The sequence below is a fragment of the Phodopus roborovskii genome, unplaced genomic scaffold (assembly GCF_943737965.1).
Source record: "Phodopus roborovskii unplaced genomic scaffold, PHOROB, whole genome shotgun sequence".
Taxonomy (NCBI): domain Eukaryota; kingdom Metazoa; phylum Chordata; class Mammalia; order Rodentia; family Cricetidae; genus Phodopus; species Phodopus roborovskii.
Genome location: NW_026126418.1, coordinates 66,210,398 through 66,276,060, shown reverse-complemented (window position 1 = coordinate 66,276,060; position 65,663 = coordinate 66,210,398). Strand labels below are relative to the sequence as shown.

The window sequence follows — 65,663 nt, the reverse complement described above, 5'->3', positions numbered from 1 at the left end:
CGGGATCCCAGCCATTGAGCTTGCTCCATGGGGCTCTACTCCCCACCCTTCTTGGCCATCCAGGGCACCCCGCCCAGCTCTGGCCTGACTGGTTTGGGAGACCAATCCAGTCCCCTAGATCCCTGCTGCCTATGTGCCAGGGCAGCAGTTGGAGGCCCCAGGCCTTTGTGCTAGCACCATGGATGAGGATGAGCAGTGCCTCAACTACTGGACTCTCCTGCCCTCATCATTTTTGGCTGTCATCTTGAACTATGCTTCTCACCGTGGGGCTAGACTGGTGTAATTGTGGGCCTCTGGCCACTTGGATGTTCAGAACACATTTACTTGGGGCAGAGATGCCTTTATGGAGCTGCAGATGAGTGTATGGAGTTAGGGGTGCTAACGGGGGTGCACAGCAGGCTGGTAAGCTGCCAGGATCTCTGCACTGTGTGGACACGTGTACTTGAACTCCTTCTCTTGCAATGCACTGTCCAGGTAGCGACGGATACCACGCAGTTCCTCAGGGATGGGCATCTGGCGGAAGTGCGCACACACGGTCTGCAGGTGCAATGGCATGTGATGAGGGCCTCACTCGATGGCCCTTCTCCCCACACCTACCAGCTGGTCCCTCACTCACATCCACAATGTGCAGCTTGGGCAGCAGGCTGCAGTCAGCCAAGGTGAACTGGTCACCATCTAGGAAGCGGCGTCGGGACTCCCGAAGTTGTGGCTCCTGTGCCAGTTCGTGGTCTAGTGGTGCACGCAGGTAGCTGTCCAGCCTGGTCAGGGCCCGGAGCAGCTGCTGGTACAGGGCTTGGGGACAATGGCACAGTGAGGACTCAACTTTGGTCTTCCTGGGTTGACCCTCCTGCCCACACCTGCTGGCCTGTGCCTCACCATTGTCCTGTGTAGGCACTGGGTTCTTGATGAAGGCAGAGAACTTGTGGAAGATATCATTTCCTGCTGTGATGGATTCCCTGTACCTAGGTGCCAGGCTAGGGAAGCTGTAGGTGTGAGTGGTTTGAGAACTCCAGTCAGTCCTCACAAACACTGCCCTTCCTAGGTATTCTCCCAGCTGCACCCCCCCCCAGGGAGTCCCATCTTTGCCCTCTGCCCCATCAGGTGCTCACTCAGGGGGCCTCAGTGTTGCCTCCAGGAACTCTTCAATCTGCAGTGTGTCTGTCTTCACATCCCCGTCATAGAGCAGGATGGGCAGCTGGGAGCCTGGTGCAAAGTCCTTCAGCACATCCAATGCCCTGTGGACACCAGGCAGAAGGGAGGTGGCTGGCCTGAGGTGGGCAGAAGGCAGGGAGGGGTCCAGGGCTGTGTCTCACCTTCGTGTGTCCACTGTGGTGAGTGTGAAGGGCACACCCTTGAGGAGCAGGACCATGAAGAGCCGCTGACAGGAAGGGCAGTGTCCCACACTCTCGCCATCCTCACTGGCCTGGGTAGGTGGAGCAGGGGTGTTGGGCTGGGAGCAGACCCAGGAATCTTGACACCTGGCTGGGTGGGAACCTGCCTTCCACTGCCATTGGCTCTGGAGGCACGCTAGGACTCTGGCCTGGTTGGGCAAGGCGTCTACAAGTGTCTAGTGAGGGCCCTTGACCTGATCCCTGGAATGGGGAAGCCAAGGGAAGCTGGGAACTTGGAGGCAGGTAGGGACAGGACCTGGGCTTGGGGTCCTGCCACAGCTTTTCTTCAGAAACAGAGGGTTCCAGGCACAGAGACTGGCTATAGGATGGGGTAGGCCGGAGAGTCTTCTTCTAAGTGATTAACCCACACAACTGCGTATTGAGGCTAATAGCTCAGCTCAGGGAAATGGTCAAAGAGGAGGCCAGAACCTCCCTGAGAGCACTGGCCTGAGAGCTAATGGGGCCATCTGGCAAGGCCCTTTCTGACACATGAACCTGAATCTCCAGCTAAATGTCTACCTTATTGACACCTCCCCACCAAGGGGCTTTCCCCCAGAGCTGGGCCAAGTCCAAGAGCCAAGGTGAAGAGACCTAGGCTATCTGATTGCCCCCACCCCTACCCCGGTATGGGAGCTCCTCCCCCAATCTGCCAGACTCTGTTCATCTCTGTGTTGAGCAGCTTCAGCCCACCACAGGGGAAGGGCACTCATAGGAAGATCCACCCCTCAGCCTGCACAAGGAAACAGAACACCCCCTCCAGCCCAACCTGCCCAGAACCTTCACAAACAGCTGGAGCTTGGTAGTTTCGGCCATGGTAGAGCTGAGGCATCCGGCAGCAGCTCAGGGCGCAGGGTGTGCCTTGGGAGCTCTTTAAGTCTCCCTGGATGCCCCACCCTCCCCAGTCTGTGGGCCCGCCCCACAGAGCCATCTAGGCAGCAGCCAGCCGTCTGTACAAGACCAATGTGTCCATGTATAACAGTGACCACAGGGAGCCAGAGTCTCAGGCTGTGAGTATAGGAAATTGGCTCACAGCAAAAGACTGAAGCCTTGGTGCGATTGTCCTGGGGCCTGTGTGTGAATGTAAACAGGAGGTTGAGGAGGCCAGGAGAGGCCCTGGGCTTAGGGTAAGTAAGCTACACTGATCTCAGCCCAGGGCCTGCCTCACAGCCCTCTGTGAGCCACTTTCTCCATTGTCAAGTCCTTATTCCCAGAAAGCTAGGGCAGAGGGATGAGTGGGAGATGCTTCAGTTTACCGTCTGTGTGATAAGCCCTTCTGGAAGAGATGCTCCCTCCTACCCACAAAGCCCAGTCAGGTAGGGCCCTCTGGCCACAGGGCGGGCCCACATTCCTGTGTTCATGGCTGGCAGGCTGATTGATGAGCCTGGTTTTGGTGTTAAACCCAGGTAGGCAGATGATTTCATATTCCTTTCTATCCACATAGGCCCAGAGCAGGTTTCTTACTCTTAGCTTTAACCTTTAGATGGCCCCAGGAAGGGTTAGAAGCTGCTACCTTCTGGCAGTGGAGGAGTAGAGGATGTAGTACCCAGCATGAAGGAGAAAGCCAGGATAGTCTGAGCCTACCAAGTACATACCTGCCACTCACTCAGGCTTCCTGAGCCCACTGGGGTCCACAGTGAGAGTTCCCTTGGCATTACTCATGTCTCTGTCTGCATTTGATAGCAGGCAGCCCTCGGGGAAGCTTGGCCTTCAGAACCTATGCTCACAGAGGACTGGGACTGCCCACGGCTAAGAGGACCTGCTGATTACCCTCTCCTCTCTGGTAGGTTGGTGCCATCCAGGCTGGATAGAGCAGCCAAGGTGACTCCATACCTGCCTACTCACCTGCTCTTATGCCTGACTCTGGCCAGTGCCTCAGCTGTCCCAGACTTCTCTCTCCCATAGCCCTGTCTAGTCACTTCCCTGGCCTCAGCTGAGCCCCCCCAGACAAGTGGAATGCAGCTCTGATGTCCTTGGGGCTTGGATTTGTACCAGTCTCTGTTTCTCCTCCATCTCTCCTCTTAACTCCTAGAGCCAGTTTTATTTTGGCTTCTCATTGCCAGGGTCAGCTTTCTGCTCTGTGATTTTCTGTCCTTTGCAGACAGATCATCACTGTAGCCCCCAAAGCCTTTTCCCAACTGCCAGTGGTCACCAGGCATGCCTTGTGTTTGTATATTTTTCAAAGCTGCCCTTCTAAATGCACAAGGGTGACGTGGATAAACAACATGAGCAGTGATGTAGAGGGAAAGAAACAAAACATATCGCAAGAAACAAGCCAGAGGGATGCAGGCTGTTGACTGCTACAAGCAGAGTTGTGGATGTGTCAGTGTGTGGGTGGGAGGAGCCATCAGTGTTCTGCCCTGAAGCTCACTCCAATTTGCCTCCCAAAGTCCAGGATCATCACTGCACTGCTGAACTGTCTCTCACAGGGAATGAATGGGATGAGAGATGGGCCCACATGTGCATGCCAACAGAGTCTGGTCCAGCTCCAAAAGCTTCATGTATTGGGACCTTAACCCCCAGGACATGTGACTTTATTGGGAGATAGTGTTCTTAAAGAGGCAATCAATTTGAAAATGAGAACATCCAGTAGGCTCTAATTCATTATGACTATGTCCTTTCAAAAGGAGAAATGTGTGGCTAGGGTATTTTCCGGTGGTAGAGAGTTTGCTTGGCATGCAAGGCATTTTGATTTTCAGCACTGTAAAAGGGGTTGGGGAGATTTGAGCACAGATACATGCTCATAGAACATTCTGTGAACATGATGGAGGCCGGGCAGAATGACAACTATGTGCCAAGGAAGACTGCCCAGCAAAGTCCAGGAGCTGGGAAAGGGCCTGAAACACATCTTTCCTCAGGCCTTTAGTGTAGCCAGCCTGTCCTAACTCCAATCTCTCTTCTCTTTGTATGGCAACAACAGCAAACAAGAAAACAAGAAAATAACAGAGAACTGAAAATAGTGTCGTTAACATGTGAGATTATGAGCTACTGCTGGCCCATTCTGAGCTAGAGACATCAGTCAGTAACTGCAGACAGAGATACAGACAGACACCAACTTCTGCTCTGTCCAGACACATGTGTGTTTTCCAACCTATGAACTTGTGTGCGTTGCAAATTACTTTGTTTGTTTGTTTTGTCTTTTGCAATATCTGTCTATTTACTTGGTTTTTTAAGATATGCATTCTCTGTGTAACCCTGGCTGTCCTGGAACTTTCTTTGTACACAAAACAGGCCTCAAACACAGGTAGATCCCCCTGCCTCTGCCTCCTGAGTGCTGGGACTAAAGGCATGCACCACCAAGCCCAGTAGTTGTAAATATTTTAAAGGAATGAGAAAATCAGCCAGGCCTGGTGATGCAGGCATACCATCCCATCTACTTAGCAGTCTGAGGCAAGAGGATCATACATTTCAGGCCTGCCAGGGGGACTTAGTGGGACTTTGTCTCAAATGAAGAAACTAAAAGGGGTTGAGTACAGCTAGCTCAGAGGCAGAGCAATTCCCTAATGTGCGGGGCCCTTCAATTCCAACTCCACCAGTAAGTACCCTACCCTCCAAAAAATGTAGTGCCACCACCTTAACTGAACCCATGACTTACCCAGACCATAGGACCGTTCCAGGAAATCTCTGCTACATATAGAGCATCCTAACATCTTCTGGGGGCTGCTAGACCTAAGAGTGGTTCATGTCTCCCTCCTTGTACCTCTGACTCCCTGATGCAATTAAAACTGTCTTGTTCTATTTTGTTTCAATACATGGTTTCTTTGTGTATCCCTAGCTGTCCTGGAGCTAGCTCTGTAGACCGGGCTGGCCTGGAACACACAGAGATCCACCTGCTTCTGCCTCCTGTGTGCTGGGATCAAAGGCATGTGCCACCACTACCTGGCTCAAAATTGTCTTTTATAAAAATACTGTTGCTGTACAAAGTTCCAAGTGGGTTTTGTTGTTGTTGTTGTTGTTGTTTTGTTTTGTTTTGAGATATGGTCAGATGTAGCCCAGGCTGGCCTTGAACTCCTGATCCTCCTACATCCACTTCTCAAGTGCTGAGATTACAGGTGTGTGTCACCATACCCATCCCCTAACAGCTGTGTTCTGAAGGGAGACACAAACATTGGGTTATCAATAGGGATTTGTTCAGATATTTCTGAGCTCTGCCTGTAGAAAGTTCCTAGGTGTGGTGACATTCCCATAATAGACCTAGTATCAAGATCCCCAGTCTCCCCAAAGGGCTCTACCATGCCATGTCTCCCCAGAATTCATGTGTTGAAACCTTCACAGCCATGGTAAAGGATTAGGAGGCTGGGCTTATCTGAGTTGATTTGAGTACAAGGGTGGAGCTCTTGTGAGGATTTGTAATCTTACAAAGGAGACCCACCAGGATCTGGTCTTAGACTCCTAGTCTCCAGAACTATGAAGAATTAATGTATCATTCATGGGCCCCCTAGCCCTCTGAGCCACTAGAGAAGCCCCAAAGGAGAAGGGAGGAAGGGCTGATCTGTATGTGGTCCACAAAGCAGAGACAGCTCAGGTACTGTCAACCCAAGTCAGCCATGGTAGTGGCTGCCTATAATCCCAGCATTTAGGAAACACAATGCCTGGGCTACACACAAAGACCTTTTCTCAAAAACACACAACAACAAAAAGCAATGGCCGGCAAGAGATGGCTTAGTGGACAAAAGCACTTGCCATTCAAACACAAGCCTAACAACTCACTTTTGATCCCTAGAGCTGATGGTTGAAGGAGAATCAACCCAAAATCATGGCATATGCAGGCCTAAGCATGCAGGTGCGCACACACACACACACGCACACACACACACACAAGGAAAAGTGGATAGGTCCGCAGTGACACAATTTTTAAAGCAGAGGGGACTCTGTGAGAATGCCAACTAACATGTGACAATGAAATGGCCACCAGCCCTGGGAAACAGCCTATTGCCTCAGTGTCTCACTGCTAAAAGAGAAGGGTCCCCCAGAAACCACGCTCCAGAATAGGCCTTCGCCAGGAATCCTGGCTATACTGGCCACAGGCATATCTAGTTCACATTATTCTTCCCAAAAATGTCCAACTGCATCTGACCCAGGAAATAATCAGACCCACCCAGATCCCAGCCCTTGTCAAACCTGTCCTGGCTGAGGGAAGGAAGGAAAGATGGGTGATGGTGTCAGAGACACCAGGAGCCTAGAAATGCAACTGTAACTGGTCCTAGAGGCAGGAGAGTCTTTTCTTTTTCTTTCCTGTTTTTGTTTTTAGACCGGGCCTTCTGCAGCCCACACTGGCCTTGAACCCCTGATCCTCCTCCGAGTGCTGGGGTTACAGGTATTACCACCAAACTTAATGTGCAGGTTAGTTTGGTGTTAACCTGACAAAGTCAGCATATGGGAAGAGAGAACCTCAGTTCAGAAAATACCTCATTAGATTGGCCTGTAGGCAAGTCTGTGGGCCATTTTCTCAATTAATGGTTGATATAAGGTGTGCCCAGCCCACTGTGGATGGTGCTATCCCTGGGCAGGTGATCCTGGGTTGTATAGAAAAGCAAGCAGGAAGCAGCGCCCCTCCATGGCCTCTGCTTCACCTGCAGGTTTCTGCCTTGGCTTCCTTCAGTGACAAACTGTAAGATGAAATGAACCTTTTTGTCCCTAAGTCCTTTTTGGAAATGGTGTTTATCATAGCAATAGAAAGCAAACTAAGACACTTAGCTGTTCTTTCCTGTTTAACACTGTGTGGTATAAATCTCATTTACTTGCCATAGTAGTTCACTATAACCAGACTGAAAGCTACAGAGCCCCGCTTGCAAGCCAGGCCATCCCCAATGACCATGGAGTTGGTGGGCACTGGGTAGCTGTTTGGCTGGGTAGTTGTAGGCCCTGGCTGATTGATGGATAATCTGTGACAAAGTAAGAGCAAGGGCAACAGTGACGGCCCTGTAGACCTGCAAGCTGCACATGGTTGTCCTGACTGGTCTCTAGCCTGACACCTGACTGCTCTTACAGCAGGAGCTCTGGTCACTGGCCACCCAGGTGCTTCTGTTCCTTCTAACCCTGCTTAGCTCCTCAGCTTGTGGTGGACCCTCACAGCTCCTGTATCCTGGAGCTTTTTAAATAGCTACATAGGGAATGCCTCAGACTGGGGTGACAGCACTGTGTCCTTGTTGTCCCCAGAGAGAGATCCTTGTATTATGGGGAGGGGGTAGCTGCTAGTTCTGGGCTGCTACTCACTTTCTGATGGGTTAGCACAAGAACAGTGCTTACAGATTGTGCCAACAACCATAAATTGGGCCCTCAGGAGGCAGAGGCAGGTGGATCTCTGTGAGTTCAAGGCCAACCTGGTCTATAGATCAAGTCCCAGGACAGCCAGAGCTACACAGAGAAACACTGTCTTAAAAAAACAAAAAGAGTGTTTCAAAGCACAAGCTTGTGCAGAGGGGATAGGGTGCACACTGCTCTTCTCTTGCAACTGTTCTAGAAGTTTCAAAAATAAGATGGTGGGGTATACCTTAAGATTGTCACAAATTCAGATGCTTAAAGCAATTTATCCAAATCCATGATCTGTCTTAAGGGTAGGAATCAGTGCACTTCACTGGGTCCTGGGAGATCAGATTCCAGATTCTTTTGGAATTCAGGAATTCATGGAGACAAGAGGAAAACCTCAGAAGTCATTCCTCAGGTGCCTGCCACCTTCGCTATTGTGTTAATGGTACTGCAGATTGAACCTAGAACCTGAAGCATGCTAGGCAGGTGCTCTACCACTGAGCTGTGTCCCCCAAACCCCTTTTTCATTTTGTTAGAGATACCCTTACTATGTAGCTCTGCCTGGCCCTGAACTCACAGAAATTCACCTGTCTCTACCACTGCCTCCTGACTGCTGGGATTAAATGTATGCACAGCCATGTGCAGCTTACTTTTTGAAATGTAAGTTGTTCAGGATAGCCTTGGCTCATTTTGTGGACCAGAGGGGCCCAGAGGGGCCCAGAGGGGCCTGAACTTGCAGTTTTGCTTTAGCACCCCAAGAGCTGGGACTTCAGACCCATGCCTAGCATTTTAGGGTTCTTAATTTTTTAATTATTATCATTATTTTGGTTTTTCTTTTTTGTTTGTTTTGTTTGTTTGTTTGTTTGAGACAGGGTTTCTCTGTATTGCTTTGGAGCCTGTCCTGGCACTCACTCTGTAGACCAGGCTAGACCCAAACTCACAGTGCTGGGATTAAAGGTGTGCACCAACACCCAGCTTTATTTTGGTTTTTCAAGACAGGGTTTTTCTGTGTACCCTGGCTGTCCTGGAATTCATTCTGTAGACCAGGCTGACCTAAAACTCGGGAAATCTTCCTGACTCTGCCTCCTGAGGGCTGGAATTAAAGGTGTGTGCCACCACACACACACACACACACACACATGCCTAAGGGGGACAGAAGAGAACTTAGGATCCTCTAGAGTTGGAGTTATAGGAGGCTGTAGCTGACCTGAGTGCTGGGAACTATGAAAGACCAGGAAAGGCTAACTGCTAAGCCATCTCTCCAAATTCCTGGAATTAGTTATTTGTGTGTATGTACATGTATCTTATATGTATACCACATGTGTGTGGGTATGTGTGGAAGCCAGGTGTCAGATCCCCTGGTACTGTAATTACAGATAGTTATGACCACCCAATGTGGGTGCTGGAAACTGAATTCTGATCCTCTATAAGACTATCAAGTGCTCCCCACTCCTGGTTCTCAACATGCTCTCCCTCTCTCTCCTGCTTTGCCTCTCAGGCCAGGGAAACGTCCACCCACTGGCCTAGATACCAGCTCTGGGACCAGCCTCTGGGAACTGCAGTGGGGCCATGCAGTTTTCATAGCCCATGGGACACAGACCTTGGCCCCTGGCTACTCCACCTTTCCTCCTGTACTCCTCTCCACTCCCTCACAGGGCTCCAGCCCTCTATCCTCCTAAGGGGCTTCTCTGTCCTTAATCCCTGGGCACTTGAAAAGTCCGAGGTGGGAACCTGAAGAAGACAGAAGTGTGAGTCTGAGAAACCTCCATCCTGTTGTCCTGACTCCTGCCTGGTGCATACAGAATTCCCAGGCCCCATTTCTCCTGGGCCCTGGATCTTGTTTTCCTAAGCTCTGTGCTTAGGGACTTTCTGTACATTGAGCCGCATTGCCACCTGGCAGAGCCAATGTGAGGTATGGATTTCATCTTACTAGACACCCACAAGCAAAGAGAGACCCCTGGAGGTTGTTCTCTGAAACTTCTCTACTTTTTAGGAAGCAGAGGCAACCCAGAAGAGACAGGCCACACTGGGCAGGCAATAGGCCTTGTGGGGAGGCTATGACGGTGAGGGGCAGCACCAGTGCTGGTGGAACAGCAAGGCACAATCCCTTCCATAAGCCTACTTAGGACCCGCCCACAGAGACGAGGTCTAGGCTGTGTGGGCAGGGAGGGGAATAATGGCAATCTCCCCAATTGCAGCAGCCCCTCCCCTCACACCTGGTACAGTCAGACTAGGGAGCCGTACCCTGGCCCAGTGGGTCTGCCTTCACCCCATCTCCCCCTGTCACATGCACAGGCTCCCATTGGCTTTTTTGCTTATTTATTGAAAACAAACATCTGTGCGCTATATACAAGGTCCCGCTCCCAGGTGGGTGGCGGGAAGGGCCGAGCTGGATGGGAGAGCAAAGGCAGCTTGAGGGGACAGGGAGGGAGCAGTGGCCCCTCACCTGGCCCGCAAGCCCAGCTTCTCCATCCCTGCTATTCCACCAGGGCTGAAGCAATCACACCCACAACTTCCCATGAGTAGCCTGACTTCACAACAGCCGAACGAGGGAGGCTCTTACAGCAAAGTGAGTAGGCAAGCTGCCCAGCCCCCTCCTGCAGTCAGGGATGTCCATGAAAAGACACCTGTGCAAGATACTGGCCTGGGTAGACTTGGGGCTGCTGCAGAGAAAGGTCACAGGATGCTTGGGGCAGCCCATGTCACCCTGGGAAGGTGGATGGTGCTGGGTAGGGTAAGGGGCTGGGCCAAGACCCAAGGCTTTAAGGCAAAGCAGGGTGAGGGTATGTGCAGCCCAGGGCCAGGCCAGCCTTTGGCACAATTGGGGGAAGGGCGGCCAGAATGACCGCAGGATGAGGCGAGGATGGTGGTAGATGGGAGGAGGGCGGGAGCCCTTTGGTCCTGAACCTGCCTTTCCAGGGCCCAGCATGTGTGACTGGGGCTATGGCCACCTCCTGACTTCTGCCCCCCACAGTTGCATCCCTGACGAGGTTCTTGATGGTCAGCAGAGGGTGTCCGTGTTGAAGGAGAGCTGGGCCTGGTGAAGAGCAGACACACTGGGCTTGGGAAAGCATCTTCAGCTGGGGTCAGTGGGAGCCGAGGGTGTTCACACTGGCCCTTACCACTGGCTGGCTAGGGAAGGAGCACTTGTATCTCCCCACTAAGCACTCTTCGGCATCTGGCCTCTTGTCCAGTGTGGTAGCCAGTCTGTATCACTCCCTAGTCTCTGGTTTCTTGTAATCCCCACCTCTGATCTGGGGTCTTCAAAGCTGCCAGTGTGTTCTGGGCTCTGCATTTGGTTTCTGTTCACCCCAGTTTCCCCATATCCACTCGAGTCCTCAGCATGCATGAGTCCCTCTGTCTCTGATTCTAGAAAGCAGGCCTATCTACAGCTAGTTTCCTCACTTAGGTACTGCAGCCCAATCCTCTGGGCAGCCTGGGCAGGAGCATGGCTGGCTGACCACTCACCCGCTCTTCCTCAAAGCTGATGAGACCCTCATCTTCTGTGTCCAGGTCCTCAGGTTCATCAGCCACCAGTGCCCGGAGCTCCGTGGGTGCAGGGCGGGGCCTCAACAGGCTGAGGAGTCCAAGTGGGGATGGCAAGGTTGAGGGTTCAGCCTCTTGAGGCTCCACATTGTCACTCTGCTTCTTGGCAAAGTTCACAAATACCTGTGGACAGAGCGAGGTGGGCTAAGTGGTACGGGCAATCCGGGAAGACACGCCCCCATCTCACAGCACTCACGTTGTCCAGGGTGGTCTGGCTGACTGAGTAATCCTCGATGCCCAGCACACCCACCACCTGCTCCATCTTGCTGAACACCTGAGCCAGAGAGATGTGCTCTGACTTGAGCTGGTACTGCACCTTCGTGTGATGCCGTTCCTGGGAAGACATTAGGGGACCGTGGGGGTCAGCAGCTACCAGAACTGGACACACCCTCACCCTTACTCCATCTGACCACACCCACCTTGAGCATGGCCTCTGGGAAGTTCCGGTTGAAGAACCGCACCACGTCCTTCACATTCTGGCTGCTTTTGGTCCTTACAGTGATCATGTAGCCATCCCCAAACCTGGTGGGACATAGGGGTGGCCAGGAGCCCTGTATGCCTGACAGCTCACCATTTTCTGCGGCCCTGTTTGACTCACCTATTCTTGAGGTGCTGGATGCTTCCCAGGCAGCGCAGTCGTCCATTCACCATGATGGCCAGCCGCGTGCACAGAGCCTCACACTCCTCCATGCTGTGGGCAGACAGCACAAGCTGGCACCAGGGGGACTGCCAGAGGAGAGGCCCATGGAGGGGTCGGGGAGAGGCACACCTGTGTGATGTCAGCACTACTGAGCGTCCTGTCTTGATGAGGTCCAGAATGAGGTTCCACAGGAAGCGCCTGGCCTTAGGGTCCATGCCAGTGGTGGGCTCATCCTAGGGCAGGGGTCAGTTCATCCAGAGACACGACCCACCCAAACTGGTTCTACCAGTCTATTCCCTGGCTCACCAGGAAGCAGAAGAAGGTGGAGCACCTTACCCTCAAACTCACAGAAAGACCAAACAGTAGCTGTCTCCCAAACCCCCAAGACTTACCAGAAAGATGAAGGCAGGGTACCCAATGAGTGCAATGGCTGTGGACAGCTTCCGTTTGTTGCCACCACTGTAAGTGCCTGCTGGCTTGTCTGCATACTTCGTCAGTTCCAGCTTCTCCAGGGCCCACCTCACCACCTAGCAGGGCCAATGGGAGGTATGGGCTTAGCCTTACTAGGCACCACCAGCACAGGCCCACCACCTACACATACTCACCACGTACACACCAGTGCACCCACCGGCTACTTGTCTCTCATGCTCACCTTTGCTTCATCCTTCCAGGGGATGCCACGCAGCCGTGTGTACAGCTGTAGGTGTTCACGAGCTGTGAGCTCATCAAACAGGGCATCAAACTGCGGGCAGTAGCCAAGACTCTGCTGTACCTGAAGCAGGTCCTTGAGCACACTGGGGACAGAGGATGATCAGTACCCAGGAGGGATATGCTCACCCCACAGCTGCCCTGCTACACCCTGGGGACATGGTCATTTCACTCCTACATCTACACATGTGCCTTTGCACCCTGGGGCAGTGTCACCCACTCAACCCCTAACCCCGGCAGCTGTGTACCTGGAAGCAGTTACACACAGACATACACACATACACACACACACACACACACACACACACACACACACACATCCATGCATCCATGCCTCCCTACAAGTGTGTCCTAGGGGCCCAGAAATCCCACCTGTGTCCATTGACAAAGGCCTCGCCCCCTGTCGTGCTCTCATCACCGGTCAACATCTTGAAGGTACTGGTCTTTCCTGCACCATTGACACCAAGGAGCCCAAAGCACTCCCCAGGGCGCACACCCAGGCAAAGGCGGTCCACTGCTAGGATACGGCCAATCTTCCGAGACTTGTACACCTGGCCAAAGAGCCTTCCCACTCAGCAAAGGGTATGGCTCCTGCTTGGCCTGGCCCCACCCTACTGCCCACCCCATTCCCTATGACCTCCCAGAGCCTACCTTGGTCAGGTTCTCAATCTTGACCATGTCATTGTCAGCATCCCCACGGAGCACTCTCTGCCTCTCACTGGCCACATCCACATCATCCTCCACAGGTTTTGTAGACACAGGCAGGCGTCTAGGGCAGTAAAGTTGGCAGGGTCTGGCCAAGCCACCCACCCCTATCAAGGGCCCTGCCATTGCCCAACACTCTCCACTCACTGTGGCTGCCGCAGGAAGTTATATTGGCACATGATGGTGAGGAAGAATCCCACGAAGCCCTCGACTGTCATGGCCACCAGTCCACGTGTGACAATGTCCCACTCAAACGGGGACTTCATCTTGTCAAACTGGCCTGTGGGACAGTTGGTTCAGGGCCCGAGAACCTCAAGAAGTCCCAGTCACCCCAGCAGTGGAACTCACCGAATCTTGGACTAGGAAAGTCACCCTGTGGCCCCTGAAGATCCCCACTCTTCACCCAGTGCCAGACTCACCAATCTTGGCATAGTATTCATTGATGTACTCATTGTAGGCCATCTCCATGAGACCATGGCCCAGGTTGTAGTTGGGGAAGATGAGGAAGCAGCTTTTCAGGTAACTGTTGACAACCTTCAGATCCTGGGGGCCAGGCACAACTCAGCATTGCTACCCCAGGCCATGCCCTGCCGCTCAGACACCCCACACTTACCTTGTCATGCTCAAAAAGCTGCAGAAGGAAGGTGGCCACAGTGGCTGTGATGCCGATGAAAAGGTTTATGACAATGAGGAACACATAGGCTGAGCTAGGGACCTCAAACCAGAAGGAGGCTGGGTACATGATGGGTGTGATAGACCACCTGTGGGCAAACAGCAGTGGTCACAGGTGCCCCTGCCCAAACCCATACCTGCTCCACACACTACACACACACACACACACACACATACACACCGCTTACCCATAGAGCAGGAACAAGGAGAGCACCGCTGGGAAGTTGGTGGGCGAGGTGTAGGCCGGCAGGTCAAACACAAATAGGATGATGACACAGCAGGTGGCTGGGACCAGGTAATTGAGCTGCAAGGCAGAGGTAGATGGTGAGAACTGGGTATGGGGTTGGGAGACAGGGACAGGAAGGGACCATGCGGGGGCACACCATGTCCCACACGTAGTTGGCTAGCCAGTAGATGACAGGGTTGCACCCGCTGACAAACTGCAGGTGCTTGGCCTTGGTGGATTTCTCTGCCACAAGGAAGACCACGAAGCTGGCTGGCACGAAGGACATGGCCACAATGATAAAGATGGCGATGACCACATCTGTGCCCTGCAGTCTAGAAGAGGACAGCACTCAATTTTAGGGGCTGGTCAGGACCGCAATGGGTCCTGCCCCTCCCCCAGCTCAGCCTGCCTCACTTACAGGTAATCTAGGGAGAGGCTAGCACTGGTCTTGTTCATGGGGTGGTTGGTGACGGTGATGCCTGCACAGAGGAAAGGCAGCGTTGGGCTCACGCACCACTCTTGCTTAGCTGCACCCCCTCCCCATCCATCCCTGAACCCTGACTTTCCTCACCATAGGCTGCTGGATTACCCTTGCTCTTGGGCAGGTTTGCACGCAGGATGGCATTGTTGAGGCTGTTGAGGTAGGTGGGCATGCTATGGTAGCCCTTGTTATTGTAGAGCACCTAGGGAAGGAAAAGGGACTCAGAGAGGCTCACAAGACTGAGAGTCCCTCTGCCCAGGGACAGGTGACAAGGAACCCAGGGCTACACTCTACCTGTGCCACCCTTCGCACCGCGATCTTCCGCACCATTGGTGGGGCCCGGGCACCAAAGGAGGCAGGGATGGACTTCTGGACATTGCCAAAGGTGATGGCTCCATACCTGTACAAGACAGGTGGAAGGGTCAGTGAGGCTAGGCAGCCATCAGCCAGCCACCCCTCGCTCACAGCCACTCTGGGCCGACTCACCGGTGTAGCCGGAAACGGTCAGACGTGAAGAGCAGATACTCAGAGACATTGTGGCCAGTGATGTCGGTCAGGATGTCACCTGTGACTACTCTCATCTGGGGTGGATGCCCACCCACGCTGCTGGGACAAGAGAAGCCGGTGCCCTGTGCAGAGCAGGTACAGCGGACAGGCTCACGTACTAGGCGTGGCAGAGAAGGTGCCGATGTCCATGTCTCTGTGGGCACAGAGCAGCAAAGTAAGATGGGTTACTCGTGCCCATGCCCCCGGCAGCCTTCCATGAGATAGTACCTGGTCCAGTAGTAGGTGGCAGGGAGGCGTTCCAGGCTTGCAGTGAGTCCTCATCCGGGGACACGGGTGAGTCAGAAGGGGCAGGTGAGGGTGGGGGTGGCACAAAGTTGGAGAGTGGCAGTCCCTGTGTGAAGGACTCCAGGCACATACTGTCGAAGAACCGTGCAGCCAGCAGGCGGGACTCTCCACTGCTTAGATTCAGCATGGGCCCCAGGGAGCCATTGGCAGGAGACTTGAGCACACAAGTGGCACCCACACCAGAGGGCAGCCGGAATGTGCTCACCAACTGCTGGGGGCTGGCATCAGGTGACAGCCGCAATCTAAGGGCATGGCAGTGAGTTAGGGGCTATATGTCTCAACTCTTGTCCTCCCCTGTGCTATAGCCCCAGCCCACGGCCTCACCGGTACTCCCGGCGTTCCTCATTAGCATAGGGGATGAAGTTGCCACGGGGCTGGGTATAGTTGTGGTACTGAGAAGGTGACAGGACCAGTGGAGGCAGGTCACCTGGTGGGTGAGCATGAGACAGGCTGAGCAGGCTCTAATTACCTGATGCCAGCCCCCAGATCTTCAGTCCACCTTCCCAACACAGAGGGCAATCTTCAGGGGCATGACTCCCCAGGAGGCAGAACCCTTTCATGAGCCCCTGAATGAGGTTCAGAGTATGGGGGAAGGGATGGAGAAGTGATCTCCAGGAGGCTGGGAAGAAAGTGAAGCCAAGAACCCAAGGGCCAGATGGTAGCCTTGCCCCACACCACATGAGGTCAGGTAGCCATACCGATCTCGGGAACAGACAAAGCCACGGTCATGGCCACACAGACAAAGAAGGCAGGCAGCAGGATCTGAGAGCAGAGTGCTTTGGAGTTTCGACGAGCACAATGGAAGCGCTTCACCAGGAGCCCGTGGAACTGCCGTATCTTCAGCCACCAGCCCTCCAGCTTGCGGCTCCCCTGGCCTACCCGTGCCAGGGCCTCCATTTCTGCCTCTGTGCAGAGAGGCAGGGGTGAGCAGCAGTACCATACCACCCTTCTAGACCCTCCCCAACCTCCCCAGCAGCTTCCACCTTGTAAGCTGACATTGTCTGGGTCCTGCAAGTTGTCAAAGAGGGGACGGTAGTCACCGTAGACATCGGCGTAGCCTGTGCCCTCATCACCACGGGTAGAACCCACAGAGGATGCAGACAGCAGAGATGCCTGTGACTGGGCCAGCTCTGAGCACCGAGCCAGGTTGCCAGCTTGACCCTCCACAGATGTCAGGCCCTCTGCCCCAGGCAGCACATCCTTGCGGGATTCCTTCACATCTGCAAAGAACATTGGCAGGGAGGGCTTGGAGCCACAGCACCCCAGGACAACTCAGTACCTCAGGCTCTATTGCCCACCCATGACCCAGCTTCCAGTTAATATACCTATTCAGGGCCTGTGGCTACCATACCACCCACCATGAGCCTAGACTGATCCTGGGGATCCCACTTCCAGAGACCAAGGAGGAGCAATGTCCCCAGGGGCCCTTGTGGGTTGGTCAGGCTGATCATCAGCCTTGTGTACTCTTACCAGCCTCACTGTTCTCCAGTGACTGGTCCTCCTCAGACACCTTGAGGAACACCTCCTCCAGGGTTGTGTCCATCAGCCCAAAACTGCTCAGATGCAATGCATCCAGGCTGTGCTCTAATTGCTGCAAAGAAGCTGGGTGAGGCCTGTGCCACAGAAGGTAGGCAAGGGTGTACCATCTTTTCTAGGGCACATCACATCCCCAACCACCATGCTCAGCCCTCGAACCTGGAAGAGGCGTTCAAAGGCCCCCTTCTTGACAGCCTCACTGGGCAGGATGTAGGAGAGTTCAGTGCTAGTGTCTGAGACCAGCAGGGAAGAGGCCACATGCTTGCGGATGAACTGGGACACCTGCGGCTCCGAGCAGCTGCTCAGCTGAGCACGACCTGGGGGGCTGGATACTAGCCCTGGCTCTGGAAAGGAAGGAGGAGTAGAAGGGGATTCACTGCGGGAGGAGGTGAGGATAAGGAGCCTCAGTGGGAACTTAGTGAGCAAGTCTTTAAGATAGAGCTTTGAGGTACCCAAGTCTACCAGGTATCTGGTCCCGAGAGAGTGAGGGTAAGGATGCACGTCTCCTGGGTAGGGAGTCATGGGGCAGGGAGGACCAGAGGTTAGTTCAAGCAGACTCAGTACAGACCTTGGGAGGTGCCAGGCTCTGCCGGACGCTTGACCAATGTGAGGCGGTACCCATCACCATAGGCACCCTTGAGGAAGAGGGGAGAGCCGCAGCACTTGAGCTTCCCGTGGGAGATGATGGCAATGCGATCCCCTAGCAGGTCGGCCTCATCCATGTGGTGGGTGGACAGGAGGATAGTGCGGCCTGGGGTAGGTCCAAATCCAAGGTAAGGGGAACATATAGGGGCAGGTAAAGATACCCACACAGACTATGGCAAGCCTGGCATCCTGCTCACCCGGCTTGTACTTCAGAATGAGATCCCAGATGGCACGGCGAGCATAGGGGTCTACGCCAGCAGTGGGCTCATCCAAGATAATGGCTCTAGAGCCACCCACAAAGGCAATGGCCACCGAGAGCTTGCGCTTCATGCCTCCAGACAGCGTCTGCACCAGCGAGTGCCGCTTGTTGGAAAGCTCCAGATCCTCAATCATCCTGTGGACCCAACAGGAGGACAATGCATAGGAGGCTGATGAATGGGGAGGTGATGGACAGATGGGAGGGTGGTAGATAGGAGAGCAATAAACAAGACTGACAGGCATGAGGGTAAAAATCAAGACTGACAGGAAGGGTGACAGACAGGAGCAGGGTGATGGACCAAAGGATGGTAGATAGAACGCAGAGAGCTCTCATCTCCCCTCATCCCCACCCCTCCCCTGACTTGCACATCTGAGTGTCCACAGCACCTGCCTCTGCTCACATCCCACTCACACATACCCTGTCTGCCCCTCACTGCACCCACTTGTCCATCTCTTTGCGGATCTCCTCTTGTGCCATGCTCTTGAGCCGAGAGTAGAACCAGAGGTGTTCCTCCACAGTGAGCCGGTCAAAGAGCACGTTGTGCTGTGGGCACATGCCCAGGTTCTTACGGATCTCATCCATCTCTGTGCGGATGTCGTGCCCATAGATAGTGGCTGAGCCCGACGTGGGTGGGAACAGTCCAGTCAGGATAGACCTGGAGCAGGGGCGGGGCAAGTGGGGTCAAACTCACCACACCCCGAGGGAACCCCAGCCTCCTGTTAGCTAAGATTTCCCATCCCTAGACACTCACATGGTAGTGGTCTTGCCAGCCCCATTATGGCCTAGGAAAGAGACCACCTGGTTCTCATAGAGATTGAGGCTCAGTTTGTTTAAGGCCAGCTTCTTGTCATTCTTATAGACCTTGGTGAGCTTGTCCACACAGACGACCAAGGGCAGGTGAGTTGGCTCCTCCTCCATACCGCGGGTCTCCTCTGTACCAGGGCTGGGTCAGCAGGATGGGGGCAGCACTAAGGCCACCCCAGGCCCCCAAACCCAGCACCCACCCCATGCAACATTCGGACCCTGGCCTCACCGAAGTGTCGGCTCTCCATGGCACAGGCTTGGTCTTCTTCCATAACGCTGAGGCGTGGAGTGTGTGTCCACGGCCAGCTCCACTCCCAGGCCTCTGTCCGCCCACTGCCCAGCCAATAGGACTTCTGCAGTGGGAAGTACCAGGGCCGGGGCAGCCCATACATGCCTGGGGGTCCAGGAGGGGAGAGGCTGACCGAGGGCCTGGAGGTGACCATCCACCACAAGGGCCAAATGCCAAAGAGCAAGGAGGAACCCCACCCCTGTTCCCTCCACTGATGGGCTCGTACCTGGGTGCACAGCCTCAATGTACCAAGTGAGCACGCCATAGACCACTGTATCCACCATAAGCATGGTGACAGCAAGGAGCAGGTTGAAGTCGTCCCCTTCCACTGGGGACTGGCTGAATGTATGCCACTGGATACCCACACCTGCCACCTCATACAGTGCAAAGTACTTGGAGCCCAGGCCAAAGGCTGTTGTGGACATCAGGGACTAAAGAAAGAGGGGTGTCAGTAGGTAGGCTGGGGATAGACATCCCACCCCGACCCTGCCGGCTACAATCCTCACCGCAATGCATTTCTCGAAGGCAGTAATCTTGTCATGGGCCACTTCCTCACGGATTGCGACATACATGTAGGGAACATAGCTCAAGAAGTAGATGATGCCGCCGCAGGCTGAGGCCAACTTAGCCTTGGAGTACAGCACGGACACCAGGAAGCTAGAGTGGGAGGGCCACACTGTTGTCAGCTCCTAGACCCTCAGCTCTTGTCCTGCAGCCCTCCTGGGATGCTCCTACTGGGGCCCAAAGGAGCTCCAAGGGAGGAGTGTGCCTGTGCCTGGGGTGCCCCAGCTCCCTGCAGTACTCACCAGAACATGATGGTGGCCACAGCATAGACAGCAAGGAAGAGCCAGATGATAAGTACGTGGCTGTGCATGAGCACCTGGCCATACTTGAGGATGGCAGTCAAAGCTGTCACTGAGATGGACAGCTGCACAAAGCCTGTGATGAACCAAGCCACCCAGTGCACTGCGTTGTTCAGGCCCATCGTCTTCATTACCTGTGGTGTGGGGCAGTAGACCATGGGGCAGGGACCAGAGAAGAAAGGACTGCATTGCCCTCCCCACAGCCCGCTGGAAGGCGGAGCCTGCAGCCACTCACACCCACCTCCTTGAGCCTATGCTCTTTCTCCGCCACAATGTGCTGGATTGTCATGGCCACAGAGTAGACCCAAGAGATCACCATGCACAGTGGCATCATGTGTTCGATAACAAACAGGAAGCTGAGGGGAAACAGGAGTTAGTGGGGGCTTCGGCCTGAGACGCCCCCCACCTCTGTAGGCTGGGACTCACTCGTCACGGGTGTAGCAGGGGTATGGGAACATCTGCACATAGTTGCCAGGCTCTACCACGTCGTGCCCCACAAACGTGTTGATGATGGCGCGCTCCATCATGTCTGTGGGTAGAAGGTGTATCAGGACAAGGCCAGGCCCCCTTCACATCCCACCTGGGTTGGGGCCCTCACCCTGGATCCAGACGAAGCCATAGAGGAAGTAGAAGCGGCCACCAGTGTTGGGCCCTGGACGCCAATAAGCACGCCGGATCTCATTGGTTTTCTCAGTGAAGCTTGAGTTCTGGCGGATCTTGTAATGCACATGGGGAGGGAGGGAGCCATCCTTCCGGGTCTGGAAGATCACGCCTGGGAACAGGAGGCTGGTGGAGTGTGTGGCCAGAGGCCATGGAAGGGGTGGGACATACTGTGAAGTGAGTACCGCAGGAGTGACAATGGGACAGGTGAGGTCTCTTGGAAACAAGTGGAGTAGGGTTGAAGAGTAATGGGGTTGGGGCAGAGCCGGCATGTGGGGTGTGGGACCAAAGTGAGGCAGGCTAGGAAGAAAGGGAGAGATGTGGGAAGATATGGAACTGGTGAAGAGGTCTGAGCTAAGGAGCAGGAAGGCAACAGGGGCATGGTAGGGTTAGGGTAGGCCTGAGCTGGTGACAAAGAAGTTCTATAGGAGACACGAGACCTTTGAGGGACGGGGGTGGGGGGAGGAACTCACTGGCAAACACTGTGACGTTATCCTGGTAGGCCTGGTTGAGTGTGTAATTGACAATGCTCTCCTCATCAGGAAAGCCCTTGAAGATGTCTACGCTCACCTGGAAAAGACACCACATTGGAGCTGGCCCTGAAAATGCATGGGGGAACAAGGGCCAGAGCGCTCACCCGCCCCACCTTGGACATGAACTGGATCCAGCCACAGGCTGCGTTGTCAATTGTGTCTAGCTGCTGCAGGAGGGCTGAGCCATTGGGCAGTGAAAAGTTGTCCTGGCGCAGGGCAGGTGGAAGCTCCTCCAGTGACAGGTTCATGGCTTCAGGGTGCAGCCGCAGATCAGCCACATACTGGAGCAGAGGGTTGAGTTCAGGGTATGGCTCGCACCTTTCAGCTCCAAGCAGAAGAGCCCAACTCAGGTGCCCACCCACCTGGTACCCACAGCACCTGCTGCAGCCAGTGGAGATGCTGCTGCAGCCTGCCTTGCTCCAGGAAGCTTCGGATCTCCGTGGAGATGTTAAGCCAGACCTGAGCATAGTGTGTCACATTGCCCACAAAGGCAAAGGTCTCATTGGCCTACAAAAAATGAAAGCTTGAGGCATGGGGCTCCAGAAGGATCCAAGCCAGTCTGAGAGTCGTCTACTCTCTCACACGCCCAAGGGACCAGCCCAAGTAGTAACTCTACTCAGGCCAAACTTCTATCTGGTTGTTTTTGCCTTGCCATGAAATTCATTTTGCCATGACCCACAGCAACAAGGCCTCCTTAAATCCCACCTCAGCATCCATGCACGCTTCCCCAGCTTCTTCTTATATCCTTCCACATGCATTTAAGTCTGACCCTCATTTTCCCCTTTTAAAAAAAAAAAAAAAAAAAAAAAAAAAAAAACCTCCAAGGGTTTTTTTTGGCTTACACTGTTCCAACAAACTCTCTTCCCAGGCATCAGTGTTCCTTGCACCCTGCTCATTTGGTGTGAGTGTGTGGGGCATCTCTGAACACACCACCCTGGCCCAATCAGCATGGGGTGGGGTGGGGGACACTCTAGCCAGATCAGCCAGCCCTTCCAATGCATCTCTGCAGCAACTCTCAGGAGTTCTCAACAGAAAAGCTGCCAAGTGCCACTGCACCTCCAGCCCTGAAACTCCCCTTGCCAGGCACACCACTACAAGTCAGCTGTGGCTGTCATCAGTCCTACATAGTCCTGGGCCTTCAGAACCCTCACTCAGGCTTTTGCTGGGCTTGTGCTCCTGCTAGGAAGACAGGAAAAACTCATGACCAAATGTGCCAGACTCACACACCTTGAGGATAACACGGTCAGCTTCAGAGCCCGCTGGTGCATACAGGATTTTGGGGTTGCTGGTCATGAGGTGCACAAGAAGGCCCAGGTTCCGTTGCTCTTTGCTTGTGAAGCCCAGGGAGCTCATGTTGCCCCTCCGAAGTGCTTCAGGCTCAATGGTGCTGTCAGAGACAAAGTACCAGGAACAGGGAAAGATATCAAGACCAGTGTAAAGGGGCACTTGGGATGGCTCAACAGAAGCCAAACGTCAGGCTAAAGTGGGATGTCAGGTCAGGCATAGGGTGAGCAGATAGCAAATGGGACTTCCAGAATGGAGTCTATGCACAAGGGCCAAGCAATGGGTTCAACTCCCCACTACCCCATGACTCTCCCCTCCCTCTACCCCTCTGTTGCTGACCTACCGGTTGTTGCCACACAAGATGGGCTGCAAGCCAGCCCAGAGTTGTACAAAGGCTGAGCACTGGCCTTGCAGAGTGTCGGGAGAGGCTGGAGTTACAGGCGACTGGGTGCCCTCCTCAACGGTGGCGTTGGACCCTGTGCTTGCTCCTGTCCCAGTGCTGTTGGCCACTCCATTCAGGCTGCTAGCTTGAGGTACAGGAGCCCGGCCAGCACAGGCACCTTGGGGCAGCAGCAGGGCAAGAGCTGACAGGACATCCACATCCTGAAGAACTTTCTGGGCATCCAGTAGGTCCCCTAAGAGTGCCTGCAGACTCCGTGGGGATGGTGCCTGCTGCTGGGGGTCTGAGCCGTTGGGGACATCCAAGCCCAGCTGAGGGGAAAACAAGACATATGGAAAATGTAGGCTAGAAGACAGGGTGAACTTGGCTGGAGGTGACTCAGGGAAGAGACTAAGTTCAGGAATGGAACAGGAAGGATGTTAGCAGGGGACAGTGCTTGGGGAAGATGAGGGAGGGTCCACAGTTGAGGAAGTCCTGGCCAGGACTAGAGCTATAGCTTGGGATGAGAGATGGAAAGGAACTGAGGCCTGAAACTGGGTAGAGGGTATCAAATGTTCAATTATAAGCCATACCGTGCCTCCCACCCTCAGGCCCCAAGTAGCCCCAGCACCTCCTCCAGGCTGGTCAGCAGGTTTGCTGGCCAACTGGCTGGCAGGATCTCACCTGCTGGGCAATCTTGGCCATGTCCAGCTGGTTCCGGAGCTCAGTGGCCAGGTCGCTGAAGTGCTGGGCACGAGCTGTAGCCTGCCCACCGCAGACAGCATCCCGGTAACCCTGCAGGTCCACCTGATGACCCTCAGGCATGGTAAGAATCCGGCCCAGCTCCCCAGAGCCTGGTGTACATGTGAGCTGCTCCAGGAGGGCAGGAGCCAGCAGCAGCTCCTGGGGGCAAGGCACAGGGGACTGGTAAAACCTGCACTCCAACCAAGAAATGACCAAGGGCCTACTGAAGGCAATACAAGATTTTGCCCTGCCCGTCCACTGTGTTGGTTCTGTGCCAGGGTTCGATAGTGCAGTGGGAGCACTCGAGTCACCACCCTGCCTCCACTTTCCTATGCACACCATGGATCCCCAGAATGTATGCGTAACTAAGGGAGAGCCTTTCTTCCACCCATCTCCCAGGGACAGGCCCCTCACCTCCATCTGGAACAGAGGATTGTTACCCAGGCGGCTCCATGGCTCCTGCTTCCTGAGTAAACCCAACTTCCCATCCAGGGCAGGCAAAGGACCAAAAAGCAAGTGATAGACCTGCATTGTGAGGGGTCTGGCTCAGTAGGGGCTCCAAAGCCCTGAGAGGAGCTCAGGTACACTTGTAGCCCCTCCCTCATTGCTGAAACCAGAGGCAGAGGGGTGTGGCTACCACCGATACTTGCCCCACCTCACCTCAGAAGGGTCCACACGGGCAGCCAGGAGGGCCTGGGCTGTGCTGTTGGGCAGTGACAGGTTCTGCATCAGGAAACGCCAAAGCTCCCTTTGGTCCCTGGCCACCGAGTCCAGAGAGAAGGAGGAAACTGGACAGGCAGGAGGGTGGGACTGAGGGGCCGGCTCTAGCTGGGGCTAAGGTGTCCCAGATAGGCTCCGAGCAGAGCTGCCAACACTGCACTGGGCCTGCCTCAAGCACACAGGTAAGGGACAATGTGGTGTAGACACAAGGACCCAGGACCAAAGGCAGGCTGTGACCCAGAGTGATGAAGCGGGCAGGCTTCCAGTGATAGCAGTACTTAGGCCCTCCCCCAAGCCATCCCCATACAGGGCACACCTGCAGGTCTGGCTGAGTGGCTCTCCCAGGTGCTAGGGCCTGAGCTGAGAGCCTCCAGATGTTGACGCAGGGCCTCAAGCTCTGAGCCCAGGCTGGGTCGAACTGGATCAAACAAGTTGCCCTCTTCCACTACACGGTTGAGACGTTCTAGAAGCTGGGTGACCCTGCAACACCACAAGACATCAGCCATTTGCTATGGAGTAGGGGAAGGGGTAGCCGGCTCCCAAAGCATGGGGTGGGGGCACTTACGTGGAGTTGGCATATTGCAGAAAACCAAACTCGTCACGTTGGCCATCAGGGCAAAGTGACTGCATGACGGGCAGAATGCCAGCAGAAGTCAGGGGTGCTGCGGTGTAGAAAGCTGGTGGGATCAAGGATGGGCAGGTTGGGGGGGCAAAAGAGATATTTGAAGACAGTCAGAAAGGAAAAGCAGCTTCAGGCAGACTAGGATTGGGGCACAGAGCACCTTACCCCCAGCTGTGCTAAGGCAAATGACTCTGTAGGTCAGAGGTCAGAGGGCCACCTGCCATCCCGTCCCCTGCAACTCCCAGCACATCACACCTTAGCATGTGCGGTGCCCACATGCCCCAACAATCTTCCTGCCCACAGAGACCAGGGTAGCATATGAGGCACCCCTTGGCAGTGACCTCTGACCTCTCAGGCCAACTGGTTAGCAAAGTGAGTGCATCAGCTCAAAGGACTTTGAAGGGGAAGTTGCCAGCCATTCCAGCCTCATGAGATGAGGCTAGCTCAGGCTCAGCCCAGGAACCCCACAGATACCCTGCCAAGACGATACTACAATGTCTTGACCAGGGTACCAGCTATGGCCTGGGTGGCCTGGCCCTTCATTATCCCCCACCCCCACATCACAGGCCACCACCTTTCCTGACCACAGGCAGGGGCTTGCTTCTACAGGACCCAGCTGCTAGGAGGCTGTTAATGCAAGCAGTAGGGGTGCTTAAGCCGCACCAGGAGGACCTGCCAGGACATCCATGGCTGCCACCTGAGCCAGCAAGGCGGAGATGGCTGCTCACTTACAGACTGCATGCAGGCCGGGCCGAAGAGGACAAGAGACCATGCAGGGTGGGGGGCAGGTCAAAACAGAACAGAGGAAACTAGTGAATGCCTGGACCTTCCAGAAACAGGCACCATCGTCATTCACGGCCACAGAGGCCAGCCCTGACCTCCATAGCCTAGCCAAGACACGTGGCAGAACCACATGGGGAGCAGGCAGTTGAGTCATGGCCTCGGGAGTCTTGGGGACAGGGACACAGGGACGTGTGCACACAGAGGACTCTTACCCCTCCCTGCACCCCCCATGTGCCCAGGCTATGTCTGCACCTCACCTTCCTTCACGGAGATGGTGGGCTTCTTCTGCCGCAGTCCCAACAGGATGAAGAAGAGGACAAGTGGAATGAAGATCTCAAAAGCCAGGACCCACTGGAAAGGGTAGGCCACGTGAGGCTACACTGCCTGCCCAGCACTGGACATGCCGGACATGTGCTAGCCTGGGTTCTCCTCGAAGGACCAGCCAGGCAGCCATGTGCACCCAGTGGCAATGAAAGTCAACACAGGTTTCACACATCCAACCAAGGTGCTAGTCCCTCCTGGTATACCAAGACGTTGAATGTTGTGTGGTCCCACCAAATAGAATCTCTTGTCCTCCAGCCTAGATTGTGCCTGACAAACCATGGACCACCTACTCTCTGAAGAGGTCCAAGGCCAACAGGGACAAATTAGCCAATTTGTGGTCAACTCTAACCCATTCATTTACCCAACTCCTCTTCTCCCTGCCAACCTGTTGAGCCACCAGGTGGGATCTTGGAGGGCCAAATGTGGTCTCTGCCTTGAGCTCCTACATGCACCCCTCCTCTCTTCCCCTCCCTCTCCCCTCCCCTCCTCTTCTTCCCTGCATCACCCTTATAACTTTGTGTTGGACTCAGAGAGACAAGGCCTAGTGAGTAAGGCCCAGACTGTGACCAGGGCCCTGAGCCTCCAGCAAACATGGTCTCTAAGGCAAAAGCCTCTTTTCCTACTCTAACTTCTCAGGGCTAGGCTGCAAGGTAGGCCAGAAGTGCCAAAACCTTTGGGCCCAGGCTCTCCTGCCAGTGCCTCCCAGAAAACAAAGGGCTTCCTCAATTCTTGCCCACACCTCAGCTCAGGGAGGAAGGCCAGGCAATATATCAGGAAGCTCCTGCCTCTGAGACCATAGGGAAAAGAGGCCCACCCCCCACCACCAGAGGCAGTCCTCCTCCATGGCTCTGTAATATCAGGTCTCCTTCACCCTCATCACCATCTGAAGCAGACTCTGAAGCCACCTCTGTCCCTCCCCACCCAGGAGTGGTGTGGGGCCATGCCCAGCCTGTCCCTGGCTGTGTCTACTGTGTTCTGACAATAGCTCTCTGTGACCCAGAACACCCTGCTGTGTGTCCACACCCCACACCCGCCTCAGCCTGTGCCAGCCTCCACCTCCTCTCCAGCCAGGATCGAGTCCACGGCCAGTTGAGGAGGTGATTTGGATATGTGCACCCAGGGCTGCAGGACACATGTGTTTCACACATACTGAGTTGATGGTGACAGTTCAAGAGACGGCCCTACCCTGGGCACCTCCACCCTGCTCAGGGCACCTCTGCCAGAGTAACTGCAGCAGAGGCCGGGCCCTCTCCCTATCACTATAGCAACGTCTGCGCATGAGCTGCTGGGAGGAAGAGTCCTAGCTGGCAGGTGGCAGGCACCACAGGGGCATCTGGTTACAGGCAGGCGGCACAGGTCCAGCAATACCTAGGTGTTCCACTTAGGTGACAGCAAGTGACCCAGGGATTCCATCCCTCAAGAAAAGTCCAGTGTTTCCACACTGCCCACCCTGGACCTTAGCTGCCCCCCTGCAGCCTAGTGATTGTGGTGGTCAGGGGGAGTGGAAGGATCAGGTGACACCCAAGTGTGACGTTGGGGACTTCCACCACAGCTACTCAATGCTGGTGAGCCTCCCATGGGAGCCAGGATAGACTAGTGTCCCATGCACACCTCAGCAACAGGGTAACTGAGGCACACACAGCACTTGGGAGAAGGACGCAGGAAGGGCAGAGGTCCTGGGGTCCCTCTCCAGATCACAAACTTTGCACAAATGCATCCCTGACTTCAGCAGACTGTCTTCCTGGGGGAAGAAAGCCACTGGGAGTGCCTCACTGCAGCCATGGGCTAAGGTGCCACTGTGGTCTAACTGATCTCTGGGAAAGCTGAAGAATGGGAACCTGGGAAGGTCCTACCCATCAACCCAAGCCTAGCAGGCAGCGGTCAATCCTAAGAAAAGGCAAGACACCTCCACATGACTGTCAACTCACTGGACTCTCCTTCTAGCCTGGTGTGAGGCTCCCATGAGATGCAGGGACTGTGTCTCAGCCTCTACTCCTGAGCCCCAAAGGAGCCTCCCTGACAAGCAACTTGGGGCTAGCACTAAGGCATGCCTACATCCTTGCTCCATGTCCCTTCCCCTGGTGACTCAAAAGCTAGAATAAAAGGCCTGCTCCTTCAGACCCTACACCAGCCAGCCCCAGACAACCAGGACAGGGAATGTGCCCAGTCCTGGCAGAGCCAGGTGCCCACAGGAATCCTGCCAGGCCATGGTGATGATTGCTACCCATCCTGCCTATAGCCCAGAGTTTCTTATTATGCACCTGAAGTACGAAAAGCAGAACATAGGAGGATTGTTGCTACCCAAGGGGTCCCTTTAGGCCCCCACACTCTCTCGTCTCCACCCTGCAAAATCCCAAGAGCCCTCGGATACTCTTGCTGGCCCCAGACTCTCTGGGTGTCCTTGCCTTTCCAGGGGCTGGAATAAAACCCAACAAGGCCAACGCCATCCATGCCCCTACCCCATCCTGCTTCTCACCAAACAAGACTCCTACCTCAACACTCCTATGTCCTGGCTGCCCTAGACAGGTACTGAGAAGCCTGGTGCCAAGCTCTGCTCAGCAGGCCCCAGACCCCAGGGAGGCCCGAGGCAGGAGAAATCAGAGGAGGTGCCTCAGGGGAAACTGGCCCTAAAGGACAAATGGGTGCTGGGATTTGACAGGTTGAACTGGCACAACAAGGACATTCCCAGGGATGAGAAAACAGGAGTGAGGGTTGTGGACTTGTCAGGATGGGTTAGGAAAGGAGAAGGGAGGAGGAGATGATGGAGGGAGGAGAAGAGGAGAGGAGGAAGAGGAGGAGGCGGCGGAGGAAGAGGGCGGCGGCGAGGGCTGTTTGGTACCATCTTCAGCCTAAGGTGCATGCCCAAGGGCAGAGAAGCGATGAAGGGAATGAAGACACAGGTCCCTTTGGGGGTACCAGAGGCGGTGGGCTCAGGGCTCGGAGCCCCTAAGCTGAATGGTGTGCCCCAACCCCGCTGTCCCAGGGACCTGGGCCTCGCCAGAACTGAAGTCTAGGGACCACCTGCCCCCACCCCAGCCTGCCAGAGAGCGCTGCGAAGGGCGCCGGCCCGTGACTCAGCCGAGCGAGCGTTGCGAGTGTCAGCGGGCGAGGGCACAGCCGAAGCCGCTACCCGAAGCCGGGAAGCCCGCGGAAGTAGCGGGCCGGAGACAGGGTCTCCGACGGCGCCCTCCCCGGGGTCTGCGCGCGCCTGGGCACTGCACGTGCACGCTGGGAGCGCACCGGCAAATCGGGTGCGCGGCCTGCGGGCCCCGGAGGACGGGCGCGGGTCGCTCACCGGGCTCCGGCGCTTCAGCGTCACGTTCTTCCAGAGCAGAAGCTGCAGCTGGTGCAGGAAGCCCATGGCCGGGCCGCGCTCCGCCGCCTCAGCGCCGCGGCCCGCTCCTCTGCACGCCCCGCCGGGCCCCGCAGCCCGCCGCTCCGCTCGGCATCGCCCGCGCGGGGGCGGGGCGCTCGACAGTCCAGGACCTGCTCCTCGCAGGCTCCGCCCCGGCGGCCGCAGCAGCTCCCGCGACTCGCTCTCGCGCCCGCGCCCGCCACCCCCGCTTAAAGAAGTCTCGGCGCTCGGGTGCCCGCCAGAGGGCGCCCAGGCCCGCCGAGCCCCGGCCCCGCTGCACCTGCGCATAGCACTAGGCCTCACTGCTCACCCGGCCCACCCAGCGGTAATGCAGTGTGTTCCCAAGATTCCTCACAGCTGCCATCAATCTAGGTTGACACCTTTCCGAGGCCTGGGGAGAACTTGGGCACCCTATACTTTTTCCCAAGGGACTCTACGTATGTGCCCCCAGTTGGGAGATTTGTGCAGAGGAGTCCCCAAGATGTTCCACTGATCCTCTCAGAACACCGAGGGAGGCTTGGTCCCCACGAGGTCACCACTAGAGATGGAAAGCAGGGCCAGACATTCTTTTAGAGAAGGGACATTGCTCTATTAGCATAATCCCATCTGTGTAGAGTGAGTGAGTAATAACCTCAAGGCTCCAGGATGCAACATGCAGCTCAACAAGCATAACTTGACTTAGATATTTAAAAAAGAGCCTAGTGCACTGGCTGGTGGTGGCACATGCCTTTAATCTCAGCACTTGGAGGAGGTGGCAAGTGCATCTCTGAGTTTGATGCCAGCCTGGTCTACAGAGTGAATTCCAGGATAGCCAAGGCTATACAGAGAAACCCCGTCTCAAAAACCCAAAATTTTAAAAATGATTATAATAATATAAAGCAACTACACACGTGTAGTCCCTGAAAAGTAAAAGGCAGAGGCAGGAGGATCAGGAATTCAAGGTTATCCTTGGCTGTATAGTGAATTCAGGGCCAGCCAGGGATACATGAGACCCTGTCTAAAACACAAACAAACAAGCAGAGAAATGTTGGGCACCTTCAGTGGTTAGGAGAGACACAGGTGGAGGTGAAGATTGCATTTTGCTTAACAGAGCCTGGGAGTGACCACGCACACAGCGTGCAGGTGGGGACAGCTATGAACCAACCTCTTGGGGGGCCTGGGGTGTCATCCAAACAGGTTTCTTTCTCACAGAGTTTTAGTTGCATTTAGAACAAGCAAACTGAGGTTGCATGGAGCTCCAAGTGGTGGTCACAGCAACCTTTCTGGTGGAAGGCCACGAGGGTGAGATGCTCAGAAAACTATGTGCAGCGGGAATGCTTACCAGGCACAAGTAGATGCACCACGTGAAGGGTTGGGAGTGCATAACTGGAAACTGCTAGGGGTGAGCGCGTCCTAATTCTGGCCTGAGAAAGTTAGGTTTATATTAAAAATGGTGCTGAGACAGCGTAAGTGTGAAGAGTTTACTAGAGTCATGCTTTGTGGCTGCTGACCCTTCCCGGGCTGCTGCTCTTAACAGTGAAGAGACACAAAACGACCTCAAGAGCTACTCCTTGGCTGGCAGGGCTGATTGGGGAGACAGTCTGTCCCTTTGATATGTGGTTTATTTGTTTCCCCATCCCCTATATCCATGTAAACCTGGCTTCTTCCTGCACACAGAGCTTGGTGTTTGGTGGGTGCCTATTGATAGTGCTGCAGGACCAATTTCTGTATATGACCAGCAGGGGGCAGCAGAGGGCCACTAGCTCCAGCGATCAGGAGACATTTGAGGGTGATGTGTGATGGCTGTTTACCAGCTGAGGTTTCCCACCTGTGAATGGGACAATGGACAGTGTATAGAGTCCAGCCTGAGACACTCAGATTGCTCTTAAAAATGAATGAAAACCTTTGAGGGCTAAAGCTTCCCATCATCTCTCAGCTCCTTCATTGAGGAGAGGTCCCCCAGGGCTGATGTGAGAGGACCCAAAGCTCTCCCCAGCCCCAGGACACTTCCTTCTCCTCAGTTAGCCCAGGGGGCTGGGTCAGGGCAGGAAGCCATGGGCAGGTCTTTCCCACAAACCACGGGGAGAGGGGGGCTTCCTGCCGGCACTGCCACCCACCCCCAAGGCAAAGACAAGCCCAAGTCCCAACCCATCCCAAGAGCTCAACCTGTCATATACTCATGGGTTCACCCCCACATCTCCTCCCCTCACTCCTAGCCCAGCACAAGGGCTCCTTCTACCATCGTGTTTTCACTGAATCCCCTCATGGATATCTCTACCAGCCATCATTAATCAGACCCTGTCACACAGGACACCCCTCCAACCTGAGACCTGACATTTGACACCTCCAGCATTAAATAAGTTTGACCTCAGTTCCCAGCCAATGGGCTTTGGAGACCCGGGAAGGGGCATGGAGTGTTAAGGGTTCCTAGTAAATTGTTAAGGCTGTCGGCAGAAACAAGAAACTCTGTGACTGATGGAGAGAGGAATAAGCAGAGGAAGGCTGGCTGGTAGCCTCTGCTGCCTCACAGACCTGACCCAGGAGATCTGTGTCAGTGGCTTTATTAGTGGCAACTCTTTCCCTGAGGGGACTGTAATGACAAAAGCTTAGAATCAGCCACACTGTCCTCCCTACACACACACACACACACACACACACACACACACACACACACACACACACACCTGAACCCAGCATATGGTTTGCACCCAGAGTTCTAGAATATGCACCTGCGCCCCTAAGGCGAGTGCCTTTTCTGTGGGGGTTCAGGAACTTGTAGTTTTGTACCCAAAAGTCAAAGCCTAGGATGTTCCCAGCTACAGAAATACTCCCTGTCTAGTCTGAGCTTTGAGCATGGGTCCGTTCAAGGTAAGTTGGGGACACTCAACTGCCTTTCCTGTTTGATTAGCTTGTAAGAGGATATGATCACTAATTCCTTCCACGCTGTTGTCTCTTTCCTGAGATCCCTACTCTAAAGTCCACCAGCTTCCTCAACCAGATGGCTTCTACTGCCTACTCTGCTCTACTCATATACCTGCTTCCTGATCATCAACCTGAGCCTCAGGCTAGTCCCATAGTGACCCAAGAGGCTGGATGCCTAGTACTTAGGTTTCAACATCAGTCTTACACACACACACACACACACACACACACACACACACACACACAGAGCCTCTCCCAGCAGCAGGAGTTCAAGACTGGAACCAGCTTTCAAGGTCTTCATAGACCTGACTGCGGGGCAAGTAAGGGTAGCGGGCACAGATAGTGCAGAAACGTTCCCTCCAATCACCCAGGAGCCGCACACGGAGCCGGTCTCGCCAAGCAAAGAAGCGCTGATAGCGACTCTCATTCATGCTGACAAGGAAGACAGCCAGCTCACGGGCTGAGCTGAAGTCATCCACATGTACAAAGGCATCTGGTGGCACAAAAGCCTCGTAGGTGGCCCGAGGAGGTCCCAGCACCACAGGCACAGCACCAGCTGCCAGTGCATTGCGCCAAAACTTCTCGGTGATGTAGTCTCGATGCTGTGAATTCTCAAAGGACAGATAGAAGCGGTACCGGGCCACAGTGGACAGAAGACAACTAGCGCACAGTGGCCGTCCATTGGCACGTCCAAACACATCCACCTGCAGGTACGGGGCCAGCTGCCGGTACAGCCTTGCACGCTGCTGCCTCTGCTGGAAATTACTGACCACCCAGGCAGCCATCTTACTTTTGGCCGGTAGTGGGGGTGTAGGTCCAGAGTAGGGCTCCAATCGACCATAGGGTACAAAGATATCTGAATCACGCCTATAGCTCAGCACCCAGTTGAAGATGCCTCGGAAGTGATGGAGACCATGGGTGTTGCTGGGCGATTCCATGGAGGCCCAGACCCAAGGCTGTCCCTGCGGCCTCTGGTCTAGGGGCAGGCGAGACCTCAAGGTCTGCAGCTCGCGGTGGTGGAAAACTACAGCATCTGCACTGGCTAGCAAGCTCCGGTTGGCACTCAGGCGGCAGCTAGCCATGCCATAGTGAGTACAGGTGTCACCAGGCAGCTCTGGAGGCTGGTTGGTGAAAGGCCAATGCCAGATAAGGATGGTGACTGTGGGCTGAGGCACTGGAGCACCCATGGGAGCTGATTGCAGCAGCCAGCGGAGCCAGAGGGCCATGAGTGTCCCACCTCCAGCCAGGCACCCCCAGGCCCGCAACCTCCGGGTAGGGTTGCACCCTGAAGCAAGATAAAAAAGAAGAAGCCCTGTCACACTAGACTCAGGGACACCTGTAAATCCCCACCATCCCCACTTGGGATGCCTCAAGGACCAGATACTCACAATTCATCCACGGCCTTCTGAAACAGTCACCCAAGGAAACGGGGTTTCCAAATCACAGCAGCCTCCCCAGTAGAGGCACCCTGAAATCACAGCTGCACCTCCGCTCAACCCCTTGTGCTTTCGTTTCATCTACCCAAGGTGAGAGAGGCCAGGGACCTTCCCACTTCTGCCCCACCCTACCCCTTCAGTTTCTGGCATCAACCACTATCCAACCCCACCCCCACCCACCCCATCCTCTGCTGGAAGAGGGAATAGAGACAGGAAGAAGGCCCAGCCAGGGCCCCCTGCCCGACCCGCTGGTCCCTAGAGATGAGCACCTAGGCATGTGGAGGAGGGGCAGAGCCCCATCTTGCCCTCAGGAAAAGGAAAGCCCCACTGTGAATATTCTAAGCAGAAGTGGCCCCCTCTCCAGATGAGCACCCCATCCATGGTTCACCATGCAACCCCAGGACACCCAAAGAAAGCAACTTCACTTCCCCAGGAGGCCACTGAGGCCCCTCCCTGTAGTGACACCCACTTCCCCCAACCCCCACTGAGCTGGCCCTGTTCTTACAGACCCTCAGGCATCACAAGATGCTGCTCTCAGAGGCCATCCTACCCCACCACCTCTAGGAACTGCCTTGTTCACAGAATCTTAATCCTTAGAAAAGGGCCCCAGTGCAGTCCGATGAGACCTTACTTAGCACATGCCTCAAGGGCAGATTCAGCTGCATTGGACTGCAGGGAGGGCTGGGAATGCACATCTCTCTCTGCCTACAGACCTGTGGGCATGCAAACCTTGAACTGTAGGCTCAGCCCAAGGTTCTGGATGGACTAGGAAGAGCTGAAGGTCACTTCCTTTCTTCCTGCTACCCCAAGAGGGGGCTTTCCAGTCTGGAAAGGGAAGGAGTCTGTGTGTCCTTGACGTGGACAGGCAGGCTGATGGGCAGGGGGTTGGCATCCACTCCAGAAACAGGAAGGCTAGTCCCAACCTCAGGTCTGGGCTTGTCTGGCTTCCTTCCAGCTGGCCTGGGAGGACTAACCTGTATCTTGAAGGTAAGATTCCTCTCCCTCACCCCCTAACCTGGAGATGCAATGACCTAGTACAGGCCAATGTGGGCTGGCCTGGCAGGGTCACCCCAAGCTTCAGCCTATACAAGGCTTTCAGCCAAGGTGCTCCTGCTCCCTCCACCCCCACCAGGACACTGTGGGGTCCCATATGGGGAACAGCAAGCTTGCCTTGTCCATGTCCCAGAGCACCGGACCAGGAGTTCTGAAAGGACAGAAGCCGTGGGCCAGACGGATCTGCTTCCCCAGAGTCCCTTTCAGGAACTGCCTCTTATACTTCACTCAGCTCTGTCTATTGCACTGCTGGGCTTCCAGGACTCCTGGCCTCCCCCGCCATAGTCTCACATGGCTGTTGTCGTTGAGACAGGAACCAAGTAACTGACAGCAGACCCATGGTGGGGGCAGAGGCGCGAGCTGGAGAAGGTGGCTGTTTGGCACCTCAGAGGTGCCCATCCCCCTAGTGCAGGGTATAACCTCCAGATTGTGGTGGGGAGTTTGCGCAATGCCTGAAGGGGAAGGGAGGGTGTGGGCGCCACCAGAAGCCATCTAGCTGACTGAGATACAACTGAAGGTGGCCGTGGAGTGGGCAGCTGTGCCCTTGCCCTTCTAATCACTTGGCGCTTAGTGAGATGACCATAGTGATATCCGCCCTTTTGGCTCTGCCCCTGGCATCTCTCTTCATCTCTCCCCAAGCAGAGTGACCCCAGGAGAGCCACACCCTGGCTGCAGACCTCACTTCACCCCACCCCACCTTTTCTCCTTGTGACAGGAACTCAGAAGGCAGTGGGGGACCTGCAGGAAAGGGGCCATCCTGCCAGCGTGGGGCCACAGGCTTCTGGCTGGCAGAGCCTGCTGTCCTTCCTGTTTGTGACGCCAGCCTGGCGGGGGCCCTTGCCCCAGCCTCGCCCACACCGGCAGCCTGTTCCCTTCCTGGGTGGATTTGAAGGAACCTCCCCCACATCTACCTTCATACTGTCTAACCCTCCCATGCCAGCCCAGGTTGGCAGCTGTAGGGGCCCCTGATCATGAGCACATGCTAACTGGGGAATAGATTCAGAAGTTTGGCCCAGAAATGGGTCAGAATGAAAGAGGAAAAAGGGGGGAGGGTTGAAAAAGCATGAGTCAAAGGGAAAGCCAGTGAGCCTCAGCATAGCCCTTCACCCCACCAGGCCTCCCAGCTCACTGGGCTGTCTGGGAAGCAAGGGCACCCAGCCCCAGAGCGGCAGTTTGGAGCACACAGGACCAGGATCACACACTCTACCCGGCCTAAGAGACGCTGTGGGCCCTCCTCCAGCCAGAGCAGGCACAGCCCTACAGACCACTGCACCCCTACACACACAGACGTGGGGCAGCAGGAGGGTGAGGAACATGCTACCTATGGAAGTGCCTGCCCACCTGCCTGATCCTCACCCAACAGCCAAGACTGGCCAGATGTGTGCTTAGAGGTCCCCCTGGTGGCCATTCTCTGAAGTCACCTTAACTTGCTAAAGAGGGAATGGACACACTTAACAGCGGTTTTGGGGACATGGGGCTCAGGGTTTGCCTTTGGGGAAGCATAGAGATGGGGACTTGTAGGCTTTCAGGCAGTAAAGGGGACACCTAGATGAGGAAGCATGCTGCTAAGGGGTACTGTGAAAGTGGTATCAGGAGCCAACTGGGCTGGGCAGCAGGCAGACAACCCTAAACGGCTGGGAGAGGTGTGGTCTCTGCACTTCAGGCCCTCTTCTCCCATTTTTTTTCCACTGGGGAATGAGCATGTCCTTGCACTTGTCCAGGTGAAGCTGTTGGATGAGCTACAGATGTGCTGGGAGTTGGTTCTCTAGAAACCCATGTGTCCTCACCCCAAGTTTTGCATATCCTTTTCTGTTTTGCACCAGGACACACTCCTCTGAGCTGCACAACTGTTAGAAGGCTGAAGCTGGGGTACCCAGAATCTGGGGCCACTCCCTGGCCCCCCAGGCTGGCAGGGGCTGAAGGACATCACCTCCTAGGTGATGAAGACAGGAAGAACTTTGAGTGTGTGTGTGTGTGTGTGTGTGAGAGAGAGAGAGAGAGAGAGAGAGAGAGAGAGAGTGTGTGCATGTATGTTAAGACAGAGTATTTCACGGAACATGGAGCTCACCAATTGGCTAGATGCCAGCAAGCCCCTGGGATCCCTGGTCTTTAGGGCTACAGACATACACCAACACACCTATTACACTTTTTTAAAAATTACATTGCTGGGGGGAGGGGTTAGAGAGATGGCTCAATGGTTAAGAACACTGGCTGCTCTTCCAGAGGACACAGGCTTGATTCCCAGCACTCACACAGTAGATCAAAATCAGCTGTAACACAGTCCCAGGGGGACCCAACATATTCTGCTAACCTCCAAGGCCTGCACATATGTGGTGGACAGACATACATGCACGCAAAGCACCCATAAACACAAATAATTTTCAAATTAGTGGCATTTGGGGATGGAATGATGGCTCAGAGGTTAAGAACACATACTGATCTTGCAGAGAACCTGAGTTCAGTTTCTAGAGTCTATTTTGAGTGACTTACAACTGCCCATTAACTTCAGCTCCAAGGAATCTGACCCCTCTTTTCACCTCTGTGGACACCCACGTGCATATACCCACACAGAGACACACATGCATTTACATACATTTTTATTTAGAAATAAAAATCTTTTAAGATTGCACTTATTTATTTAGGGTGTGTGTGCATGTACCACACACCTGTACCATGGAGCACTTGTGGAGGTCAGAGGGCAACTTGCTGGAGTCAGTGCTCTCTTTCCATCATGTGGGTGCTGGGGACTGAATTGAGCTCATCATGGTTGGCAGCAAGCACATTTAGCGGCTGATCTTTCTTGTCAGCCAAAGTCTTTTAAATTACATATTACTTACTTGTGTGTATGTGGCTGTGGGTGTGCATTATGGAGGTCAAAGGATAACTTGCAAGAATCTGTGTGGTGATACATTATTTATGATTTAGTAAAGCTTGCCTGATGATTCAGAAAGCAAAGCCAGCCTCAAGCTCTAGATACCAGGCAATGATGATACACACCTTTAATCCCAGAATTTAGGATTAAGAGGTAGATGGATCTCTGTTAGTTCAAAGCCACACTGACTACATGAAATTGATGCAGTCCTAAAGGCATTCAGTCTGAGAGTTCATCTCTAGCCATGTTGAGGACAGAATAGCAGTCTGAGTGAATCTGAGGACAACTGAAGTCGGGAATAGTTTGAGGATCACCCTTTGGTCTGAGCTAAGACAGAGACAAGAACGGGTGGCTGGATGCTTTGCTTTTGTGATCTTCAGCTTGAAGCTCAATATCAGTATGTGGGTCTTCTATTTTTTTGTGTAACAAATTGTTTTTTCCTTCTATAATGTGAGTGTTGAATTCAAATTGTCAGGCTTGGCAGTGGGAGCCTTTACCCATTTAAGCCATCTTGCCAGGCTTTTATGTGGATGCTGCCAATCCCAGGTCCTCATGCCTGCATGGCAAACACTCTCCAAAATGAGCCATCCCTCTAGTCCCTGGAGCTAGGAGAGCCTGTGTCCCAGGATCACTGACTACACATTCTGTTTCATGCATGGTCTCCCTCCGGAGTCTTGCTGGTTTGGGAGCACCATCAGAGCGGATGGGTGTCACCCCAGGTTTGTGCTGGGATACAGATTGTCACCCTTTGGCATCTACACTGAGTGGCATCTGAAGATTCTGCTAAAGAGACAAAGGAGCTAAAACAGGTGCAACCCACTGGACTTCACAAGAAGCAGGAAGAGGAGCTGGGATCCTAGGGGCCAGGCCTGCAGAAGGCAAAGGTGGGCTAAGGCCTCTGGCAAGTCAAAGCAAGGGCTTCCATGAGACTGGCTCCTTGTTGGAGACAAACAATGTGCCCCTCAGCAGGGTCCCTGGGGAAGAGAAAGGACAGCTGAACTACTGGCACAGGGAATAGGGTAATATGGCTCTGGGAAAGGCTAAGCTATGCTCCTTGCCTAAGAGTTGAATCACCAAGCCCCTGTAGACCCCAGAGTTGTCCATCTACACTGCACAGTAGGCAGCAAAGACCCCAGGAACACACTGAAGATATACAAAATGTCATGAAGGTGGACCTCTAGAAAAGCCCAGCAGGGACAGCATTGGAAACATTGTGGACCTCACCCTCTAGACTGAGTCTGGAACTCTGAGAAGACCCTGGCTCTGACTACAGCCCCACCAGTGAGACAGATGTGCTGAGCATCAGGTTGTTCTTTGCTCTGAATGAGGCCAGATCTCTCTACATCCCAGTTCTCTGTGGCCATCTTTCCTCAAGGCAGATAAGTGACAATGACCATGCATGAGCTATGACTTATGCTCAGCTTTCTCCTTGATCTTCTCCCACACCATAGCCCAGAAGGAAACAGGTTTATGATAAAGGCCAGCCCAGGGTCACAGTGAGTGAGAGAGAGGTCTCTGCTGTGGGCAACTCTGGCTCCCAAAATATATTGCTTTGGATAAAACAGTAGCTTCAAGCAGTGTTAACCTCATTTCTAACTAGTCTTCCCTACCACTCTTCAGGGAACTGCTGGTGCCTAAACAGCCTTGTCTTCCCAATTGCAGGGTTGTCTAGAGCCTGCACCCTCTCCACCCCAACAAATACTTATGAGTTTTGAATATAACCTTTGTACCCTCCCTGATTGACTAATTAGCCTTGTTCTTCAGGTCCATCTACTGATGGCCGGATTTCAGCACCTTTGACCACATTATCACACACTCACACACACACACACACACACACACACACACACACAGAGAGAGAGAGAGAGAGAGAGAGAGAGAGAGAGATTTGCTTTACTTCAAGCGTGTAATGTCTTGGTAAATTGCCATATGTTGTTTTGAGTTCACCTGAGAAACTGGCTCTGAAAGTGGGGTTGTCATCCCCTTATTTCAGACCCAGGCATATTTTGTCTTAAAGTGTCTTTTGAGACCACTTGTCTAGGGATGGTCTGTTTACACACACACACACACACACACACACACACACACAACTCTGTTATAGGAAAGCCAGGCCAGAAAAGAAAAAAGTGAAAATACTGTATTCTTGAGAACAACTAGAAAGCGAAGTCATTTCCAATGGAGGTGCTGTTTTTCATCCTGTGAGATTAAAGTTCCTACAGAAGGAAGAAGCTGGAAGCTTGACCATGAGAAGCTCAGTCACGGAAACCCTGCCTCAAAAAACAAAACAAAACAAAACAAAACAAAATATCCCGCACAGATTTACTGGGGAATCCGGGTTGTCACATTGAGTTACAGTTTGTGACAAAGTCCTGAGCAGAGCAGGATGAATCCAAATAAAAGAACGAGTAACAGCACAGGGGCTACTCAAATCCTGGCTTTTAAACATGCAGCAGAAACCAACTAGGGACACTGTGGCCGTCAGCTGGAGTTCCCAACTAAGCTTTCTCTCCATGACTGAGCTTCTCTGACTCATTTGACTACATGTACCTCTTCTGATGCATTCCAAACTAAGTGGACCACCTGGTCAGGACCTAGAGGTATTAAAACAACAGTTAGATTCCCTTGTAGAAATGATCCTATAAAATTACTTCTCATGAGACAAAGAAAACCATGTGTGGCTTTGTAAAAACAAAACAAAACAAAAAAACCCAACCACTGTTTCCATGCTAATCAATCAAGAGTAATTTAGAAAATCTTGCCATGATTAAAAACAAAAAACTTGTCTGAGTAGCAGTGGCACATACCTTTAATCTCACTGCTTAGAAGGCAGAGGCAGGTGGAGCTCTGAGAGTTTGAGGTCAACCTGAACCACCAAACAAGTTCTAGGACAGCCAGGGCTACACAGAGAAACCCTGTCTCAAAAAACCAAAAACCAAACAAACAAAAACTCAAAAAGAAAAAGAGACAAAGACATAAATCAGATAATTGATGCCAGTTTCTGTACTCTTAGTCCCCCTAGCTAACTACTCTGCTATCAGCACTGACTGGGCCTGTGCAGGCCCTTGCATCTTAAGCTACATGGCCAATTATGTATCAGTTCAGTTAAATTAATGGTCCAACTGTACCTTTTTAGAGCAACTGTACCTCTTTAGAGCAGGGTAAGTCCAAAACCAGTGGATAATGTAACAGAGCCCCACACCTTAACACAAATAATTTCATGGTGGAAGAAACATTCAGACTGTAAAACTCAACATGTAGACAGCACCACCTACCAAAACTAAAACAAAGACCTAATCCATTAGTCCACAGCTCTGGGAAAGTCTCTAAATGTACTAACCTTGCATTTTGGTTTCTGTAGTTCCAATTCTGGCTAACTATTCTTGTTAACTGAAGTATAGTATGTCAACCCAGGATATAGGTTTTGTGCTTAAAAGGTCACCCAGAGAAAGACTCAGCTGTATTGGGATCTGGAAAACCCTCGTCACTGCTGGCTAATAAAGACTTCCTATTGGCTTAAACCCATGTCTGAGCAGTCCTCTCTGGTGAATGCCACACAACAAAGGTCTCTGATAATTCCACAGGCTTTTGCTGGAATGTAAAACTTCTCTATTACCAAACTCTGTAAAAGGCAAATGAGAGATAGTGGTGGCACATGCCTTTAAACCCAGCACTCCGAAGACAGAGGTAGGCGGATCTACAGAGCAAGTTTCAGGACAGCCAAAGCTACACAGACAGACCCTGTCTTAGAGGGGGGAAAAAAAAAAGACCCAATTAGAAAGAAAATGAAAAAGATCCAGGCAATAAAGAGGTTGGAGTGAGATTTATAATGGGGAAAACTTCAGAGTTTAATAATATGTATGGACAGGTAATTTTCATTTACAACACTGTACTAGGTATGTCATTTGAATTGAAATCTCACTTATAGAAATGAAATGAGAGTAAGTAGATAAGAGAGGCATTGAAAAGGATATAATTTTTGAAAAGAAATGCTTTAATTAGAAAAGAAATTATAATTTAGAAAAATAATATATTAGATAAGGATCTAATAGATTAGATTTATTTTATAAAATAAAATGAGATTTTTTTTTGTTCTGAAAATGAAAGATGAAGACAAAATAAAAATTCAAGGCTTTAACACTAAGTTGCAGAAGGACTGAGTGAGTCGAGTACAAGATCTGTAGATAGGATTTAAAAATGATGAATGTTTGATGATTAAAGGTTATTAAGATCTCTAAGTAACATTTACAGTAACTGGCTTAGAAAGAATGTGGGGGCTGGAGAGATGGCTCAGGTTAAGAGCACTGGCTGCTCTTCCAGAGGAGCCAGATTCAATTCTCAGCAACCACATGGTAGCTCACAACTGTCTGTAACTCCAAGATAAGGCACCCTCACACAGGCATATATGCAGGTGAAACACAAATGCACATAAAATAAAAATAAATTTTAAAACATTAAAATAAGAATGTGAGTCATAGCAAAATCAAGACTTACTTAAAATTGTTTTGTTTTCTAATCTTTATCTAAATGTTACACAGAACTTAAAACTATAAAGCTTAAAAAAAATAGTATGGTGGCGGTGCAAATCTTTAATTAATCCCAGTACTTGGAGGCAGAGGCAGGCAGATCTCTGAGTTCCAGGCCAGCTTGGTCTAGACAATGTGTTTCAAGACAGCCAAGGCTATATAGAGAAAATCTGTCTCAAAAAACAAAATAAAATAAAATAAATTACAAAGCTAGTAAAGCAGTCTTTTGGGGTGCTCACCGAAATTTGGAGGTTTACACCAATGTTAATAAGAGGGTCAAAAAGGACGCTTTGGCCTTTACTCCCCACTGTCAGCTGGTGGGTGGTTTGAATGTAATTGGCCCCAGTAAGACCACAGGGAGTGGTACTTTTAAGAGGGATGACCTTGTTGGAGTAGGTGTGGTCTTGCTGAAGGAAGTGTGTCACTGTGGAGGTGGGCATAGAGGTCTCATATGCTCAAGCCATGCCCAGTGAGACAGACCACTTCTTGTTGCCTCTGGGTCAAGATATAAGAACTCTCAGCTCCTTCCCCATCACCATCTCTGCCTGCATGCTGCCTTGCTTCCTGCCATGACAATAATGGATGGAAACTCCAAACTGTAAGCCACCCCAATTAAAGGTTTTCCTTTATAAGAGTTGCCATGGTCATGGTGTCTCTTCACATCGATAGAAACCCGAAGACACCAGGAACACTGGGACCCCTTCTAAGAGGCTCTCTCTCTCTCTCTCTCTCTCTCTCTCTCTCTCTCTCTCTCCATCTATCTCTGTGTGTGTGTGTGTGTTTGTGTGTGTCTTTCTCTCTCTCCCTCCCTTTTTTTTTTTTTTTTTTTTTTTTTTTATACAGGGTCTCACTAAGTAACCTTGGATGGCCTGGAGCTTGCTACTTAGACCAGACTGACCTCAAACTCATAGGGATCTGCCATTCAGGTGCATGGCCACCATGTCCAGATCACCTATCTTTTTTATCAGAGAGGCCACAGCGTCTCCAGAGAATAGACTGTAGCCAGTACACATCCTACAGGAAGGAAAGTCAATGGAGAGGTACATGTTCCCTCTGCTTTCAAAGGAAGTCAGGTGGTCAGCAGGATCCTGACCATCCCTGCAGATGGCACAATCAGTAGAGAAGAAACTAAAGGAGCTGGGCGTTGGTGGCACACGCCTTTAATTCCAGCACTTGGGAGGCAGAGGCAGGTGGATCTCTGTGAGTTCGAGGCTAACCTCCTGGTCTACAGAGCTAGTTCCAGGACAGGCTCCAAAGCTAAACAGAAAGACCTCATCGCAAAAAACAAAAAACAAACAAAAAAAAAAAAAAAAAAAAAAAAAAAGAAAAAAGAAAGAAAAGAAAAGAGAAGAAACTAAAGGAGTCAAAGGAGTCAGGAGGCTCCTCTTAATATATTCACTTATCTGGGCATTCCATTAGTCCCAGCACTCAGTGGCAGGCGCAGGAAGATCTCTGTAAGTTCATGGCTAGCCTGGTCTACAAAGTGAGTTCTAGGACAGCCAAAGACTGTTACATAGAGAAACCTTGTCTCAAACAAACAAATAAACAAAACACACAAACAGATGTACGCACATTAATTCATTCAGAACTAAAAGTATGACTGCTGTTATAGTCACAGATCATTCTCCAAACCATATAGGAGAGAGTGACCAGTCAAATACACATGCCTTCTCCCCTTACCTAAACCCTTGCCTCATGTACCTGGCTGTAGGTACATTGTGTTCCTCAGGTCCATCTGCTTGGCCTATCCCCCTCCCACCCCAACACATTATAGGAGTACAGGAGTCTGTCCCCTGTAAGAACCCTACAGGTCTATATGCTATTCTCTTGGCTTCTGTCCTTGGCAGAAAACAAGCAGGAACGGAGGCATTGGGTACCCACAGCCAGGAATATGCAAACTGCTCCTCTCCCAACCCTTTTTATACCACAGAATGGGGCCTTTGGAATCTGTCTTTGGGCTCCTCTAGCCCTTACTATTCATAAACTCTGGGGCAGAAAAGTGAGTAGTAGGAGTAAGTTACCCACTGCAGAGGGTGAGGGTTGTCTGTGGTTCTCTTCCAGCCCAAGTCCCTAATAGAGGTAACACCTCTCTCTGCAAGTGCAAGAGAAGGTCCCAGGCCCTCACTCAATGTCCATCCACCAAGGCTTCCCAGGGAGGTGTGTGACTGTAGACTCCTCATACCATCAGTGAAGCCAGAAGCCACTCAAGGTTTGAAAAAGACTTTAATTGGCTTTTATCTCCAGAAATCTCTCTATCCATGCCTGGGCTCTAGGGTCGCTGGACTAGCCCCTCCAGTTTGAGGGTCCAGACCAGACAGAGAATGTGCAAGCAGATGCTAGGTCTCCCACATAAGGTGGAGAATCTCCCTGGAAAGGGAGCCCAGGGGCTGGTGCCTCCCTCCTGCCAAAAGCATGCAGAGGGTCACAATGCTGTTCTTTTCGATAGGGAACACCAAGACTTGCTCCTCCCACCGGTGGGCTGTGGGCTGCAGGCAAGTGGGCGTCAGTCTAGGAGTCACTGCAGCGGAGGTGAGGAATGGGGGCCTGGCAGTGGTGCCGACAGCGAGGAATGGTCAAACAGTGGGTTGCGCACCTCCATCTCCCCTGTCTGTGAAGACACTGGGTCAAGCTTCTGGTGGCAAGGCTGATACAGCAAGATTAGGAGAAACCCTAGCAGAAAGCGCCTAGGGCACTCACCGGTGCCAGGCCTGGGCACTCGTACACCGTGAAGTCACCGTCTTCATTCTCCTCATCAGAGGAGGCTGACTCCAGTTCCTTTGGAGGGTCCTTATGCCTGGTGGGGGCAAGACAACTGGGTCCTCTGCACACTCTCCATGGGAAAGTGCTCAGTGTACTGTTGCCCTGGGTGGGGGCTTTGGGCTGAGGTGGGGTGGGGCAGGCCAGGAAGTAAGAGGTTGCATGCAGGTGGGGAAGCTCGACTAGGTGAGGTGTGGGTGGGATGGAGGTGCAGGGCAAAAGTGGCTGCCACTTCAGGTCAGGAAGGCTCACCGCTCCAGGCACAGCATCTGCTGTCTCTGGTGCTGGTAGTGATACATCTCAGCGCTGTGCGCCAGCCGCTGATCCCCAGGCTGTGGGAGGGGGTGGAAATATTAAGCTAACCTTGGGGTGCACAGAATTAGAGCGAATGCGCCTGGTGGGGTAGGAACTACGCACCGAGATTCGCGGTGTTGTAGGAGAAGTAGGCGCCTTGGCTGTGGCAGCATAGTCGGCCTTCTGAGTCAGGCGGATCTCCCTCTGTAGTCTGAAGAGGTTTGGGGTTGAGAGGGTTGTTATGGAACTGAAAGTCAGACCCCATCCACCCGCTGGTCAGCGGCTCACCTACACCAGCAGAGGGCTGCCACAGCCAGGGCGGCTGTGCTCGCCAAGCAGAAAGCCAGGATCAGCACTGTGGGAGAGAGGGGCATTGTGAGGAGCTGCCTGAAGAGGGCTCTTATTCTGCCTCCCCCATCCCCTTTGCGACTCCCTCCTCCTTCAACCCACCACATGCCTGTCCCTTAGTGCCAACCTGGACCTACCAAGGGTGAGGCCATTTCCATGCCCGCCCCGGGGCTCCAGCGGGGACATGTGCACAGGCCCAGAAGATACAGGGGACCCCAAGGAGGCGCGGGGCGTAGGTGTGGAGGTTCCATGAGTGGAGGGGAGGCCAGGCTCCAGTCCTTGACCCCACTGTGAGAATCCCAAGGTAGCTGCTGAGAGTCAGGCACATAAATTCAGAGGAACTTGGCCTTTAGTCAAAGAAGCAAGGTAAGGAAAGAGAGGAGGGATGGGGGTCCTCACCAGGCTCCAGGAGCTTCTGTGCAGCCTCAGGCAAGGGCGGTGCTGTAAGCCTTGAGGGCCCAGCCTCCTTCTCCTTCAGTGCCAGTTTCTGGGCCAGAGAATCGATCTCCTCTTCCAGTCTGGGCTGGGGCAAGTCCTCTCCTGAGGAATGTGAGGGGCCTTCATAGAGAGAGGCCCCAGACCCTAAATCAACACCTGCAACAGGCAGCCTCCTGAGCTGAAGGGACCCATCCAAAGTTTCACCATCCTGGGTTACCATGGTGACAACTGAGGGAGCTTCTTTAAATTCCAGGGGTTGGGGGTGGAGAGAAAGGCTAGGGGAATGTGCAGAAATCCACAAAAGGAGAAAGGAACGGAAGCCTTTATTCTAGCTAGTGTGCACAAAGAGCTGGGCAGAGCTCTGGCTAAGACATTTCCTACTTTGCCCACACCCAGGCACCTTCTCTGCCCAAGAGGAGAAAGGAAATTCTGAAGGAATGGAGTGAAGCCAAAATATAACCAAATACCTAGGCTACTCCCAGCCATCAGGAAAGAAGGAGCCTGCAGGGGTGGGCAGGGGGTCAGGCCCTGATTGGTTCTCACTTTGCACCTCATGATCCAAAAAGAAGCTCCCACGTGGGACTCCAATCTACAGCACCCTCTGGCCTTTTCTCGGTGCCCCTCTTAATCACTTCTCCCCAGGTAGCCTGGCTGGCCATGTTGCCAGCACCTCCGGTAAGGACAGTCACCACTAACACATGCTGTGTGGAGTGTACAGGGTAAGTGACCAAAGGAAAGGAGCAGGTTGCCTAGAATGTGCAAACATAACAGCTTTTGGCTGACCTATCACGTCCCAAGCCCTAATGTTCTGACCTCTCGTCCTTCTGAGGTCACCCTTTGCCTTAGAAGGACTCAACTGCCATAGGCCTCAGCCTGGTTCCAACACTGGGCCAGCATCATCTTGGAAGGATAAAGAGAATTGCCACTTCTAGAGTGACAAGAGTTCTAGTTCTAGTCTTGGACCTGAGCACTCAGCCCACAGGGCAAGGCAGGAAGGGAGGGAAGATATCTCACCCACCCATTCTGCCTGAATTTATACTCATACCAGAAGACTGGTGCATCCTGGGCACACAGAACCCTTGCTGGTTCTCCTGGAAGGACTGAAGGCATGGTCCACAGGCGTGTGCACCTGGTGGACATCTGGCACGCCTCTTCAGGGCACAATCCAGGCTTCCAGGACAGGTGGCAGCATCTGAGGAAGAAGCAGAGGAATGGCCCATCATAGCCCGCTTGGCTGAGTCTCAGTGGAACAGCAGCCCTGTTTAGAAACCCCTCCCTCCACTGAGCTGGCCAGGCCTGCCTCCGGCCATTGTTCTGGGCAGGCCTGGCCTTCCTACTGCCAAGCCTCAGAATCAGGAAGCAAACAGAGTCTTATGAGAACTACCCTGTCCCATCCACTCCTCACAGTCCTGCTCCCAGGCCTAAGCCTAACCCTTAAAGGAGAACTGAACCTAACTGTCTAGGCAGCCTCAGGGAAGGGTGGTGAAGTCCTCCAAGGCTGGCTTTTGACCTTTGTGTGGCTCAGAGTGAGACAGGACCTTCCTTCCAGATTGCCGCTGAGGACAGAGCTCTGTTCTCTTTGGCTCAGGAGCAGCAAAGGATGTTGGGTAGTCATTTCTCCTAAACACTGGGTTTTCTCCCTAGACCCCCTCACATAATCTTACAACCCCAGAGCACTGTCAGGGGGCCCACAGAACAAATGCTCAGTCCAGAAGACAGTGGCTCTCCCTGCCTAGCCTTCTTCTTCAGGGCACAGGGAAGCCACTGGGGTTTTGGAGACCTAAGATGGAGCTGGAGATACAATGAGGGCATTGAAGGGCCTGGGCTGGCCAGCGCTGGGGATGCCAGTCGAGGTCATAGTTTCCAGTCACAGTTTTTTGTCTTCCTCATTTGGGGCCCAGAGTATAATGTTCTGTTTATACATGGCAATCAGTGTCATGCTGATGCGGGTAGATAGAGCAGTGACCCTCGTGCCTCAGTTTCCCGTGTGGGGCATGTAAGTCCAGTTGCTTTGAAGCTAAGGAATATTTCCAACCTGGACACTGGTTTCTCAGGAAACTGAGAAAGCTAAGGCAAGACCCAGCAGGACCATCAACCTTGCCTACCTTAGCCCAGATACCACCACTGCTCAGTGCAGGGCACACTGGGATGTAGAGAACATTCTGCAGGCTTTGGCTTGATTTCCTTTGTAATGTGACACTCTACATCTCCTGCAAAGATGTCCTAGCAGCCCTAGTGGCAGGGGGCACACAGAATCCCAAGCCAGGCACCTTTTTTCCTCCGTAGCAGACTCCAGTGGCAGCAATCTGAGCTTGGGATAGTTAAACATTAAACCTATATCGGGAGCCTTACATGGACTCCACCCACCAGCTGGGCTCCAGGGAGCCAGATAGTCCCTGCCCCTGATGCTGATAACCCAGTCAGATCTATGCTAGAGGTGTGTAGCACAAGGCTAGTTTTAGGCTGCAGGACCTCCATAGCCCTCCAGCCAGTTGTTTACTATTGGATAGAAAGACCCTCTCCAGCCTGTGCATGAGGAGGAGGTTCCCAGGAACAATGGCAGCTGGAAAGTAACTGGTACTCTACCCATCCTGGGCTATTGGCCCCTCCTGGCCAGTAGGTATGGTAAAGGGATGCATGCTTAGGGACAGTCATGCTAGGGCTATACATTCAGCTACAGTGAAATGAGCAGAGACCAGAACCCCAAGAAGGGGTTCAGCACTGCTCCCGTAATCCCATTCCTGAGGAGGCTCCAGCTAGGAGGCAGAGCAAGGCCTGGTCTGGCCCTCCACCCTCCCCAAGAGTCTCTTCACTCCAGGGCTGCCTGCCCAGGAAGAAACCTGGCCAGCTTTTAAGGCCCCACACTCAGAACAACTTCATTAGAGTCACAGTTGCCCCACATACCAGTCACCTCTCCATGCCTCAGTTCTCTCATCTGTAAATTGGGCTCAAAGCACCTCCCCTCCAGAGCTCCAGAATTCGGTGAACATATGGGCACCTTCTCCTATTTCATTCCCTTCAGGGAGATAAGATTTGGGTCTTGTAGCTTCAGGACCCATCTAGCAAGAATGTTTTCCCAGAGTGGGCTCACACACAGGGGTCGAAGGGTCAACACACAGACCTCAATCCGGAAGACAGGGTGGCATGTGACCTTCAAAGCAGGGAATGGGGTAACTTGGCCCACTAAGTTGGAACAAGACGCTAGTGGGCCTGGAACTCTTAGACTCTGCCATGGGAACCCCGAGACAAGGCTGACAGCAGCAAGGCCCATAGACACCAGGAACAACCCTGCCAATTGGAAACCCCAGAGACACAGAAACAAAGACACAGGATCCCCTCTGAGGGCCACCGGGAACCAGATGGCTGCAGACGCCCAGAAAGACATCCAGAGACATACGCTGAATTGGCTCAGAGACCCAGAGACAAAGACCAGAAGCTCGTGACATCTACATTCGCCTCCAGGGACCTGAGAGAAGACTCATCCAGCCTGGCCTTCAATGGGCCTGACCTGTTTACCCAATCCATGCCCAGCAGAACGGTCCTGCCTAGCCTGCGGGCCCGGGTGAGGCCAGGGCGGTGGCAGGGAGGACGAGGGTGGTGCCGAGTGGTAGGATTCCCCGCTCGGCGATCCCGGCCCCGGAGCGCCCCGCAGCCTGAGCCCAGAGCGACAGCTCACCCGGGCGGCGGGCGGTGGCACCGTTCAGGGCCGCTCCGAGGATGAAGCCGGAGAGCAGCAGCCGCAGGAGCCGCAGGTGCCGCGGGGAAGGCGGAGGAACCGGCGTCGCCATGCTTCAACGCCGCCACTCGGGCAGCATGGCACCCCGCGGCCCCGGGCTCGGTACCGGCTCCGGGAACCGTGACTGGAGAAGCCGGGAAGCGGGAGGGGGCGGAAGAGGAAAAGAGGAGGAGGCGGCGCTGACGCTGCGGCAAAGGATCCGGGATGGGATGGAGGCTCCGCGGCCAGAGAAGCGTGTAGGGAGTGCGCCTGCGCGCTCCACCTGCGGGGGCGGGACATCTTCTGCGGATTGAGCCCCCTCCTTCTGTGTCCAGTGGGGGGTCCCCTTTCTACAGGCGACTAAGTGCCTCGGGCCCTCCAGCCTCTGCAGCAGTATACGTCCTCATTACTCAGAAATCTGGTTTGGGATTGACTAGGAGTGGGCGTCCCAGGATGCGTGCCTTCCTGTTAGTGGTCCGACTGCCAAACCTTAGCCGCCCACCCTATTAGAGCAAAGGGCCTTGGACTAGAGGAACACCAGGAGCAAACATTGGCTTTCCTGAAACTTGCTATGTAGACCAGGCTGACAGTTGCAGGTTTGCAAAATGTATCAAACAAAGGATGAACAGGTGCACAGAGACGCACAGGTGTACTGAGAGACGCCTCCAGGCTTTCGAAGCCACGAAGTCGGGCTAGTCGGGCTCATTTCCGAGTGAGTCCACCAGGGGGCAAAAGTAAATTGACGTTGTTGCTGACAGGCGTCTGGGAGCTGTCCAAGGTGGTCACTGTCCCAAGGTAATGGCTTTCAGTTCCCTAGAGTCACCCAGCATGGAGCATCCACAGTGCCTTGTGTTTACACTTCACTTACAGTCTCCTGAGAACACACCCCATCTCATCTAGAGACCTCCCCTTGACTCAGTCAAGAAAGCAAGGTTGAAGCTAGGTGTGGTGGTGCACTCCTTTAATCCCACCATCAGAGGGGCAGAAGTAGGCGGACATATGTGAATTCAAAACTAGTCTGGTCTACATATCAAGTTCCAGGACAGCCAGGGCTACATAGCGAGACTTTGTCTTTAAAATGTAAAACAGGGAGTCAGGAGAAGTGGCTTAGCAGTTAAGAGTATTGGATGTTCTTCTAGAGGACTAAGGTTCAATTCCCAGTCTGTAACTCCTCTTGCAGGGAGATCAGATTGCTCCATACAGATATACTAGTAGGCCAAACACCAATGTATATAAAATAAATAAATAAATAAAAACAAAAGAATAAAAACAAAATTATAAAAAAATGTAAAACAGGAAAAAAAATCTGTGGGACAGTGGTGGTACACACCTTTAATCCCAGCACTAGGGAGACAGAGGCAGGCAGATTTCTATGATTTCAAGGCCAGCCTGGTCTACAGAGTGAGCTCTGAGCCAGCCAAAGCTACACCCTGTCTCAAAAAACAAAACAAAAAGCAACAAAATGTAAAACAGAAAGAAAAGAACAAGGCTGAGTTCCCCAGCCTGCAATTCTTTCAGCCCCTATGGGCTCACAATGTCAAAGGGGAGACTTGCTGTTGTAAGCTTACAAAATGTATTAAAGAATGATGCCATGTGTGAGTGTGCACTCCCTGACCCAGCCCTCCGAGCTGAACAAAAATCGTATCTGAACTCATTTCCCATAGAAGAGACAGGGAGAAGTAGCATACCCAGTGCATTCTTTTCTACCTAGAGAACACAGAAAGTTAGGCTGTGGGATGCAGGGATGCTGACTCTTCAGGAGCGTCTGTGATGGGGGGGGGGGCAGAAACAAAACCAAAAACCTTGGTTCATCCTCAATTTCTACATGTGTTATCAAGAGAAATTAAAGTTTGTTAGGGTTCGTCAATCAAAGAGGACAACCCAGGCCAGCATAGAGGAGTGTCTCCATTGCCTTAGGTCTGGTCCAGAAAGGAAGGATGCAAGAAAAGTCAGTATCTTGGACCCAGGGCTAGATCTGAATAACCAACACAGCTGGAAGAAGAAACAGCAGCAGAAGGGTGCCCCACCCTATGAACACTTCACTGTTCTAGGAAAAATCTTTTATTACAAAACTTTTACAAGTAGGCATTGAACTGACTCTGAGCCTGTAGGCTCTGACTACACACAGGAAGTTACTAGGGCCCTGATGATCAGAACAAAGGTCCCAGTTTGAGTGGATCTCACCCTGAGTCATAAGCTGAGATCTGACAACCCAGGAAGAGAGAGATGGGAGAAATTCTTAAGAACTCGGAGCTGGAGAGAGCTGCAGGGGCCTAACAAGGCTTCCTGTGAATGTAGGGTGTTGATCCCCAGGCTGACTCATTGTCAGAGATGCCCCGGGAAAGGGAGCAGCTGGGGAGCTGGGAGCAGCTCGCAGTGCACCCCTAGAGGGCGCCTGGGGACTTGGTGGAGCGCACCTGGCGCAGGAGCAGGACCAAGGCCGCCAAGAGCAGGACTGCGAAGAGCAGGAGGAGAGCGACCCAGGAGCTGAAGTGAGTTCCCTTACGTAGTCTCGGAAGGTCAGCGGGAATCATATTGGTCAAATTCAGCATGTAGCCCAGCGCCCAGCCGACAGCCGTGTCTGCGGCCTAAGAGGGCACGTGTCGTAAGCTTCCAAGAGGCAGCACCCCGAATCCTCCGGCCCCACCCATCACCCACCTTCTTTTGGAAGACCACTCTGCTGTAAGAGCGCTCATCAAAGCGATAGCCGCGACTTAGCAGCTGTTGTATGAACATGGCTCCGGCGCAGTAGTCAGCCAGGCGGGCCTGCTGCCTTGGCACTCGGGCCTGAAGCTAAGAAGAGAGCAAGACATCGACATCATTAGATTAAAAACTATGAGGGGCTATGACCCGTGGGGTACGGGGCCCTCCTTGCTGCTCAAGCCAGAGAGGCATATGGCCGGAAATACACAGATTGACCTAGTCCAAGTCGTCCTTCCCAGGCAGACACTCCTCTGGGATAAAGCACATGACTGCTGGAAGGCCTTATGTCCTCCTTCCAACAGCCAGATGGAGAGACAGCAAGGATAGTCACTAGGAAACAGGATAGTAGCATCCTTGCTTCATAATCAAAGGAATAGAGGGCCAGCCTTAATGTTGCCCTCTGACCGCTTGGTTCCAATTTTTCCAGACCTTCAAGGATGCCTAAGAATAGGAGGACCTATTTCTCCAGGAAATTTGGTGGCTACCTCACACTCCAACTATCCCAACCTCCCTGTTTTTCCTTACCTGGAACTAGTACTCAGCCAGTGGCCAGAACCAGAAATCTGGTGGCATCTTCAACTCCTCCAGGCATACCCCAGGCCCTGCTGAGTCTTTCCTGAGTATTCTTTTCCCAGTGGTGACACATTCTTTGCCACACTCTGTCCTAGACACCTGCCTTTCTGTTCCCGCCTATTTTGAACGCCCTGTTGCCACAGAACCTTTGCAATACCTGTCCCACTTGCTCTCCAGACCTTGAGTATAAGATCAGGCCCCAAGAAAGCCACTAAAATTCCAGCTAATCCATTCCCAAGCTCCCCCACACTAACCTGGCTATTTTTTGAGTCTCTCTATGGCTGTCAGCCTCCTGCCAAACCATGGAGAAGATGGGGAACAGGCCTCACCTCAGCCCAGGTCTGGCTGCAGACAATCTCTGTGGCTGCCTCCAGCTGCTGCAGAGTTCCCACAGGCAGCCCCATCACCGTCCTCAGGAAGTCCACAGTATAGTAGAAAGCAGAAAAGGCCTGTGAGAGAAAGGATTGCGCAATCACTCCACCACAAGCCCCCAGATGCTTGGTGCCTCCTGCCCCCATATCCATTTACCCAGACTCACTATGAAGCTCCCAGTCACAGGGGGCTGGAAGACCCCATTGAAGGAGCACTGGGAAAAGGGACAGGATGAGAAGTTGAAGAGCCCAGAGACTAGGTCACGGCAGAGAGCAGGGCTGCTGGTCCCCAAAAGGGTGACAAGGACACTGCTGTTGAAGGTTTGAGGACGCTGGTCCATAGTACATGGAGACTGGTAGACTTCCCGGAGCAACACTTGGGTGGAGTAGCCCTTTGGCCAGCAGGGGTGGAAGTGATGGGTCTGGGGAGTTAACCAGAGTATAGATAGAATTCCCCACTCTAGTTACTGCCTCCCACTCCAGAGAAGCAACATGATAAACTGTCCACAAATCCAACACAATTTTTATGTTCACGAACAATTATGACTAACCTTTACCTGCTGCACAAACAGCGAATGCTTTGGCCAGGAATTCAAGGTTCTGTGAGATGATCCCTGGCTCTCTTTACTCTAGACCCTACTTCCTGACTCTTTATCCCATTGAGTTCCTCTCCAGCTGTCTTCAAGCTGAGGCATAACCAGCTGGAGAAGCACTGGCCAGGTGATCTAGTGGTTGAGGCTGAAGGGAACATTGTCATGGAAGTCTGACCTGCTGTGGCCCTCACAGCTATGTGTGCATCTGTGTAAAAGGAGGCCTCTCTTACAGTCCCTGACATCAGGATGAGCTGTTTCCCTGGCTGCCTCTGCTCTGTTGCCTTTCATCCTTCCTCCCTTCTTCAAGGAGGCACCAGTGTGGAAAGGTACCTGGAGAGCACCGACCAGCAGCCTCTGGAGAACCTGGTCCCGGCCATAGCAGAGGAAGCTGTGGGTATAGACACGGTAGTGCTGGCCATAGAGCCGTAGATGGACCTCACTGTCTGGATCTTCCGATGGGCTGGTTGTCTCAAAGGTGATCTGTGTTGAGGCACCCCCAAGGTCCATGGCCCCCAGAGTTCCCTTCCTTGGCCGGATCCACCGGCCCACCCAGCCATACTGTGAAAAGTAGAGATTGGAGTAAGACACTGGGCAGGCAAGGTCCGCAGGACCCCGGGCTCTTTGGGCCAGCTGCAGGGCCCACCTTGATGAAGTTCTCCAGCAGGTAGTTGGCAGTCACCCAGCCAAAAACCCCTTCATCCTGTCCCGAGAGGATTCGAGCACCACGGAAGTCAAAGGGGTACTGTGTGAGCGTCTGTGTCACTGCCTCGAGCACCTTGGTTGTCGCCTCTGGGCTGGTCAGGCTGTGGAATGGGGAGGACTCTGATGGAGCTCATCCCCAGATGCCCTCTGCCAGTCATTCCTGACAGCTTTTCCAGGGAAAGGAGTTCTACACTGTGGAAGAGCTGTGAAGATTCCTGGGCTAAGTCAGGATTAGGTACTCACTTGAGTAGGCGCATGCCTGCTGTAGCTCCCAGGTAGAGTGGTGTGCTAGCATATCTGTCTTTGGGCACATCACGAAGTGCCTGTTCAAGACATTCAACCAGACTCTGGCCTGCCCTAGAAGGGTCATCTGCGTAGCTGGAGATGCCCCCACCTAGACGGATCAGGAGTAGGGCCAAGGCTTGGTGGGACATAGGCTGATGGGGACATAGCCTCCCAGCTTATTCCCAGAGATAGCCAATTTGGACACAAAGGGTCCAGGTGCCACCCAGACTCTCTGAAGCTGCCGTCTGCCTGGTGGGTGTGGGCACAGGTGCCAGGAGAAAGACTCAGGCATTGTCAGCCTAGCCTAACCTTCAAAGAACCTGCCTGGATCCACCCTGAGATCCTCAGAGCCCCACCTACCTCTTCTATAGTGTAGAGACCTGTCTTGGGCCATTAACCCCCAAGGCTTCCACCTGCTTCCCAGGACTTCTGTTGTAGAACATAAAGTACACACACCCCTCCCAGATCCAGAGAACCCACCCTCTCACTCTGAACTCCTGCCCCGAGTGAGCCCCACCCAGCAGCAGGCAGAGGGGAATGACTGGGTCTGTAAAGCTAAGACTGAACAAGAACCCCCAAGATCATGCTCACCTTGAACATCACAAGAGCTGTGCTGACCCACAATGCCTGTGTCATTCTCTTTGTCTGCTGGCCACTTGTAGACAAACATGGATGTGTGTGAAGAGCCAGCATCCAGAACGATGCCGTACTGTGGGTGGGAGGGGTGAGTCAGCCTGAGGGACGTAGGGACTCCCTTTAGCATTCCAGTTCTTGGTTCCCATCAGTTATGTAAAAGGCATGTGCTGAAGCTCAGAGACCCTCAAGGGCATTCACAGTGATGCAGCTTGAATGGAAGGAGACTGACCAGGGGTTCCTGGGATGACTCCTCCCTCAGCTGCCTGGGGAACAGCACTGTCAGGCACCAGAAACTAGACTTCCTGGCAAGGGCCACTGAGGGGCCAGGGACAGAGGATCTGGAACTGCCTTGGGGACACAAGGTCCTCAGTTCAGAGGGACCAAACCCAAGGGCTATACTTCCTTCTTTCACCATTCTTCCTGTATCTGCAGAGACTTTAGCCTAACCTGAAGATGTGAAGTAAGGGCCACTGGGAAACGATGTAGTTGAGGCTGAGTGTAGGTCTCCAATCTATGCCTCTCACTGAATTTAAAAGCCGGGGAGAGGTTGGTTTTGCAGAACTGAGGGGTGCAACGGATGGGCCTTTTTTGCAAGGTAGCCTACTCCAGGGGGCTGGGCTCCAGCTGAGAGAGCCTGGCTGGACACCAGCCTGGGGCATGTGCCAGTTCTGGCCTGGGAAAGGGCTGCTCCAATCCTCCCTCACACCAGGGAACTCCTCCAGAGTCAGGCAGATACAATGATCCAACTCCCACACCCCAAAGTCCACCCCGCATGGCTACAGAGCTCTTCCGTGTCCATCCCGGGTGCCTGAGACTGGGATATTCATTCCTCACACAAACTCAGGACAAGACCAGTAAAAGGTTAAAGGTGCCAGCTTCTAGCCTGAGGAGGCTGAGGCTTGGTAACGGAGACCCCTTTAGAACCAGCAAGCTTCCTTCAAGTACCACTATTCAGACATTGGTCTTGAGAGGGGTTGGAGGTCCCTAATGTGAGTTGTCCCCTATCTGGAGCTGAATCTAGAACCATGCCTTTCTATAACGGTGTGCTCTGGGTGCTGCCCAGAAATCACGCCGGGCTAAGGGCAGGGATTCTTGCCACAGCTAGCAGAGATGAGAACCGCATGAAGGGAGCGGGAAGACAGCTAGCTCCTCCGCCGCGCTGGCAGCTCCATCGCGAAGCCGCAGCAGAGGAAGTTCCACGAACTTGGCCTCCAGTGCCGTGGAGCTCCGGAAGCGTCGCTGTCACCCCGAGGACTCAGAAAAACCAAGCGCGGAACCTAGGACCCGGCCCGAGGCACAGCGCGGGTTGGTCCCGCGCTGACACGGGAGCCCAGGGCGTTCCGGCGCGCTCCTATATTCCCCGAGGACTCCCCACCACCCCTCAGCCCCCAGCCCCCAGCTCCAAGCCCCCAGCCCCCAGCCCCCAGCCAGCTGCTTCTCAGACGAGCGCTGGCGCAGTGGGCGCGTGCACCTTGAGGGCGGGCGGCTCCCGGACGTCTTGGGTAGGGACGCACAGCAGCAGCAGGCCAGCGAGACCCACTGCAGCCAGCAGCAGGGGTGGCAACAGTGACAGCAACTTTCCGGCCATGGGAGCACACGGGAGAACACAGCGGGGACCCGGGACAGCGGGCAGCGGGGAGGCCTGGGTGGCCGGGGCCCCAGAGTTAGGCGCCGGGGCGGGGCTGGAGCAGGCCACGCCCACATCGAGGCTCACCCACCGCGGGACACACCCAAAGTCCGCCCTGTGCCTTCCCAAGGCACAGGTGACTGAAGCGGCGGCGTGGGTGACTCAACCGCACCACCCCTTCTCTCCCAGGCTCGTCTTAGCTGGATCTCCTCACAGCTATCAACCATGGTCCTTCCTGCCCATCTAGCAAAGAGAGTGCTCAGTTCTGTCCTGGGCAGTCATAAGAGGATTCCTGGTGTTGGAGATTGGCTGGGCTGGTTCCTAGGCAACCTTGCTTGGAGAGTGCTGCACCCTCAGAGCCAAATTTGTCCCTGGCTTGAGAAAAGCAAGCCAGACCTTTGCCTAGAGAATTAAGTTTCAACTACTGAGTCTTGACTGGAGGCTCAGAAGGGCACAGGAGTTCAGCATCTGCTTGTGGAGCAGGTACCAGCTGCAGTGATGACTCCCAGGGCTACTGAACTGGAAAGGGCAGGGATGGGCTGCCATCACACAAGCCCAAAAGGGAAGGTGAGGGCTGATGGGACCTCAGTCTCTGAATTTGATCTCAGGACCTTGACCATCCCTCTTTGCCTGGGAGAGAGGGACAGAATCCTAAACTGAGGAGGCTACAGGGGGAAAGGGATTAGTTACACACAGGTGTCATCCTACAGGAAGAGTCTTCCAAAGCAAGCTTGGGTGTTGGTCAGCAAGAAGTTCTGGGATACTGGCTGGGGGCTGGGAAAGCTCTCTGCTGACTCTGAGCTAACTCTACCCCTCCCACTGATCCAGTACACAGGGCTTCCTGGCCAGGGGCCATGCCACTTCATGCCCTTACAAGATGGGAATTCCAGCAACACAAAGAATCCCATCCATGGGGCAGCAGGGAGCCATGTGGTGAGACCACCATGGAACAGGGCTGCCAGAGCTAAAGAGTGGCCTTTGCTGCAGGCATCTGGGCAATGCCTTGGCCGCTGAACAGACAAGGACAATAGGGCTGGGATTGCTGCCCTGGCTGAGGGTCTGGTGTTTCAGGCCCAGCAAAGGCGTCTTTCTTCAAGCTCAGGACCCCAGAAGGGAGGTGGCTCAATCTCTTCAAAGCACAGCTTGTGGGGTTCCAGAAGGGAATCTTTGGGTGTGGTCAGCACTGAGCACCACACTCCAGTTTCCTGCTAGCTCCCACATCCCATGTTCCCCCCAAGTCCTTTTTTCCACCCCTGAAAGGCCAGAAGAGGCAGAGGCATCAGAGGCTGGGACAGCACATGAAAAGGCTCTGGTCACGGGGAGCTACCAGCATGCCAGCACCCCTCTTCCAAGCCAAACAGGGCTTCCTGGTGGGCAAGTGAGGCCCTGAAAAGATCAGTGAGAGATGGGGCAAAGCCTCTGGCCCCTACCCTGGGGAGACATTCATGGCCAAGTACCCAGATTAGCCTGCCAAGAACGGCAAGAGGCCCAGGGTTGGTTGGGAATAGCTAGGACATAGGCTGAAACCAGCCAGAGCTAAAAAGAAGGGTCGATGGCTTCAGGCCCTGGGCGGCGTAGCCCCAGATGTGCTGTGTGTGGTTTGGCTCAGGCTCAAGCAGAGGAATGTGGAGGCTTAGAGTCAGAGTCTCCCTCCCCGACCTCTGCCTGGGGCTTCCCACTGGACCCGATGAGACCTCATCTGCCCCATCTCGGTTGTCCACTTCTTCCAAAAGCTGAAATACCCTCAGTGGAAAAGATCCTCAGCAAGGCTTCCCTCCCTCCTCCTTCCTTCCTTCCTTCCTCCTTTCTCCTGTGCCTTCTTTTAAAATGTACTTTTAGAGAGCAAGAGGGATGGCTCAGGAGTTAATGGCATATAGTGCTGTTGCAGAAGATCCAAGTTCAGTTCCCAGCACCCACATTAGGTGGCTCACAACCTCCTGTAACTCCAGTTCAGAGGATCGGATGTCTTTGTCTTGGGCACCTGCATGCTTGTGCAAACACACATACCCCACAATTAAAAACAGTAAATAAACAAATAAAATGAGAATTTCTCCCTCTGCAGATCAGTGGTCATTCAGACCTTTAATCCAAGGACTCAGAAGGCAGGGGTAGGTGAATCTTTGAGTTCAATGCCAGCCTGGTCTACAAAGCAAATTCAAGGACAGCCAGGGCCACACAGGGAAAACCTGTCTCAAGAAAAAGAAAAGAAGAAAATAATTTTTCCTACTGTCTTTATTTTATTCTATGATTTTGTGTGTATAGGTATTTTACCTGCACATATGTCTGTGTACCATGTGCATGCCAGATGCCCACGAAGGTCAGAGGAGAGCATCAGGTCCCTTGGAACCAGAGTTATAGACAGTTGTCAGCTGCTGTGTGGAAGCTGGGAATGTAATCTTGGTCCTCTGGGAGAGCAACCAGGGCTCTTAACCACCAAGCCATCTCTCTGGTACCCTAAAATAAATCCATTTTTAAAATAAGTATTTTTTATTTTATATCTATGAGTGCTACCCTGGATATATGTGTGGGCACAGAGATCTCCTAGAACTGGAGTTAGAGAATATTGGGCGCTGCCACTTGGGTGTCAGGAAGGGAATCTGGGTCCTCTGCAAGTGCTCTTAAGTCTTCCAGTACCCTCTTCCACCCCCCCCCAAATTTTCTTTTGGTGTAGATGTATATGTATGGATGAGATGTATATTTATGTGTGGGGAACTCTGCATGTGTAGTGGCATCTTGTCTTGTTAGTGAACTTGTGCTAGTGACCACACCCTTTGGGCATGGTTTCTGGTGCAGACATGATCCATTATAGGGTAGAGGCGCCCTCTTGGGTTTTAGAGAGCAGAGCGTGGGAAGAGCAGAGATCACATTTTCTGGAGCAAGAAAACCACGGTGGTTATTTCCCCTTATCTGTGTAAGTGCTTCCCTAATATATATCCATTTGTCCTCTACCTTGGTTCTGGTGTGTGCACTGATTAGTCTAGGCTGCTTGACCAACAACCCCCAGGCAGAGCTACCCTCTGCCTCCTCCGTGCTGGGAATACAAGCACAGGCCACTGGGTCCAGTGCAAGCCAAAGATAGGTTCTAGGCGTACACAGTGAGCCAAGCATGGTCTTGAACTTCATTGTGTGTGTGTGTGTGTGTGTGTATATGCACTTGTTCTGAAGAGAGTAGACTTCACAAAGGCTCAGGAGGAAGGGAAGGAAGGTTGCCTTGTGAAGTGCGGACAGTTTGTAACTGGGTAGGTGGGACGCAGGGTCAGCTGATAAGAATAACAAAAGTGGGAACTTGTGTGGAAGAGCTCACATGTGAGACCTCCACCCCCTGTGGGGAGTGTCCTTCCCCCACTACAGGAACATACTCTCTTAAATCAGATGGTGACCTGGCCCTCATTTTTCTTATTTACCATATAGCTATGTGTCTCTAAATAGTGTATTGGAGGTGACCTTGGAAACCAGAGGCATTGGATCCTGCAGGAGCCGGAGTCACAGCCTGACATGGGTGCTCTGAGTTGACTTCAGATCCTCTGCAAGGGTGGTACAAGCTCTTAACTGCTGAGCCATCTCCAAGCCCATGGTTTTCAGGGTTTCTAATGCTGAAATGAAACATCATGACCAAAAGCAAGGGTCTTTTGGCTGACCCTTTCACATTGGAGTCCATCATTGAAGGAAGTCAGGACAGGAACTCAACGGGACAGGAACCTGGAGGCCAGAGCTGATGCAGAGGCTGTGGAAGGGTGCTGCCTGCTGACTTGCTCTTTATGGCTTTCTCACCCTGTTTTCCCATAAAATCCAGGACCACCAGCTTGAGGTGGGAGGATGTCCTCAACCACAATGGGAAGACCCTCCCCCCCATCAATTACCAATTAAGAAAATGCCCCACAGTCTTGACTGCCTTCAGCTAATCTCATGGAGGTGTTTTCTCAGTAGGATCCCTCCTCTCATCTGACTCACAGAACTAACTAGCCAGCACAGCATTGTCCTGAGGAGTGCTTCTTTTGGTCACGTTGTACTTTTGAAAGTAAAGCCCTGTCAACACTGAAGGGGTCATTCAAATGTTTTCAGTATTGGACTTTTCTGCTGTGTGATTTTTCAAAATGGAAATGGGCTCGGAGCTGTTGTCTGGACAGTTATCGTGAGAGCAGAATTACTGGCCACAGCACAGGCCTGTGTTGGACCTCACTAAATGCCAAGTTTTGCTCCAAGACAATTACAGGCTGCTGAACCTTGTGAGTGTCCCTGACTGTTTTGCTTACTCTGACTCTTACTCCACACTTGGCTTGAGCAATTAGTATATTTTTGTTTTGTTTTTCCAGACAGGATTTCTGTGTATCCCTGGCTGTCCTGGAACTCCCTCTGTAGATCAGGATGGCCCTGAACTCACAGAGATCTGACTGACTCTGCCTCCTGCATGCTGGGATTAAAGGCATGTGCCAGCACTACCCATCTCATTTACTGTGTGTTAGAGAGCCACTGAGACTTTTTCTGAAGAGAGAACACACTTTACCCTCTCTTCCATGAAGCACCTACTGCAGCCCCCCATCTTCTTTTTAGGAATTCCTGACTGGCAGGCCCTGTGTGACCTGGGTACTAGGCACTTGGCTGGAAAGTCATTGATTGTCCCAAAGTGTCTGCTCTCTGATCCAGGCTTGCTCGGTTGGGCTCATGTCTGAGTAGTCGCAGTGAGCTCATAGGATATTCCCTAAAGACCTGCAGTTGGCTGATAGTTAGCCTTCCGTCCATCTGGATAATGTTTGTATGTGGGATGTGAGGAAACAATTCTAGCTCGTGTTTTCCTGTGTGTAGAACTGGGTGTCCCGGTATTGCTGTCAACCAGACATTGTGTGTACTGAGTGCTCTGTCCCCATCTCCCAGCTGTGCCTGGGTCCATCTCAGATGAGATTGCCTTTGGCTTTCCAGGACTCTGCCACTCACCCCCCACAGAATTCATCTCCAGTGCTTTAGGGAACATTTTTTTTTTTGAGATTTATTTGTTTATTATGTATACGGTGTTATGCCTGCATGTATCCCTGCATGCCAGAAGAAGGCACCAGGTCTCATTACAGATGGTTGTGGTTGTGGGGAATTAACTCAAGTCCTCTGGAAGAGCAGCCAGTGCTCTTAACCTCTGAGCCATTAGGGCACTTCTTGTCTTTAGAAGTTCTGTCATTTCATTTGTGTGTTTTATGTGGTTGGCTAGTTTGGTTTGAGACATGTTCTCATGTGTAGCCCAGACTAACCTCACACTCACAATCCTACTTTGGCCTCCTGCGTAAGTAGAATTATGTAAGCCCTTACATGTTCTACTTTTAAAAAACTGGGGATGGGTAGCAGCTGAAGAGATGGGTCAGTGGTTAAGAGTGTGATCAGAGTTCCCAACACCCATGTTGGGGGCTCACAGCTACCTATAACTCCAACTCTGCAGAATGTGACCTCTTACAGCCTGGGGGGACCCACATGCCCAAACCCATACACAGACACATAATTAAAAGTCAAAACTTAAGTCTAGTGGTGGTGGCACATACCTGTAATCCTAGCACCCTTAGGCAGAGGCAGGCAAATCTCCCTAAGTTCAAGGCCAGCCTGGTCTGCAAAGTAAGTTCCAGGATAGCCAAGGCTGTTACACAGAGAAACTCTATCTCAAAAAAGTTAAATAAATAAGAAATTAAAACCTGACTTGTGGTGGTGGCACACACCTTTAATCCCAGTACTTGGGAAGCAGAGTCAGATGGAACTCTGTGAGCTCAAGGCCAGCCTGGTCTACAGAGCAAGTACCAGGACAGGCTCCAAAGCTACAGAGAAACTCTGTCTCAAAAAAAGCAAAAATTAAATCCTAAATTTAAAAAAGAAAATCACAATTCTCTAAAAGCCTTATACAGGAACTAGAGAAATTGCTCAGTAGTTAAGAACACACACTGCTCTTGTAGGGGACCCAGGTTCAGTTCCCAATGCCCACATGGTGGCTCATAACTATAATTCTAGTTCCAGGGGATCCAACACTGTCTTCTGACCTCTGCAGACTCCTGCACACACAGTTCACATATGTGTACTCAGGCACACACACATAAGAAAAAAAACAAATAATTAAAAGTCCTGTGCATTTTTCTTAGATTTACCACTGGTACATTGTCTTTTTTAATTTAAATTTCTAAGGCTTTTTTTCTACTGTTTATAGAAATTCAGGGGACTTTAAATTTTTAAACTTTATTATTATTTGTATGTCTGTATATAATATTATGAGAGTGTGTAAAATTTGTATGTGTTATATGTGTGATACATGTGTATGTGTGTGCAATGTGTGTGATATGTGTGTGTGACATGTGTGTATGTGATATGTATGTGTGTGTGATATGTATGTGAATGTGTGTGTATGTGTGTGTGTGCACCTGCACACCTGCATGGAGATCAAAGAGCAGCTTTCTGGAATCAGTTCTCTCCTTGTGCTATGGCACACAGGACTAGAATTCAGGTCACCAGACTTGGACAGTAAGCTATTCTACCACCGAGTCATCTCAATGGCCCAACTCTTACTTATTCTCAACAAAATAATTTTATTCCCTACCCATGGTACATCCAGTGTGTGATCACCCTGCACATTGTTGAAGTGGCTTCCAAATCACAACCACTTTGATGTTTGAGCATGTACTAAGAATGTTCTCAGTTAAGACATGAGAGATTTTAGATAGCTAACATTTTGAGCAGATTAAATAGTTTTCAGCAGAATTCCCCTCAGTTAGATGATGTGTTTGTTTGTTTGTTTGTTGAGACAGGGTTTCTCTGTGTATCCCTGGCTGTCCTGGAACTCACTCTGTAGATCAGGCTGGCCTCCAACTCTCTGCCTCTGCCTCCCTAGTGCAGAGATAAAGGTGAGCACCACCACCTGGTTTAGATGAGTTCTGTAAGTTTAAAGCATTGAAAACTCCATTTGTATTCCAGAGAATGTTCATCTTAGAGCCACTTACATGCTTTTGAGCCACAGTGACTTTGGGAACCTCAGGTCACACTTGAAAGGGGCTTGGCCCTATGGTGCACACACTGTATTCCCCTTTCCCTAATTTTTTAGTCACTAATGCTTTCCAAAACTCATGAGTGCTTTTAGCAATATTACATACAGCTGGGCATGGACACACACACACCTGTAATCCTAGCACTCTGGAGGCAGAGGCAGAAGCAGAAGCAGAAGAATCATTGTAGGTTACAGGCCAGCCTGATCAACAGAATGAATTCTAGACTAGTCATGACTACATGGGAAGACTTTGACTCTGAAAACAAACTCATGTTGAGATTTTCCATCAGGAATATACCTTCTTAATGTAACAGATCAACAGTAGTTTCCAGGTGGCCAGTCTCAGCTGCTTGTCATCATTTGTACATTACAATTGGTACATCAGGACTGTCTGCATTAGCAGCAATGATGCCCCCCACCCCAGTTTCTGCTTGTCAGCCACTGCAATACTCCTAGAATACTCACCCTGCTTGCTGTACCTTGTACACACACCTTGCTTCCAAGGTTCACAAACATCAGTTAGGACATTGTCATCCTAAAAGTGAGGATGTTTGTTTCAGTGTCCTGGATGTTCTGTGTCTGAGGGATGGTACTAAAGTTCCACATGTATTTCTTCTAAGGGAACAGGTTTTAAATGTAAAGAGTTTTTCTTTATTTACATCTAGTTTAATCAGATTTAAAGAAACTTTTGTTACAATATCCATTTCTCTATTCGACCAACATAGAATTTAATCACTGTGTAGAACATACACGTGTGTGTGTGTGTGTGTGTGTGTGTGTGTGTGTGGTGTGTGAGTATGTATATATACACACATGCACACACACACATATACAACACATTTTTTGAGACATTGTTTCTTCACTGTCCTGGAACTTGATATGTAGCTCAGTCTAGCCTTGAACTCATAGAAATCCTCCTGCCTCTGCTGGAATGGTGGGATTAAAGTCACATCCTGGTCCCACCATTCCTACCTGAAACATATATTTATCCACGTATGTTAGAATATGTAGTGGAGGCTCAGTGGAGGTGGCACATACCTTTAATCCCAGCACACGAGGGGGGGGGGGTAGAGGCAGGAGGATCTCTGTGAGTTTGAGGCCAGCCTGGTCTACAAAGTGAATTCCAGGACAGGTTCCAAAGCTACAGAGAAACCCTGTCTTGGAAAACAAACAGGAGAATATGAAGTGGAGAAATATATCCTCCTTTTTCATATAAAAAGCTTTTAGATCTATGTGTTTCATGTGTATGTTTTGTCTGTATGTGTCTGTGTACCATATGCATGCCTGGTGCAGGAGATCAGAAGAGAATTCAGATTCCTGGAACTGGACTTATAGTAGTTGTGGGCCACCATGTGGGTGCCAGGTCCTCTACACAAGCAACAATTTGTTTCTTTCTTTCTTTCTTTCTTTTGGTGATGGGGTAGAGGTTTGGTTTTTTGAGACAGGATTTCTCTGTGTAGCCCTGGCTGTCCAGGAACTTGTTTTGTCTACTCAGTCTACTTCAGGCTAGTCTCAAACTCAGAGGTCAAACTTACTGTACCTCCAAAGTGCTTGTGACACCACTGC

At 52.5% G+C, this 65,663-nt stretch overlaps 5 protein-coding genes across 7 annotated transcripts; all 5 read right to left on the bottom strand.

Annotated features, from left to right (window-relative positions):
* Positions 1-326: 326 nt before the first annotated feature.
* Positions 327-2,266, bottom strand: Clic3 (chloride intracellular channel 3). The gene is made up of 6 exons (XM_051184835.1): positions 2,169-2,266; positions 1,314-1,423; positions 1,110-1,235; positions 877-983; positions 617-792; positions 327-537 (listed from the first exon to the last, which is right to left on the bottom strand). The coding sequence occupies exons 1-6, from the start codon at positions 2,202-2,204 to the stop codon at positions 379-381; spliced, it is 714 nt and encodes a 237-aa protein (XP_051040792.1). The 5' UTR covers positions 2,205-2,266; the 3' UTR covers positions 327-378.
* Positions 2,267-9,939: 7,673 nt separating this feature from the next.
* On the bottom strand, positions 9,940-29,437 carry Abca2 (ATP binding cassette subfamily A member 2). Of its 2 annotated transcripts, none has more exons than XM_051184833.1 (48): positions 29,208-29,437; positions 25,846-25,939; positions 24,749-24,860; positions 24,500-24,663; positions 24,124-24,251; positions 23,878-23,988; positions 23,404-23,622; positions 22,684-23,051; positions 22,284-22,443; positions 21,435-21,563; positions 21,170-21,337; positions 20,997-21,093; positions 20,462-20,635; positions 20,290-20,392; positions 20,105-20,219; positions 19,807-19,997; positions 19,507-19,657; positions 19,227-19,431; positions 18,941-19,105; positions 18,659-18,839; positions 18,350-18,562; positions 17,846-18,042; positions 17,572-17,754; positions 17,163-17,347; positions 16,938-17,058; positions 16,508-16,687; positions 16,166-16,372; positions 15,792-15,894; positions 15,390-15,709; positions 15,102-15,315; positions 14,910-15,015; positions 14,706-14,817; positions 14,553-14,613; positions 14,292-14,466; positions 14,097-14,212; positions 13,850-13,997; positions 13,656-13,779; positions 13,384-13,516; positions 13,183-13,300; positions 12,904-13,082; positions 12,476-12,617; positions 12,216-12,350; positions 11,953-12,056; positions 11,782-11,874; positions 11,603-11,705; positions 11,380-11,517; positions 11,106-11,306; positions 9,940-10,674 (listed from the first exon to the last, which is right to left on the bottom strand). In XM_051184833.1, exons 1-48 carry the CDS (start codon positions 29,271-29,273, stop codon positions 10,639-10,641), a joined length of 7,248 nt encoding a protein of 2,415 aa, XP_051040790.1. In that variant the 5' UTR covers positions 29,274-29,437; the 3' UTR covers positions 9,940-10,638. The 2 variants fall into 2 exon arrangements, with proteins under 2 accessions (XP_051040790.1, XP_051040789.1); XM_051184832.1 differs by having other exon boundaries at positions 16,451-16,687; positions 29,208-29,436.
* Positions 29,438-31,753: 2,316 nt separating this feature from the next.
* Positions 31,754-33,744, bottom strand: Fut7 (fucosyltransferase 7). The gene is made up of 2 exons (XM_051184831.1): positions 33,557-33,744; positions 31,754-33,453 (listed from the first exon to the last, which is right to left on the bottom strand). Exons 1-2 carry the CDS (start codon positions 33,561-33,563, stop codon positions 32,438-32,440), a joined length of 1,023 nt encoding a protein of 340 aa, XP_051040788.1. The 5' UTR covers positions 33,564-33,744; the 3' UTR covers positions 31,754-32,437.
* Positions 33,745-44,256: 10,512 nt separating this feature from the next.
* Npdc1 (neural proliferation, differentiation and control 1) lies at positions 44,257-49,863 on the bottom strand. 2 transcript variants are annotated; one of them, XM_051184830.1, is made up of 9 exons: positions 49,566-49,863; positions 46,935-47,081; positions 45,851-45,991; positions 45,589-45,759; positions 45,392-45,458; positions 45,227-45,314; positions 45,062-45,141; positions 44,750-44,846; positions 44,257-44,660 (listed from the first exon to the last, which is right to left on the bottom strand). In XM_051184830.1, exons 1-9 carry the CDS (start codon positions 49,675-49,677, stop codon positions 44,568-44,570), a joined length of 996 nt encoding a protein of 331 aa, XP_051040787.1. In that variant the 5' UTR covers positions 49,678-49,863; the 3' UTR covers positions 44,257-44,567. The 2 variants fall into 2 exon arrangements, with proteins under 2 accessions (XP_051040787.1, XP_051040786.1); XM_051184829.1 differs by having other exon boundaries at positions 45,589-45,762; positions 49,566-49,862.
* A 1,786-nt stretch (positions 49,864-51,649) lies between these two features.
* Entpd2 (ectonucleoside triphosphate diphosphohydrolase 2) lies at positions 51,650-57,136 on the bottom strand. The gene is made up of 9 exons (XM_051184828.1): positions 56,939-57,136; positions 55,423-55,540; positions 54,790-54,940; positions 54,488-54,647; positions 54,175-54,402; positions 53,419-53,673; positions 53,210-53,329; positions 52,263-52,397; positions 51,650-52,192 (listed from the first exon to the last, which is right to left on the bottom strand). Exons 1-9 carry the CDS (start codon positions 57,053-57,055, stop codon positions 51,989-51,991), a joined length of 1,488 nt encoding a protein of 495 aa, XP_051040785.1. The 5' UTR covers positions 57,056-57,136; the 3' UTR covers positions 51,650-51,988.
* Between the last annotated feature and the right edge of the window lie 8,527 nt (positions 57,137-65,663).

Coding starts and splice junctions, on each gene's coding strand:
- Clic3 (XM_051184835.1), bottom strand. CDS start 2,204: ATGGCCGAAACTACCAAGCTCCAGCTGTTTGTGAAG. Junction 1,236..1,313: donor ACCACAGTGGACACACGAAG/GTGAGACACAGC, acceptor TGGTGTCCACAG/GGCATTGGATGTGCTGAAGG. Junction 793..876: donor AGTGCCTACACAGGACAATG/GTGAGGCACAGG, acceptor ATTGTCCCCAAG/CCCTGTACCAGCAGCTGCTC.
- Abca2 (XM_051184832.1), bottom strand. CDS start 29,273: ATGGGCTTCCTGCACCAGCTGCAGCTTCTGCTCTGGAAGAACGTGACG. Junction 16,688..16,937: donor ACTGGAGAACAGTGAGGCTG/GTAAGAGTACAC, acceptor TGTTCTTTGCAG/ATGTGAAGGAATCCCGCAAG. Junction 12,618..12,903: donor GCCTTTGTCAATGGACACAG/GTGGGATTTCTG, acceptor CTCTGTCCCCAG/TGTGCTCAAGGACCTGCTTC.
- Npdc1 (XM_051184829.1), bottom strand. CDS start 49,677: ATGGCGACGCCGGTTCCTCCGCCTTCCCCGCGGCACCTGCGGCTCCTG. Junction 45,763..45,850: donor ACAGAAGCTCCTGGAGCCTG/GTGAGGACCCCC, acceptor CCTGACTCTCAG/CAGCTACCTTGGGATTCTCA. Junction 45,459..45,588: donor TGGAAATGGCCTCACCCTTG/GTAGGTCCAGGT, acceptor TCTCTCCCACAG/TGCTGATCCTGGCTTTCTGC.
- Entpd2 (XM_051184828.1), bottom strand. CDS start 57,055: ATGGCCGGAAAGTTGCTGTCACTGTTGCCACCCCTGCTGCTGGCTGCA. Junction 54,941..55,422: donor CAGCTCTTGTGATGTTCAAG/GTGAGCATGATC, acceptor TGATCCGTCTAG/GTGGGGGCATCTCCAGCTAC. Junction 54,648..54,789: donor GCAGGCATGCGCCTACTCAA/GTGAGTACCTAA, acceptor CCCATTCCACAG/CCTGACCAGCCCAGAGGCGA.